Genomic DNA, 72,089 nt, shown 5'->3' with positions numbered 1-72,089 from the left:
TGGAAACATTTTGATGTCATTTGCAGTCAAACTCCATAATTATGAGTGTCCATGTTGTGTCCATCAACTGACCACTTACTAATTACTCTAATTTGTGATTTAATTATTGACTCTGTGTGGATTTCAATTTAATTGTGGCATAATCATCAGTCTCCATTTCAAGTTGATTTTCAAGCATGATGTTAAGGTGTTACATAGTTACATAGTTACATAGTTTATAAGGCCGAAAAAAGACAAGCGTCCATCCAGTTCAGCCTATTTCTTGTGCACTGCAGCTATTCCGCAGCGTTGATCCAGGGGAAGGCAACAAAAAACCATGCGGTATAGGCCAATTTACATCATTGAGGGAAAATTCACTTCCCGACACCAATCTGGCAGTAAGATTAAATCCCTGGATTAATTAACTATCATTAAGCATAAGATGTAATTTTATTGTTCTCAAGAAAGGCGTCCAGGCCTCTCTTGAACTCATTAAGTGAGTTGGACATCACCACTTCCTCTCCCAGAGAGTTCCAGAGTCTCACGGCTCTGACCATAAAGAATCCCCTTCTATGCTGGTGCAGGAACCTCCTTTCCTCCAGACGCATAGTGTGCCCCCTCGTCTTTGTCACCATCCTTGGTATAAACAGGTCATGGGAGAGATCTCTGTACTGCCCCCTGATGTATTTATACATGTTTATGAGGTGGATTCATTAAGTCGCAGTTCATAGTGAGCAACAGGGATGAGAGGTGATGGCACAGCGGATAAGGACTTGCTGGATGACACCTGAATCAGCAAGTACCATGACAGCAGGGTATACAGGATGACAGGCAGAGGAGCAGGAGCGGACCAGGAAACAACAGAAGATGCGGAGCCAGAAGTGTGGACTTACTCAAGTACATATCAGGAGAAAGAAGGTCAATTGCATAAACATATGCCATGAGCAAACAAATGGTTAAGCAGCAGTGATGAACAGGGAATTTGGATACATGCTTGCAGAGAAAGGTCCTCACTGTTGCAGCAGAGTTGCGTGAACACCAACAGTATTAGCAGAGAATAGTTCTTTATGCTTACTGCAGTCAAATGGTTAATGGCAGGTCTGAGCTTGGAAGTAAATGCAGATAGTTGATAAGCAAGCAAGAGTTCGCAGAAGAGATGATTATGCAGCTTAGTTAAGTGGATCGTGAGGCCAATTCCTGAAATACACATGGTAACTAAATGATATGCTTAGTGAACACTCAGACAGCAGATAAGTTGTCCAAATAAGACTTAAAAGGCTTTTAGTGAAGATGTCAAAGGAGGTCGCTGGGTTATCAAAGTAACCCCACGAGGGCTTGTACAATGGAAACCATCCCTAGTTAAAATAAATCATCCCTAGGGGAAGGAACTCGGAACCAGCGCCTGAGCCTGGACAAGTGCGTAACACAAGGCAAACATTAAATGTAAATGTTGAAATGATGCTCAGGGTCACATCTTCCCATTCTCAGATTCCCACTCTGCTGGTAAAGCCCCAAGGGTCTAATCCTTCCTCTTTTTAGGAAAAAAGGGAAATATAGGGTTACTTATTGCAAGATTTTTCAGATTTAATATGAGAAAAAAAATACTTTATTAATTTTTAATAAATAAAACCAGATATTCAAACACATTCTTTTCTTTTTTTTTTTTTTTTTGAATATTTTTATTATTTTTTTTCTGTAGATGATTATGAAGGCGGCCATCCTGCCTGATCTGCTTTTACCAGAATTTAGAGATTTGCTTTATAACAGCCACATGTACTAAAGCCAGCAATAATCTGGAGCTGATGTCTATGGAAGAGTGTTGTGGGCATGCTCTGCAACATCTGCAGAGGTCCTTATGCTAGGAGATGAAGGAAGTGAATTGTGAATGTTTTAATGTTACGCCAGACATCTGACTCCAGTCCTTGGGGTGCGCCTATTAAAGAATGGTCTTACTCCACAACCCCCTTCATTAAGATGGGGGTGTACAATGCCAGCAGTCTCAATGAATCAGGGCCTCGATGTCAGCCTAATATTAGGCAAATTGGCCAGAGAAAATTTATAAGACTTGTGCTTAAAATAAAAAAGTGATTTAAAGAGATTTTATAATGGGTTGTATTTTGATGACGCAGAAATTATGTTCTTTTGCCCTTTTATCACTTTGAACCGCAAAAATAGTACAATCAGCAGCATTTTAACACCAGAACAAGTGGTGGAACTTGATGCTCATATGACCCAATGCAAAAAGAGAGACATTGCCTTTCATATGACGCTCATGAGCATGTTATACACTCGGGCATCACTCAGATGTCAATGATTTTGATGAGTGTCATCAGTGTTTCGTCAGTGTTTTTCATGTATGAAAAAAATAAATAAATAACAAATCTTCTCCTATTTATTGCAATGTTGATCATGGGCAGCACATGGATGTACTCTGATGTCATCCATGTGCAGTCTTTGATTTTCACAGACCCACAGACTTGTATGGTTCATTTTGATCTGTGACTAAATCACTAAAATAGACATGTCTCCATGATTTTTTTGTTTCCGCAAAAATACATAGACATGCGAATTTCCCCATAGACTTTAATGGATGCATGTTTTCTCTGTGAAAAAACATCTGATTGAGGCCTGAGCCTATGTGCGCACAGAGCTTTTTGAGGAGTTTTTGGAGCAGAAACTGAGTGGAAACTCTCTAAAACTCCTCAAAAACTTTATGTTTCTGCTCCAAAACCTCAGCAAAAATATTCCATGTGCACATGACCTTAGCCCGCAAAGACATAGGAATGAGCTGGGGTTTAATGGTGCATTTGAGGGTCGGGTATTCGGAACTCTCCTGACACACCTGGAGGCATCTGAGGCTGAAGCACTGAGATGGGCAACTGAAAAGCACATATGTCCTTTTTTGTTGCTCTTTTCAAATGTTAGAATATATTCGATGCTAAGTGCTTCTAATTGCTCCCAGAGGCTTGTCGTTCAGTTTTCCCACATTTCTGAATGTGACAAGTGTTGCAATAATAGATCCTCGTCTCTAATATTTTGCATAGTTAGGCAGATTTGCCATGCAGAAGTGCAATGGATGCAACTAAAAACATATGGAGTTTATAATACCTCCCCAGAAGAAGAAAACATAAAGATTTCTATATACTAGTGTTTGTCTTTTTTCTTTTCTTTCTCAGTCTGTGCTTGATAACAGGCAGCACCGTGCAGCGGCCGCGTCGCCCCATCATCCACAGTGGGTGTGATTAATATAATATACAAACCTTACATAACAATCACTGCTTACACTTCTATTATAGCATTTGTACTGAAAGAAATAGTCCAGTATGCTGCACTATTTCTTCCAGTTGGAGGAAATGTGTCCTCAGGAAATAACATACTGATCAAATCAGAATTTTATGCTAATTGTATTTTTTTTATTTTATCTGGTATATATACATATATATATATATATATATATATATATATATATATATATAGTTATATATATATATAAACATCCCATATATATATAGTTTTTTCTATATGCCTAGAAAAATTTAAAGATTTTTCTGTATTTTCATGACTATGAAAATTGTACATTCACACTGAAGGCATCAAAACTATGAATTAACACATGTGGAATTATATACTTAACAAAAAAGTGTGAAACAACTGAAAATATGTCTTATATTCGAGCTACTTCAAAGTTGCCACCTTTTGCTTTGATGACTGCTTTGCACACTCTTGGCATTCTCTTGATGAGCTTCAAGAGGTAGTCACCGGAAATGGTTTTCACTTCACAGGTGTGCCCTGTCAGGTTTAATAAGTGGGATTTCTTGCCTTATAAATGGGGTTGAGACCATCAGTTGTGTTGTGCAGAAGTCTGGTGGATACACAGCTGATAGTCCTACTGAATAGACTGTTAGAATTTGTATTATGGCAAGAAAAAAGCAGCTAAGTAAAGAAAAACGTGTGGCCAGCATTACTTTAAGAAATGAAGGTCAGTCAGTCCGAAAAATTGGAAAAACTTTGAAAGTGTCCCCAAGTGCAGTTGCAAAAACCATCAAGTGCTACAAAGAAACTGGCTCACATAAGGACCGCCCCAGGAAAGGAAGACCAAAAGTCACCTCTGCTTCTGAGGATAAGTTTATCCGAGTCACCAGCCTCAGAAATTGCAGGTTAACAGCAGCTCAGATTAGAGACCAGGTCAATACCACACAGAGTTCTAGCAGCAGACACATCTCTACAACAACTGTTAAGAGGAGACTTTGTGCAGCAGGCCTTCATGGTAAAATAGCTGCTAGGAAACCACTGCTAAGGACAGGCAACAAGCAGAAGAGATTTGTTTGGGCTAAAGAACACAAGGAATGGACATTAGACCAGTGGAAATCTGTGCTATGGTCTGATGAGCCCAAATTTGAGATATTTGGTTCCAACCACCGTGTCTTTGTGAGACGCAGAAAAGGTGAACGGATGGACTCTACATGCCTGATTCCCACCATGAAGCATGGAGGAGGAGGTGTGATGGTGTGGGGGTGCTTTGCTGGTGACACTGTTGGGGATTTATTCAAAATTGAAGGCATACTGAACCAGCATGGCTACCACAGCCTCTTGCAGCGGCATGCTATTCCATCCGGTTTGCGTTTAGTTGGACCATCATTTATTTTTCAACAGGACAATGACCCCAAACACACCTCCAGGCTGTGTAAGGGCTATTTGACCAAGAAGCAGAGTGATGGGGTGCTACGCCAGATGACCTGGCCTCCACACTCACCAGACCTGAACCCAATCGAGATGGTTTGGGGTGAGCTGGACCGCAGAGTGAAGGCAAAAGGGCCAACAAGTGCTAAGCATCTCTGTGAACTCCTTCAAGATTGTTGGAAGACCATTTCCGGTGGCTACCTCTTGAAGCTCATCAAGAGAATGCCAAGAGTGTGCAAAGCAGTCATCAAAGCAAAAGGTGGCTACTTTGAAGAACCTAGAATATAAGACATATTTTCAGTTGTTTCACACTTTTTTGTTAAGTATATAATTCCACATGTGTTAATTCATAGTTTTGATGCCTTCAGTGTTAATGTACAATTTTCATAGTCATGAAAATACAGAAAAATCTTTAAATGAGAAGGTGTGTCCAAACTTTTGGTCTGTACTGTATATATATATCACATACATACATATATATATATATTACATATATACAATGGGTACGGAAACTATTCAGCCACCTTTAAATTTTTCACTCTTTGCTTCATTGCATCCATTTGGTAAATTCTAAACGGTTCATTCTTTTTCTCAATAAAGTACACTCTGCACCCCCCAACTCGCAGAAATGTAGAAATTTTTACAAATTTATTAAAAAAGGAAAACAGAAATATCACTTGGTCATAAGTATTCAGATCCATTGCTTAGTATTGAGTAGAACCCCCTTTTGAGCTAGTACAGCCACGAGTCTTCTTGGGAATGATGCCACAAGTTTTTCACACCTGGATTTGGGGATCCTCACCCATTCTTCCTTGCAGATCCTCTCCAGTTCCGTCAGGTTAGATGGTGAATGTTGGTGGACAGCCATTTTCAGGTCTCTCCAGAGATGCTCAATTGGGTTTAGGTCAGGGCTCTGGCTGGGCCAGTCAAGAATGGTCACAGAGTTGTTCTGAAGCCACTCCTTTGTTATTTTAGCTGTGTGCTTAAGGTCATTGTAAAGACCCGACTAGTGGAGGGCTGCAGTGATAGTTGACTTTGTGGAATTTCCTCCCATCTCCCAAATGCATCTCTGGAGCTCAGCCACAGTGATCTTGGGGTTCTTCTTTACCTCTCTCACCAAGGCTCTTCTCCCACGATTGCTCAGTTTGGCTGGATGGCCAGGTCTAGGAAGACTTCTGGTGGTCCCAAACTTCTTCCATTTAAGGATTATGGAGGCCACTCTGCTCTTAGGAATCTTGAGTAATGCAGAAATTCTTTTGTAACCTTGGCCAGATTTGTGCCTTGCCACAATTCTGTCTCTGAGCTCCTTGGACAGTTCCTTTGAGCTCATGATTCTCATTTGGTCTGACATGCACTGTGAGCTGTGAGGTCTTATATAGACAGGTGTGTGCCTTTCCAAATCAAGTCCTATCAGTTTAATTTAACACAGCTGGACTCCAATGAAGGAGTAGATCCATCTCAAAGAGGATCATAAGGAAATGGACAGCATGTGACTTAAATATGAGTGTCTGAGCAAAGGGTCTGAATACTTCTGACCATGTGATATTTCAGTTTTTCTTTTTTAATGAATTTGCAAAAAATTCTACATTTCTGTTTTTTTTCAGTCAAGATGGGGTGCAGAGTGTACTTTAATAAGAAAAAAAATGTACTTTTTACAATTTACCAAATGGCTGCAATGAAACAAAGAGTGTACCCACTGTATATATATATATATATATATATATATATATATATATATATATATATATATATATATATATATATATATATATATATATTGTTATACAATATTATTGTTTTTATATATCCCTATCTTGCAGCATTCACCCTGGCCACAAAGCCTAACATTGGACTCATGCTTTTTGTTCCGCAGATGAACAATTACAGTAATGGATTGACTCAGACCCTATTAAATTTTACTGACGTACTTGATGATCTCTGATGAAGGCAAGGGCTATTGTGAAGACAGAGGGGAGCTGTGATATCACCTATTGGGAATGGTGGATTCTGTGTTATCTACTTTATATAAAGGTATTATCTTCCATTGTAATCTTGTTTGTGATGGTAATGATACTACTGAAAAGTCATCTGTACAGAACAGGAAGTGTGAGGATAGAATTAGGCCTAATGGCCAGTGAAGAATGCACACATTTTTACGGGGGTTTTTTATATAAAGATATCGAAAATTGTAAAAGAATAAAAATAAAAAATGAACATTTAACAGCTGTCATGTTTTATGACACATTCCCTTTAACTGACAGACAGCTGATAACTGTTAGGTTGATGCTGGTCCTGCTGCGCTAGAACCACCACCAGTTGCCAGAATGTCCCCTGGACCTGCGCTGACTGCACAGCCATGAGGAGTTTAACGGATCAGTCAATCATGCATGCACCATGACACTGCATTCACCGGTGGACCCCTTAATAGTCAGTGGGGTCCATCAGGATCCGTTAGTGTCTGTCAAGTGACACATCCTTTCCCTTCATGAATTCTTCTTTTATTTTCCTATAACAGAACAGAAAAAAGGAATTCCCAACACAGATGTGAACACAGAAGTAGATGTGTTAATCATTCTTTTGCTTATCTGCTGTGTAAGTCATTCCCATGCCTGTAAAGGGTTTATTGGTAAATGAATCATGTCCAGACTGTCAGCTGCTGCAGATAAGGTTTATATTCCTGTTGTTTAGTTACTTCTCTTATCTATTGTGTAAGTGCAGAAAGGTGCTGCCCACTGTCAGTTTTCCTTGCCTTCCGCTCATGTATTGGCAGCACCTGTAGACACGTCTATAGCCAGTTCACGAACGGCAATACTATCAGGTCTGGACAATGTACAAACCTCCTTCTTGTGCGGAGCTGCGATGGGGCATATTCCTGTTGGACTCTCTGTACATACAAATGTCCGAAATACAGTAGTGTTCAAAATAATAGCAGTGTGTTCAAAAACATGAGTTAAGCAAAAAATCTTTATACTAGTTTTTATTTCCATGCATTGGGAACATTGCACACTGTTTTCTAATTCCAAACATAAAGATAAATGTATATAATTTTAACTACTTTACAGAAAATAGCTAAAAATAAACATTGGGCTGTTCTAAAAAATAGCAGTGTCTGCATTTGTCTTTACAAACTCACAATACGTACTATTTTTGAGGATTTAGCATTCCTGTGAATCACTAACCTAATATTTAGTTGTATAACCACAGTTTTTTAGAACTGCTTCACATCTATGTTGCATAGAGTCAGCCAAATTTTGGCACCTGTCAACTGTTATTCCAGCCCAGGATGCTTTGACTACATCCCACAATTTTCTGGCATTTTTTGGCTTTGCCTCAGAAACGGCATTTTTGATGTCACCCCACAAGTGTTCTATTGGATTAAGGTCTGGGGATTGGGCTGGCCACTCCATAACCTCAATTTTTCTTGGACTGGAACCAAGATTTTGCTCGTTTACTGGTGTGTTTAAGGTCATTGTCTTGTTGAAACACCCATTTCAAGGGCATATCCTCTTCAGCATAAGGCAACATGACCTCTTCAAGTATTTTAATATATGCAAACTGGTCCATGATCACTGGTATGTGGTAAATAGGTCTGGCACCATAGTAAAATAAACATGCACATTTCATGATGCTTGCACCACCATGCTTCACTGTCTTCAGAGTGCACTGTGGCTTGAATGCAGAGTTTGGGGGTAATCTGATGAACTGTCTGTGGCCCTTGGACCCAAAAAGAACAATTTTACTTTCATCAGTCCATAAAATGTTTCTCTATTTTTCTTTAGGCCAGTTGATGTGTTCTTTGACAAAATGTATCCTCTTCAGTACATGTCTTTTTGTTAACAGTGGGACTTTGCAGGGACTTCTTGCTAAGAGATTAGCTTCACACAGGCTTCTTCTAACTGTCCCAGTACTCATAGGTAACTTGAGACTGTCTTTGATCATCCTGGAGCTGATCATTGGCTGAGCCTTTGCCACTCTGGCTATCTTTGATCCATTCGAATGGTAGTCTTCTGTTTTCTTCCACGCCTCTCTGGTTTTGCTTTCCATTTTAAGGCATTGGAGATCATTTTAGCTGAACAGCCAATCATTGTCTGCACTTCTTTATAAGTTTTACCCTCTCCAATCAACTTTTTATTCAAAGTACGCTATACTTCTGAACAATGTCTCGAATGACCCATATTTCTCAGGCTTTCAAGGAGAAATACATGTATAGCATATGCTGGCTTCTCCCTTAAATAAGGGCCACCTGATTCACACCTGTTTCTTCACAGAATGATTGACCTCACTGTTATGATCTGCAACAACTACTAAGGAAAGAAAGAGAAAATCTGTCCCTACAGTAAGACTAAGCTGAATCCCTACGATGTAGTGGGCTGCCTGTTCCTAGCAAACAGACCCGCCTTAGTCCTCGGCTAGTCTGAACGAAGACCTATAGCATAAAGGAAGGAGTCCCTAAAAGAACTAAGGACTGGAACAAAAATGGGACACCTCCTGAACAGAGAAGGTTGTTGCAGAACACAAAAAGACAAACTGACAAAAAGGTACTAGAGGTCCCAGAAGGACCAAGCTAACTGACAGAGATAGGCACCGAAGAACCTGGCTAGAGAAACAGTCAAACACTGAAGTCCAGCACAGCCAGAAGGGCAGAGCTGGAATATAAAGGCGGATGGTCACGTGACCGCAAAACACAAGATGGAAAAAAAAAAAACAGGAGGGTTCTAACACTCACTAATTCAACGCCACGCTGCTATTATTTTGAACACCCCTTTCAATTAATTATTCAAATACACAGACTCAAAAACATGCAGATCATGAATGCTGAGTCTGTTGGTTTTCTTAGAATCTACTGCGCCAACTGGTAAATTGTTTGACATGTGATGATATAATTTATACCAAAAACAGTGATTCATCTGGTTAGTGATATTGGACTGCTATTATTACTACTGTTAGATCAAAGGGATTGTCCACTACTCAGACATCCCCTTCTCAATCACTATATTTTCACATGTAAAATAACAACCTGTAATCACCCCTAGTTCTGGTGCTGGGTCTCTTGTGATGTTGTCATGTCATGTGAGCCCTGCAGTCAATCAGTGGCCGCTAATGGTCCCCTTCAATCTCACTTCCTTTGAACAAAACTGACATCCGGAAGAAATGAGAATGGCTGCCGCTCTCGAATTCCTTCAGATGTCAGTTACATCTGAAGAAAGTGAGATTGCAGCGGCCAATTAGCGGTCATAGAATCATAGAATCATAGAATGGTAGAGTTGGAAGGGACCTCCTGGGTCATCTGGTCCAACCCCCTGCTCAAAGCAGGATTCACTAGATCATCTCAGACAGATGTCTGTCCAGCCTCTGTTTGAAGACGTCCATTGAAGGGGAACTCACCACCTCTCGTGGCAGCCTGTTCCACTCGTTAATCACCCTAACTGTCAAAAAGTTTTTTCTAATATCTAATCTGTGTCTCCTCCCATTTAGTTTCATCCCATTGCTTCTAGTCTTTCCTTGTGCAAATGAGAATAAAGCTGATCCTTCTACAATGTGACAGCCCTTGACATATTTGTAGACAGCTATTAAGTCTCCTCTCAGTCTTCTTTTTTGCAAGCTAAACATTCCCAAATCCTGCAACCGTTCCTCATAGGACATGGTTTGCAGACCAGTCACCATTCTGGTCGCTCTTCTCTGAACTTGCTCCAGTTTGTCTATGTCTTTTTTAAAATGTGGTGCCCAAAACTGTACACAGTATTCCAGATGAGGTCTGACCAAAGAGGAGTAAAGACCGATAATGACTTCACGTGATCTAGACTGTATGCTTCTGTTAATACATCCCAGAATTGTATTTGCCTTTTTTGCTGCTGCATCACACTGTTGACTCATGTTCAGTCTATGATCTATTAGTATACCTAAGTCTTTTTCACATGTACTGTTGCTTAGCTCTATTCCTCCCATTCTGTATATGCTTTTTTCATTTTTATTGCCCAGATGTAGTACTTTGCATTTTTCCCTGTTAAAAACCATTCTGTTGGTTGCTGCCCACTGCTCCAGTTTATTTAGGTCTTTTTGAATCCTCTCTCTCTCTTCTCTAGTATTAGCTATCCCTCCTAGCTTTGTGTCATCAGCAAATTTAATCAGTTTACCCTCAATTCCTTCATCTAAATCATTGATAAAGATGTTGAACAATACAGGTCCCAGGACGGAGCCCTGTGGTACCCCACTTGAGACATTCATCCAGCTGGATGTGAAGCCATTTACAACCACCCTTTGAGTCCGATCACTAAGCCAGTTATGAATCCACCTAACAGTTGCCTGGTCCATTGCATGCTTGGTCATTTTTTCAATAAGGATGGTGTGAGATACTTTGTCAAATGCTTTGCTGAAGTCAAGATATACTATATCTACAGCATTTCCCTGATCCACCCAGTCAGTGATTCTGTCATAGAAGGAAATTAAGTTAGTCTGACATGACTTGTTAGTTACAAACCCATGCTGACTCTGGTTAATCACTTCATTCTTATCCATGTACTTACATACATGTTGTTTAATAATTTGTTCAAAGATCTTTCCTGGTATAGAAGTCAGACTCACCGGCCTATAGTTCCCTGGGTCCACCTTCTTCCCCTTTTTGAAGATAGGAACAACATTTGCTCTTCTCCAGTCTTCTGGGACTTCTCCTGTTCTCCAAGAATTTTCAAAGATTATGGAGAGTGGTTCTAAAATTTCTTCTACGATCTCCTTCAGTACTCTGGGGTGTAATTCATCTGGACCTGGAGACTTGAACTCATTTATGTTAGCTAAATATTCCCTCACAATCTTTCTGTTTACAGATAACTTGGATTCCTCTATTCCTTTAAAAGGACAGTGAAGATCAGTTGATGTTACATTTTCTTTCTGAGAGAAAACAGATGCAAAATAGGAATTAAAAAGTTCGGCCTTTACAACATCCTCTCTTACCATTTCTCCATTTTCATCCTCTAAAAATCCTATAGCATCTTTGACTTTTCTTTTACTTTTGACATACCCCCAAAATCCTTTTTTATTGCTTTTGACATCTCTTGCAAGCCTTAATTCATTGTCAGCTTTAGCTAACCTGATACGTGCCCTACAGGATCTGCAGACTGCATTATAATCTTCTTTAGATATGCCTCCTTCTTTCCATTTAATAAACATTTCTTTCTTTCTTTTTAGCATGTGTTTAAGTTCTGTGTTCATCCATCCTGGTTTCCTTAAATGCTTCCCATTCTTCCTACTTTTCGGGATTGTTAACGATTGTGCTTTGAGAATCTCATTTTTAAAAATTTCCCATCCTTCCTGGACATTTTTATCCTTAAGGACATCCAGCCATTGGATCCCTCCTATTCTCTTTCTGAGTCTCTTAAAATCTGCCTTTCTAAAATCTAACCTTGAAGTTTGAGTCTTCACATGTCTTCCTCCTCTAGTTATCCAAAATTCTATAATAGCATGATCACTGCCTCCTAGGGTCCCAGCCACCTTTACCTCCTCTACCATTTCCTCCCTGTTTATAAGGATTAGATCCAAAGTAGCAGATCCCCTTGTTTTCTCCCCTACCTTTTGGAAGATAAAGTTGTCAGCAAGAGAGGATAAGAATTTGCTTGACCTGTTAGTTTTACTTGAGAGAGATTCCCAACAAATGTCTGGATAGTTGAAATCTCCCATGACCACTACATCATATTTTTTGGAGAACTTGGTCATTTGATACATAAAGAGTTCATCCATATCTTCAGCTTGCCCAGGTGGCCTGTAGTAAATGCCTACAATGGTGTCCTTTCCGTTGTTCTCTCCTTGTATTCTTACCCAAACAGTTTCCACAGAACTCCCAGTCTCTGAAGCTTCAATCTCTGTGCAGATATACGCTTTTCTAACATACAATGCAACACCTCCTCCTCGTTTATCAAGTCTGTTTCTTGCAAATAAGTTGTATCCTTTTAGCCTTTTATTCCAATCATGTGTATCGTCCCACCAAGTTTCAGTGATTCCAATGACATCATATTCCTTTTCCTGCATTAGTAGTTCCAATTCTCCTTGTTTGTTGCCCATGCTTTGTGCATTTGTATAAAAACATTTTAGTTTGTGATTGGTTTCTCTTCCTCCCATATTTTTATCATTTAGATTTTTTTGTCTTTGTTCTTCTTTTCCACTTCCAGTAGCAGAGATCTCAATAGTATTTGTCAGCTGTATGGCTTTTTCTGGCCTTTTGCTTCCCTTCCCACATTGTTCTAGTTTAAAGCTCTTCTGATGAGTGTAGCAAGGCGACTTCCAAATACATGTTTTCCAGTCTTCGTAAGGTGCACCCCATCTCTAGCAAGTAGTCCATCGTATAGGTAATTCATTCCATGATCCAGAAATCCAAATCCTTGTTGACGGCACCATCGACGTAGCCAGTTGTTCACCTGTAGAATCTTATTCCACCTCATTGTTCCATGGCCATCCACTGGGAGGATGGATGAGAAGACCACCTGCGCTCCCAATTCTTTCACTTTCTTGCCTAAGTCTTCAAAGTCACTGCAGATGGTTTCCAGGTCCTTTCCTGCGGTGTCATTTGTCCCCACATGTATTAGCAGGAATGGGTAGTGATCTGTAGGTCTGAAGAGTCTTGATATCCTGTCAGACACATCTTTAATTTTTGCTCCTGGAAGACAGCACATTTCTCTTGAGGTTATGTCTGGTCTGCAGATAGCGGTCTCTGTTCCTCTTAACAGGGAATCCCCCATGACCACCACTCTCCGTTTTTTCTTCACAACATTCTTCTTTCTCCATCCAGGAGGATTCTGAGGGCTTACAAGGTTATTCATTGCTGGCAAAGACCTATTTTGCTGTATTTCTTCATGGTTCTCCTGCGTGAGAGCCTGGTACTGGTTCCTGAGCAGTATGGGTGCTGACTGCCTCTCGATCCTCCTGCTTCTGTGGGTCACATGCTTCCATTCCTCTGTTTCGTCAGGAGCAGTTCGAATTTCTTCTCTTTCTGAATCATGAAGAGATAATTCTGCTCTGTCTAAGAACTCTTCACCTTCCTTAATGATTTTCAAGGTAGTTAACCTCTCTTCTAGATTTCGCAACTTTTCCTCCAACAGGGACACAAGCTTGCATTTCTGGCATGTGAAGTTTGGCTTTTCCACTGGCAAGTCTGTGAACATGTAGCAGGATATGCAGCTCACCAAATGGCTCCTGGACTCTTCCATGTTCTTATTGTTAATGTTCTGAAAACAGTGAAAAAAGCTTAAAAAAAAAAGCTTCAAAATGCGCGCGCCGTTAGGCGCGCGGTTTACCGATGTCTTCACTTACCCCAAAATGCAGTGGGAATATGCAAATTATCTCCTCAGGACTCCTCCCCTGGTTTACCGATGTCCTCTTTTCAGCTCCAACAGCCAAAATCCAGTGTTCTTTGAGCTCGCGGAGACTCTTCACTTACCCCAAAATGCAGTGGGAATATGCAAATTATCTCCTCAGGACTCCTCCCCTGGTTTACCGATGTCCTCTTTTCAGCTCCAACAGCCAAAATCCAGTGTTCTTTGAGCTCGCGGAGACTCTTCACTTACCCCAAAATGCAGTGGGAATATGCAAATTATCTCCTCAGGACTCCTCCCCTGGTTTACCGATGTCCTCTTTTCAGCTCCAACAGCCAAAATCCAGTGTTCTTTGAGCTCGCGGAGACTCTTCACTTACCCCAAAATGCAGTGGGAATATGCAAATTATCTCCTCAGGACTCCTCCCCTGGTTTACCGATGTCCTCTTTTCAGCTCCAACAGCCAAAATCCAGTGTTCTTTGAGCTCGCGGAGACTCTTCACTTACCCCAAAATGCAGTGGGAATATGCAAATTATCTCCTCAGGACTCCTCCCCTGGTTTACCGATGTCCTCTTTTCAGCTCCAACAGCCAAAATCCAGTGTTCTTTGAGCTCGCGGAGACTCTTCACTTACCCCAAAATGCAGTGGGAATATGCAAATTATCTCCTCAGGACTCCTCCCCTGGTTTACCGATGTCCTCTTTTCAGCTCCAACAGCCAAAATCCAGTGTTCTTTGAGCTCGCGGAGACTCTTCACTTACCCCAAAATGCAGTGGGAATATGCAAATTATCTCCTCAGGACTCCTCCCCTGGTTACTGATGATTGGTATGCTATGTGAGCTTTGCAGCCAATGTCACACAAGCGTTGACATTGCTGGAATAGCGCCAGTACCATAGGCGAGTATAGACTGATTTTATTTTATACAGGGAATACAGTAATTGAGAGTAGTGGACAACAACTTAAATCAGACTAAAAAAAAACACTAAACTATATGTACTATATTCATACACCAGGAACATTTCCTGGATCTAGCATGGCCCTAGACTTCATTAGCTGTAGTTCTTCTGGCATACATTTAGCCAGTATACATCAAGACAGGGGCAGACAGACCATTGGTACAACCGGTGCAACCAAGCAGGGGCCCAAAAAGGTAATGGGGGCACTACTAATTCTAAAGTAGCAAGCACCTCCTGGTATAGACACATTCTACACTGCAAAGGGCCCATATTCTGTCCATGTCTGCCACTGCAAGGAACCAGTTGCTTCACCACTATTGAAAAAAAAGTGCGGTCAGCGAGAATTTTCAATAAAACAGTATGGTTTGCATATGATGTCTGGTCATTCCCATCTTGTTTGTACTTGCATATAATTGTTTGTACAGATGAACGAGGCACCTTCAGGTATCTTGAAATTGTACCCAAGGATGAGACAGACTTGTGCAAGTCCACAATTCTCTTCCTGATATCTTGGCTGATTTCTTTAGACTTTCCCATTATGCTACACAAAGAAGAAATTCTGGTTTCAACTGCATGTCCCAAATCCTGGTATATGTCTCCCATCCTATGCCCATCCTGGTATATACAGCTTCCAAACACATGACATCATCATATGGGCAGTCCAGAATTGTTTAAAGGCAAAGTGATCTTAGGGTATGTAAACTTTTGACTTTGCAGTAAGCAATAAAAACGCCTTAAACATTCTTTCTCTCTCATTATTCTGGCATTTGGCAAATATTAAAAATTATGGTAATCCTAACTGACCTAAAACGGGAAAGGTTTATTCTGATTTCATGTCAGATATTGATAAAAACATGCATATGTGTCTTTTTATATAGTGTATGTAAACTTCTGGTTTCAACTGTATATACCAGGATGGGAGACATATATACTTGGATCAGGGACACATATACCAGGATGGGAGACCTATATATCAAAATGGGAGACATATATCTATATCAGGAAGAGGCCCAGGATGGGGGACATATATATACCAGAATGGGAGAAAAATATATCAGGATTGGGGACATATATACTAAGAAGGCACCCAGGATGGGAGGCATATATACCAGGATGGGGGTCATATATACCAGGAAGAGGCCCAGGGTGGGGGACATTTATACCAGGATGAGAGGCATATATACCAGGATGGGGGACATATATACCAGGATGGGGATATATATACGAAGAAGGGGGGCATGTATAAAATGATGGGGGACATATATACTAGGAAGGGGTGAGGATTGAGGACATATATACCAGGATGGGGGACATATATACCAGAAAAGGGCCCATGATGGGGGATATTAGTACAGGATAGGGGACATCACTACATAATGAAGGGGGGGGGGCAACACGTATATCTTTATAGGATTTAGAATGCTACAAGGGTCCATACATCTGACCAGCATGCTGTGGGTATCCAAATCCAAATTTTGCACCTGGGCCCATCGGACTCTAGTTACGTCACTGCGCTATCCTCTGATTAGTCAGCACTTTTTTCAACTCAGCTAACTATTGGACAGCCATGGTACTTTAGTGTCAGTAGCAAACCCCCTCCTTCCAGGTGACAGCACTGCCAGTGTATAGGCAGGGTTAACAATGACAAGGTGCTCACAGCTTGGTTGCTGCTCCAGTGTCTGAGCACGGATTTCGCACTGAGGACAGCGGGGATGGGCTTTTTGCCTTGGCAGCTTTGTTCTTTGGCAGCACAAACAGTAATTAGTCAGTAGGAGGGTTCCTACTACCCAACATTATTTTATAATGAATTTCTATATATAGTTGACTATAATAATATGTACAGTTTTATATACTATACTACCTCATACTGTATACTACAGTACTGATATATAAGTTGTTGGGTTGCATGCTTTAGTATAATGAACTGCTATTCAGGCCTGCTGGTGGTGGTGTGTTGAAAAACGGTTCCTGGGACACTTTAGAGAATTCCACAATTAATCTATTCTGTACTGCAAGTGAAACCCGATGTCACATACCAAGCCTAAGGCATCAAACAGTGTCTACACAAACCATTAGAAGGCATTTGCACGACATTGGGCTACGAGTCAGGCGTCAAACTACAAGTGTTCCATTTACCCAATGACACCACTCTCAAAGGCTATCATGGTGCAGAGCAAGACAGCAGTGGAGGCTGGAATGAAGGTCTATCCTCTTCAGTGACGAGGCCATCTTTTATCTTGGACACAATTAAGTCCAGAGAGTAATCTGGAGACCACATGGAAAATTCAATGAAGAGGTCTTCACGAGGAAACAACATCCTTGTGTGGGGTGGTACAATGTGCAGTACCCGGACCCCTCTAGTCTTCATTCCAGGTACACTAGGAACTCAGCATTACATTGATTTGATTGTGGAACAGTGGTATGGGCATTTCTACAAAGCTACCCAGGAGCTGTTTTTCAACACAACAATGCCGGGCCGCATGTTGTTCCTACGACTGTCAGCAGCCTGAGCACATCTGGGATGTCATTGATCAGTGATTGCAAAGTGAGGCTGCCAGCAGAGGATCTTGATGAACATCCCTCAGACAGCCATTAATAACCTCGTTGATAGCAGCCAAGGTACAGTGGGGAAAATAAGTATTTGATACGCTGTTGATTTTGCAAGTTTTCCCACCTACAAAGAATGGAGAGGTCTGTAATTTTTATTGTAGGTACATTTCACCTATGAGAGACAGAATCTAAAAATAAAAAACAGAAAATCACATTGTATGATTTTTAAATATTTCATGCAACACAATGCAATTTAATTAAGTATTTGATCACCTACCAACCAGCAAGAATTCTGGGTCTCACAGATATGTTATTTTTTCTTTAAGAAACCCTCCTACTCTGCACTCGTTACCTGTATTAATTGCACCTGTTGCACTCATTACCTGTATAAAAGACACCTGTCCACACACTCAAACAATCACACTCCAACCTCTCCACCATGGCCAAGACCAAAGAGCTGCCTAAGGACACCAGGGACAAAATTGTAGACCGGCACAAAGCTGGAATGTGCTACAGGACAATAGGCAAGCAGCTTGGTGAGAAGGCAACAACTGTTGGCACAATTAGAAAATGGAAGAAACACAAGATAACTGGCAATCTTCCTTGGTCTGGGGCTCCATGCAGGATCTTGCCTCGTGGAGCAAGGATGATTCTGAGAAAGGTCAGGAATAAGCCCAGAATTACACAGGAGGGCCTGGTCAATGACCTGAAGAGAGCTAGGACCACAGTCTCAAACATTACCGTTAGTAACACACTATGCTGTCTTGGATTAAAATACAGCACATGTCCAGGCCTGTTTGAAGTACATTAATGACCATCTGGATGATCCAGAGGAGGCATGGGAGAAGGTCATGTGGTCAGATGAGACAAAAATAGAACTTTTTCGTATCAATTCCACTCGCCATGTTTGGAGGAAAAAGAAGGATGAGTACAACCCCAAGAACACTGTCCCAACCGTGAAGCATGGTGGGGGAACCATCATATTTTGGGGGTGTTTTTCTGCAAAAGGGGCAGGACGACTGGACCGTATTAAGGGGAGGATGGATGGGGTCATGCATAGTGAGATTTTGGCGAACCAACTCCTTCTGTCTGTAAGAGCATTGAAGATGGGTCGTGGCTGGGTCTCTCAGCATGACAATGACCCAAAACACAAAGCCATGGCAACTAAGGAGTGGCTTTGTAAAAAGCATTTCAAGGTCCTGGAGTGGCCTAGCCAGTCTCCAGACCTGAACCCAATAGAAAATCTATGGAGAGACCTGAAACTCAATGTTGCCCAGCGACACCTGAAGGATCTGGAGAAGATCTGTATGGAGGAGTGGGCCAAAATCCCTGCTGCAGTGTGTGCAAACTTGGTCAAGAACTACAGGAAATATCTGACCTCTGTAATTGCAAACAAAGGTTTCTGTACCAAATCTTAAGTTCTGTTTTTCTATTGTATCAAATACTTATTTCATGCAATGAAATGCAAATTAATTATGTAAAAGTGAAATTTGCTTTGCATTTCGCATTCTCTCATACTCTAGGATAATTTCATGCCTGGAAATAAATATGTACAATATTAACGTGTGAACATAAAAAAAATCAAGCATCCATCACAGTCTCTGAGAGCTTAGGTAGTTAACCAATGAGTAGAAATAAATGCTGCTTGAATGCAGCCTATTGTTTCCTATAATCAGTTGTTTTTTTCAAGTTTGGGAAAAGGCTGAAATCTGTGTCCTTCAATCTAGTAACAAAAAATCCCAAAAAATTACCTGCCCTACAATCACTAGTTAATCTCAGATGTATTTTACTAATGTTCAGAGGTTAACAGCCATTACAACTTATAACTAAAAGAACATTTTAGCCATAAATGTCACATTTTTGATCAGAAACGAGCAGTTTGGTTAGATATTGTAGAGATGCATGCTGCCATCTAGTGGACATACAGTAAAATGTCAGAGAGAAAAAAAACTTTTTGAATTTAGACTTGACATTTAAATTAAAAAAGAAAATGTTTTGCCTAAAAAACTTAACAGTTACAAAAAACACATTTCATTGTCTTTCACTGCAAAACACATATGTGTCATGTATAGTGTAATATAAACAGACCAGAACTTCTTGGGTGGTAGAACCATTTTGCTCATAAATAAAAATACATTTAGATAAAGCCCAGCTTCCTGATCCATTATCCAATATCCCTATACAATTGCTATTATAGATCTGGGATCTGATCCAGTTGTAAGGTTTTACTTCATCAATCAAAGAAATTGATCCATGTAACATTATGTGATGCTTTAGTCAAATGACCGACGTTTTTCCTTTGAGAGTCAACAGGAAAAGATTATCTGTCCATGTTCTTATGATATCACTGCCATGTGCTGGTGCACGAGTTTGCTGATCAGTTTGGTGAATCATACAGCCTAAATGGACGCATACAATAACTACATACAAGATTTGTGTGCTGTGACTTGTTCATGTCTCCCCTTAGAAGCTGTGTTAGGCTATGGTCAGATGGTCATATATTCTCTCATCCAAGAGAATCTGACTTGTTATACAAATGACACTCAGATCAAATTCTGATTAGAGTGTCAGCATAGCGTCATTCGATTCTCGGAGCCCCCTGTGAGGAGAAGATGGAGAATAAAATTTCTCCTTCTGCTCCATTTTTTGTTTGAGTCCGCAAAAATCAAACTGCACTCAGATGTCACCCGAGTGCAGTCCGATTTTTTTCTCACACCCATAGAGTTGAATGGGTGAGTGCCATCCAATTTCAAAGTGAAATCACAGCAGAATCTTTCAGTGAAAAAAAAATTGTCCATTGAATAACATTGGTCAGAGTGTAATCTGATAAAAAAAATCAGATAGCACTCGATGTATGCACAGATAAGTAAGGTTAATAGGACCCTTTTTATTATTATTATTTGATATCTTTGACCCTTTGATATCTTTTGGCTTTTTTGGGGTCTTGTGGTCCGTTCCCACGTAGCACAGATGTGGTAGATTTTTCCTCTGCTAGAAAATTTGCTGAAAATTCCAGTATCATGAGATTTAAAGAGAAAATATATATAGAGTAAATGTACGTTTAGGCTATGTTTACATGCATGTATGTTTAGGCTATGTTTACATGCATGTATGTTTAGGCTATGTTTACATGCATGTATGTTTAGGCTATGTTTACATGCATGTATGTTTAGGCTATGTTTATATACCCATTTGGGATTGCATCCAACTGTATAAAAGAAATGGAAATGGTAAAGATTCATTCAAATGGCTGCAAAGCTGAAACGCTGAAAGTTTCTGTTAGTGCAAACTTAGATCAGACAAGATGAGAATGCACCAAATTTCTCACAGTGGCTCATACTGGATGATAATTTTGGCACATGTTGACAGCTTTGTCTAACTTTCCATCACCTCTTAGTTGATTTATTATGTGACACTTGTTGCATATTAAAGGGGTTGGCCACTGCTTTACATGTCCCTTTCATGTGAAGTACCATGTTTCCCCGAAAATAAGACCTACCTCGAAAATAGCCCTAGAGTGATTTTTCCGGCTTTTGGAGTATGCTTAAAATATAAGCCCTACTCCAAAAATAAGCCCCAGTTGTGGTTCAATCAAAAAGTGTTCAGGTAGCTAAAAAAGTAAAAAAAAATACAGTAGGACCATTTATCAAAGAAAGGAGACACCCCCAAAAGAATGACACTCACTAGACCCCAAACAATTAGTGTTGGCAAGGGCCGATAGTGGATGGGCTCTCACGCAGAGATCTTCATCCCTTGCTGTTCCAGCTGCATTGCATTGCAGCTCTTGTGACGCCCAGCTGCGCTTGGTATCACAAATCCTAGAAGGGTGTATTGATGGAATCCTCCACAAGAGGCCCCCATAACCATTCACACATCTCCGCCTTCCACCTCAGACCACCAGAGGGAGCCCATTAGGGATAGATAAATAGGGAAGGTGGAGCCAGGCAGCAGTTGGTCTGGAGACGACAGTTGGTCTAGACTGGAGTCGACAGAGAGCAAACCTGTTGAGAGAGTTCCTGCAGCAGAAGCCTGTGAGAGGTTAGTCTGCGGTGGAGCACAGTCGAGACTCAGTTGTAGCTCAGAGAGGTGAGCTTTAGGTGTGCCGGCGCCATAAGATCGGTGAAGCGCGGCAAGCTGCCGTTAGTGTGAGTAGCCTAGAGAGGGCCCGAGTAGGCTGAAGGCGAGTAGAGAGATTTAGTTCATAGGGGGCAGAGGTCCCGGACACGCCCCACGCCTCGACGTCAAATCAGGAAGCGCCAGGTCCTGTATGGAGTGTCGCTGAACGCTCTGACGTAGGACGCAAGCGACGCAAGGTCCTGAAGATAACCGTCACCTGCGGAGCTGCGGCCTACCGGAAGAAAAACCAGAAGGTAGGCCATGGTTAACTAGGGGGGCGCTAAGATGTCCGACGAGCAGCAGAACGCCGACCTGCCGGTCAACGTCCCTGAAGTTCAACCCGCGCCCGATGATGAGCAGGCCGAAGCCGCCGCTCCACCAGCAGCGCCAGTAACACCCGTCATTCCTTTGACTTTACCGTACATTCCTGGAACAAAGTGGCTCCCCCAGTACAACGGCAAACCAGATACCCTGTCTGGATTCAAACGGAAGATATGTGGTATCTTAGACATGTACTTTATGACCGGCAAACAAAGAACTGCCGTTGTATTAGGATAACTGACCGGTGCTGCGGAGCGGGAAGTGGAAACATGGTCAGCCGCAGACCAGGAGTCAGTGTCCGCAATATTCCAAAAACTACAGACTGTCTTTGAGGACCTTACTGAGGCGGACCTCCGGATGAGGTTCTACAGCTGCTCCCAACAACCAGAGGACAATTTTCGGGACTACACCTGGCGTCTCCAAGGGGCCCTGCGGGCTCTGAACCAGGTTAGTCCAACCAGCGTTGAGAATAAGAACAAAATGCTGAAGGAACAGTTTGTCCGGGGACCAAAGTCTCCAGAGGAGAGCAGGACTGTGCGTTGGTGGTCCCTGGATCATCCGGATGCCACCTTTGACAATCTTAAGGACATGGCTATAAAAGGACTGCAGCCCCTGGAAACAAATGCCCAACGTTACCTGGGTGGGGCTACTCCAGTGCCTGCTACACCCACCTTATCCCCAGTGGCTGCTGAAGTTAAAGTCCCAGCAATGTCCCCTAAAGAACTAGACAGTCTGCGCTCTGAGGTGCGTCAGTTGAGCAAAACTCTGACCACCGTGCTGAGTGCTCTGCAGCTGCGGACGGAGCCCGAGGAAGGAGGGAAGATCCTGCTAGCCGATAGCCCTGAGGATGTCCCCTGGATGCGCAGGAGGAGGAGGCCAACACTGCCCTCGCCGAGGACCAGTGACCAGCGCCGTCCACCGAGGGACCCGACCTGCTACCGCTGCCGCAAGACCGGACACCTCGCCCAGAAGTGTCCTTTAAACGAGAAAACCCTGGGTCCGAGGGCCGACACCCAGGAGTAGACTCACCAGGCCCATCAGACTGGTACAACAGGTTCGTCGGAGGAAGACCTTTCCTGTCCATTGTACTGGACGGGATCCCGACGCATGCCCTGCTGGACACAGGATCTCAGGTAACCATCATGCCTGACGTTCTCTACAAGAGGTTCTGGTCCATGGACGACCTACGTCCGCCAGCTCCAAATTTGACTGTATATGCCTCAAATGGACTCCCCCTTAACCTACTCGGGGTTAAGACTGTGACTGTAAAGGTGGGGAGAGTGGAGCTGAAGGACCAGGGACTAATTGTAGTAGAGACCAATCCTGATGACACTAATCCGCATATGGTACTTGGCACTAACATTGTTGGTAACTGTTTGGGAGAGGTTGTGTTCTTGCTCCAACAGATCGCCGACACTGCCAAACCAGGACAGAGAAGGGCACTGCAAAGGGAGATCCGAGTCCTGATGTATCAACAGCAAGTAAGGCTAACATACGGTGAAATCGGTAACGTGAGGGTAACAGACCCCATACCCATTGTCATCCCCCCAATGAGTGAAATGCTCATCTGGTGTAGAGCTGCCATAGGTCTTAGAGGACAGAGCTACCAGGCGGTAGTAGAACCCCTTTGCTCCGAGCATAGACCCACGCTCTTAACCGCCAGGGGAGTGGTAGATGTACGTAATGGGAGGGTGCCCGTCCGTCTTCTCAACTTAGGGGAAGATGAGGTCAGACTGCCACGTTATGCCACTGTTGCCAAATTACATGCTGTCAATAATAACTGCATCCATGAGGCGGAGTCTTTAACCTCACCAGATGAAGTAGAGGATAATGACCCTGCAACCCAGGTGGAGGATTGGTGTCAACAGCTCCATGTTGGGACAGACACCACTCCTGCCCACCAAAAACAGGGTGTACACCGGGTGGTTCAAGGGTACTCGCAGGTGTTCAGTAAACATCCACTAGATTTCGGGAGGGTTAAGGGGGTTCAACATCATATCCCCACAGGCAACCATTCCCCAATCAAAGAACGTTATAGGCCTATACCCCCAGCTCACTACCAGAAGGCAAAAGAAATGTTGCATGACATGAGGAAGGCGGGAGTGATAAGGGATAGTTGTAGTCCCTGGGCTGCTCCCCTAGTACTGGTTAGGAAAAAGGACGGGAGCATGAGAATGTGTGTAGATTACCGTCAAGTAAATCGCATTACACATAAAGATGCATACCCTTTACCACGCATAGAGGAGTCCCTAGCTGACTTGAAGTCTGCAAATTACTTTTCCACCCTTGACCTCACTAGTGGGTACTGGCAAGTAGCTGTGGCTGAGGAGGATCGAGAGAAGACGGCCTTCACCACCCCGATGGGACTCTGCGAGTTCAACAGCATGCCGTTTGGACTCTGCAATGCCCCCGGAATGTTCCAGAGATTGATGGAGTGCTGCCTGGGACACCGCAACTTCGAGACTGTGTTACTTTACCTGGATGACGTAATTGTGTACTCCAGAACATACGAGGACCACTTGAAACACCTGGCAGAGGTATTTGAGTCACTGTCCCGGTATGGGATGAAGTTGAAACCCTCAAAGTGCCATCTGCTCAAGAAGAAGGTACAGTACCTAGGACACATTGTCAGTCCGGAAGGCGTAGCACCAGACCCGGAGAAAGTCACAGCCATCCAGAAGTGGCCGGAGCCGAAGAACCTCAAGGAGGTGCGTCAGTTCTTGGGACTAGTAGGATACTACCGGAGGTTCGTAAAGGACTACACAAAGAAAGCAGCTCCTCTGCAAGACCTCCTGGTAGGGCAGTCCCCCAAAGGCAAAAGCCCTCCATTCCACTGGGGTAAGGAGCAAGCAGAGTCGTTTCAGGAGAAGAAGGAGATCCTGACAGGTGATGAGATCCTAGCCTACCCCAACTACAGCCAACCGTTCCTGCTGTATACGGATGCCAGCAATGAAGGCCTGGGCGCTGTCTTAAGTCAGAAGCAGAATGGGCAAGAGAAAGTCATCGCATACGCAAGCAGGAAGCTCCGTCCGACTGAGAGGAACCCAGAGAACTATAGCAGTTTCAAGTTGGAGTTCCTGGCCTTAGTCTGGGCCATCACTGAAAGATTCAAGCACTATCTGGCTTCCAGCAAGTTCACTGCCTTTACTGATAACAACCCCTTGACCCATCTTGAAACAGCTAAGTTGGGGGCTCTGGAACAACGATGGATGGCTCAGCTGTCAAACTACCAATTTACAATCAAATACCGGGCGGGCCGCAAGAACGCCAACGCCGATGCCCTTTCTAGGATGCTTCACCAGTCAGACACAGAAGAAGAAGTGGATGACCTGGAAGAGATAGAGCTACCTGCCTTTCACCGGAGTGGGATGATCCATGAGCAACGAGCCTCCAGGAAGCAGCGTGGAAAGACGTTAAACTCCCTGCCTCACCACAGCTGGAAAGAGACCCAGGACAGCGACCCGGTTGTCAGCCGCATCAAACAGCTGATAACCCAAGAAGGTGCCTCCCTGGAGAAAGATGCGTCTCTGCAAGCAAAGCAGCTGTGGAACGAGAGAAGCCGGCTGTTTATTTACCGTGAGAAGCTGTGCCGGAGGTACGTCAATCCAAAAACTCATGAGATGGTATGGCAGATAGTAGTCCCTAAGACAGACATCCAGATGGTATTGGAAGCTTACCACGATCAGGCGGGGCACTTTGGCTGGAAAAAGCTAGAGACCCTGCTGAAGTGTCGATTCTACTGGGTAGGAATGCGCAGCTCCATTGAAAGGTGGTGCCGGGACTGTGGACCCTGCGGCCTAAGAAGGAAAGACTTCAGCAGCCAGAAGGCACCCCTGCAGCCCATCAAGACGACTCGGCCCCTGGAGATCGTGGCCCTGGACCATGTCAAGCTCTCCCCCAGCAGGTCAGGGTACTCCTATGCTCTGACCATGGTAGATCACTACTCACGTTTTCTGGTGGTCGCCCCCGTCAAAGACCTGACGGCAGAGACAGCAGCAAAAATGTTCCAAGCGTATTTCTGCAGACCCCATGGCTATCCTGAGCAGGTGCTGATGGACCAGGGCCCGGCCTTTGAGGCTGAGTTGTTCAAGGAGTTCTGCCATCTCTACGGGTGTAAAAAGATAAGAACTACACCTTACCACCCACAAACAAACGGTCTCTGCGAAAAGATGAACAACATCATCATCGACCTGCTAAAGACCATACCACTTGAGGAGAGAAACCAGTGGCCAGACCTACTACCAGACCTAGCGGATCTGTACAATCATATACCAGTCAGTTCCACCAATTGCACTCCGGCATATCTCATGCGGGCAAGGCCAGGGAAGCTGCCCATGGATCTGGAGCTTGGTGTTGTTGAACCTGAAGCTGATATGACCACTGAGGACTGGGACAAGACCAGACAAGAGCAGTACAGAAGGGTACAAGCTTGTGTCAAGGACAGTCTTACTCGGGTGAGAGAAAAGCAGGAAGTTCAATACAACAAAAACGCACCAGCAGAACCTTTTACACCAGGTGAAACAGTACTAAAAAGGAAAAGACGTAACCACAAACTTGATGACCAGTGGGAAAAAGAACCCTACACTGTGTTACCGTCAAGATTTGATAACAAAAAGACATGCATAATCAGTCGTGATGGAGGAAAAACATCTGCTACAGTGTCCAGGGACCACTTAAAGTTGTGTCCAGATTTACTGAAACCCCAAGAAAAAGTGCCTCTCACAATCCAGGAAGAACCTGAGGAAGCGGTGATACACACTGACCTAGGAGACTTCCCAGCTGATTGGCCTCAGATAGGAGATGCAGTAATCATTCCAGTACTCCAATTCTATGAACAGCCAGAAAACCCTCTTCAGCAAGTTGTACCTGTAAGTGCTGCAGAAGAGCCAGCTCAAGAAGTATCCCCGGATGAAGGATCCCCGGCAGGAGCAGAGCAAGAAGGCCCAGCCAATGGTAGACTTGCCAGTCCAAGAGAGGGGTTAAGGCAGTTTTACAACATGCTTACACGTAGAACTGATAGAGTAACTGAGGATACAGACACTGACACTCCACCAACCACAGCACTACACAGATCAGTAAGCAGCACAAGAGGTAAACCTCCTGCTAGGTACACACAGTAGATGATCAAAATTGCTGAAAGTGCAGATAGTTACCCCTGGGGTATTAAATTGAATTATATTAACTTGAAATCTACTAAATTAATTGTCTATTTTCATGCATGCTAATCAATTTGTGCTTTTTCCTATTAATTCTTTATGCCTACATAATGAACTTAGTGGCTGAGGACTGTGTGCAGCCCAAAAACTTTTATTGTGTATAATTGCGCTCCCTGGAGTGCCCTTTAGGTGACCTCAGAAGGAAAACCTGTCTGGAGTGGCTCTCTTGGAGGTCCAACTCAGGATCTTCATGCCCTGCAGCCACCCCAGGGCCTACGTAGAGGGCTTAGGACAGGTCCCTCAAAACCACCAAAGTACTCTACCTTGTGAGATGGACATCCTTCTTGGGAACCTCACCACAAGAGACTTGGATTCTGAGGACACTCTGTAATTGTTTTGTTATGCAATGTTTAAGATTGGTGCCTCCCATAAAGGGAAGATTGTTTTAGTATTGCTTATATTTCCTATTGTTACGGTTTTTTATAAAATGTACTTCATCCCGGGAGTGCTGAGTTTAACTAGGGGGGAATGTGACGCCCAGCTGCGCTTGGTATCACAAATCCTAGAAGGGTGTATTGATGGATTCCTCCACAAGAGGCCCCCATAACCATTCACACATCTCCGCCTTCCACCTCAGACCACCAGATGGAGCCCAATAGGGATAGATAAATAGGGAAGGTGGAGCCAGGCAGGAGTTGGTCTGGAGACGACAGTTGGTCTAGACTGGAGACGACAGAGAGCAAACCTGTTGAGAGAGTTTCTGCAGCAGAAGCCTGTGAGAGGTTAGTCTGCGGTGGAGCACAGTCGAGACTCAGTTGTAGATCAGAGAGGTGAGCTTTAGGTGTGCCGGCGCCATAAGATCGGTGAAGCGCGGCAAGCTGCCGTTAGTGTGAGTAGCCTAGAGAGGGCCCGAGTAGGCTGAAGGCGAGTAGAGTTAGTTCATAGGAGGCAGAGGAGCTTAACTAGCTCAACCCCGAAGAAGCAGTTACCGGACACCGGGTCCGAAGCTTACCGGGATCTCCATGACCCAGTAGGATAAACCGGAATCCCTGGAGAACTACAAGTCCCAGGATCGCTAAAGTGCTGATACGTAACAGAACCAGGAGACACATAGGCCCCGTAAGTCGGGAGCGTGTAATCCAACAGAAGGCCCTACCACAAGGTCAGCCAGCGCAGGACAGAGACAAAGTTAGGCCTAGCTCCAGGCAGGTCAGAAACTTACTACGCAGAGTCAAGAAACAGGAGGCCCAAAACCCGCTCATTGGGGAGGATCCAGACATACATCCTTCACCCTACAGTGCTCTGGGGAGTGCCTGAATTTCCATCAGTAAAAGGTACTGAAGTGACTCGTGTCTGTCCCTGTTCTTGCTCTGACCCGGCGGGGTCTCTTCGTCCTGCTTTCCCCGTTCATACAATGCCCTGAGGCCTAGCTCCACCTGTGGGGAGCCATACCATCTAGCTGCCTTATCATCGGCCTCAGTGGACTGCGCAGCGCTGGTGATCCTCACCAGAAGCCACAGGTGGCGTCACGAACTCTTTTATAAACTTAACAAATCACCAACCCTTTTAAAGGAGCGGCCCAGGGTACGGGCCCGGGAGCCGACCACCGCGACATCCCTAAAGGCCAGGCTAAAGGCCCGGGTACCGAGTCATCCCCATCCCCCCCTGGGCTAGTCACTCTCATACACAGATCGGGTGCCAGTATCACTCCGCTCCCAAGCGAGAGCATTTTTTCTGCTTCCGGTCACCAGGGGGAGCAAATCGCAGTTCTTGTTACTGTGCGATGTGCACAATGACAGTGCGCTCTGTCGCCGACTCTGATCAGAAGTAACAAGCTGGCAACAGAGTGTGCGCGTTGTAAGATGAATACCCAGCGTGCGGAGACCAAGGCCGCCCCTGCAAGAGAGTGGTCCAGTTGCTGCTCCTCCTGGTGCCAGTTATGCACGATGGCAACCCTGAGTAATGAAGGGTGTAAAAGAAAAACAAGGAACCACTGGGAACTCCTGAAAAAGATGACACCTCATAGGTAGAGGTACAGTCACTTTATTGAGGCTACGCGTTTCTGCACCACACAGGTCATATCAGGCCATATTGTGAAGGTAAGATGGAAAAATGGCAATAAAGGAAAATTATAGCAGCTCCCTGTCATTCTTCTCTCCCTCATGTCCTCCCCATTCTCTCTGGTTCTGTGTCTCATAACTCTATAGCTCCACTTTCTCTGCTCTCCCATCAGACATTTATCTCAGCATTCAGCTTCCTCACTATATTCCTACCAGGGTTGCCAATTTGACTTTTTTTCTGGGCAGCTTATCAAAAAAACCACAGACATACAATATATTCATGGACACATTGGTAAACTATAATAAATGATTATGATTATAAGTGATCCACGTCTACAGCCCATAGATCTGATTATAAGTGATCCATGTCTACAGCCCATAGATCTGATTATAAGAGATCCGCGTCTACAGCCCATAGATCTGATTATAAGTGATCCACGTCTACAGCCCATAGATCTGATTATAAGAGATCCGCGTCTACAGCCCATAGATCTGATTATAAAGATCCACGTCTACAGCCCATAGATCTGATTATAAGTGATCCATGTCTACAGCCCATAGATCTGATTATAAGTGATCCATGTCTACAGCCCATAGATCTGATTATAAGAGATCCACGTCTACAGCCCATAGATCTGATTATAAGTGATCCATGTCTACAGCCCATAGATCTGATTATAAGAGATCCACGTCTACAGCCCATAGATCTGATTATAAGAGATCCGCGTCTACAGCCCATAGATCTGATTATAAGTGATCCACGTCTACAGCCCATAGATCTGATTATAAGAGATCCGCGTCTACAGCCCATAGATCTGATTATAAGTGATCCACGTCTACAGCCCATAGATCTGATTATAAGAGATCCACATCTACAGTCCATAGATCTGATTATAAGAGATCCGCGTCTACAGCCCATAGATCTGATTATAAGTGATCCACGTCTACAGCCCATAGATCTGATTATAAGAGATCCGCGTCTACAGCCCATAGATCTGATTATAAGAGATCCGCGTCTACAGCCCATAGATCTGATATGAAGACATCAGCTGCATTAACTGTAATCTGTAAAATGATAATTACAGTCAAAATGATCTATATAAGTTTCTTCAGCTTCTAAAAAATCAAGGACGCCTTAAAAAAAAATTATGGAAAGTGGAAAAAAGTGACCAATTTTTACAGACTGTCCTGGGCAACCCTGATTCCTACACTTATTAAATCCTCATCAGGTGTTTGCCAGCTTCTCCCTGATGTTTTGTTACTACACACAATCATTCACCTATACCAATTATGTCATCACTGTCTCCTCTCCATCCGCTTTTGAACCCTATATTTAAGATTGGTGTTTGCTTGACATAGGAGATGCAAAACACTTATCTCACTCCATTGTGCCATCAGGCTTTAGGATTATTGATATTCTATGTTTGCCTACATGAATTTAAACATTTAATTCTCTGCTTGTTTTAACTTTCTCTTGACTAGAGATGAGCGGGTATTTTAAAATTTGAATTAGCTGAATTTTCCCCAAAAATTCAATTTGTGGCAAGAGATTAGAGAGAGAGGATCCCACTGACCATAAGAGCTTATTCTCTATAGGAGAGACAGGCAGAGAGAGAGGGCCCCACTGACCATAAGAGCTTATACACTATAGGAGAGATAGCGAGAGAATGTAAGAGAGCGAGTGAAAGAGAGAGGACCCCACTCACTGACCATAAGAGCTTATACTCTATAGGAGAGAGAGGCAGAGAGAGGGAGAGAGGGCCCCACTGACCATAAGAGCTTATACTCTATAGGAGAGAGAGGCAGAGAGAGGGAGAGAGGGCCCCACTGACCATAAGAGCTTATACTGTATAGGAGAGAGAGGGGGGAGGGAGAGAGAGGACCCACTGACCATAAGAGCTTATACTGTATAGGAGAGAGAGGGGGAGGGAGAGAGAGAGAGGACCCACTGACCATGAGAGCTTATACAGTATAGGAGAGAGAGGGGGAGGGAGAGAGAGGGCCCTACTGACCATAAGAGCTTATACTGTATAGGAGAGAGAGGGGAGAGGGAGAGAGAGGACCCACTGACCATAAGAGCGTATACTGTATAGGAGAGAGAGGGGGAGGGAGAGAGAGAGGACCCACTGACCATGAGAGCTTATACAGTATAGGAGAGAGAGGGGGAGGGAGAGAGAGGGCCCTACTGACCATAAGAGCTTATACTGTATAGGAGAGAGAGGGGAGAGGGAGAGAGAGGACCCACTGACCATAAGAGCTTATACTGTATAGGAGAGAGAGGGGGGAGGGAGAGAGAGGACCCACTGACCATAAGAGCTTATACTGTATAGGAGAGAGAGGGGGAGAGAGAGAGAGAGGACCCACTGACCATAAGAGCTTATACTGTATAGGAGAGAGAGGGGGAGGGAGAGAGAGGGCCCTACTGATCATAAGAGCTGATACTGTATAGGAGAGAGAGACGGAGGGAGAGAGAGGGCCCTACTGATCATAAGAGCTTATACTGTATAGGAGAGAGAGGGGGGAGGGAGAGAGTGAGGACCCCACTGACCATAAGAGCTTATACGGTATAGGAGAGATAGCGAGAGAATGTAAGAGAGAAAAAGAGAGAGGACCCCACTCACTGACCATAAGAGGTTAGACTCTATAGGAGAGATGGAGGGAGAGAGAAAGAGGACCCCACTGACCATAAGAGCTTACACTCTATAGGAGAGCGAGGGAGAGACGGGGGGGGGGAGAGGACCCCATTGACTATAAGAGCTTATACTGTATAGGAGAGAAAGAGAGAAAGAGCTAGAGAAAGAGAGAGAACCCCACTGACCATAAGAACTTACACTCTATAAGAGAGATAGAGAGATGGAGGGAAGAGAGAGAGAGGAAGAGAAAGAGGGGGAAAGAGAGAGGGAGGACCCCACTGATCATAAGAGCTTATACTTTCCCAAATTTCCTCATGGACTGTAAGCTTGCAGTAGGACCCTCACTCTGTTGAATGTGTTACTCTATAATGTCTTTATTGTCTGTACAAGTTCCCTCAGATGTAAAGTGCTGCGGAATATATTGGCGCTCTAGAAATAAATATTATTATTATTTATAATACTCTACAGGAGAGAGAGACTTACCTAGTGACTCTGTAGCTGGAAAACAACTCAGCAGTTTGGGAAATGGTGCTGGGGATTTTTTATTTTGTGAACCACAAAATGAATCTCAAAATGTTTACCTCAAAATGCTTACCTCTATTCATGACTTTAGACCTATGATTTCATATCCCTCCCATTTTTATGTGTGTCTGTACCTCTCCATTTATATGGCCAGATGAAGTGACTGCACCTCTTATGCCATCTTATAGGTTAACCATCCAGGTCTGTATCCTACTAATATTATAAATGCGAAAGTTTGTGAGTATGTATGTTTGTTACTCTTTCACGAAAAAACTACTGGACGGATTTGCATGAAACTTTACAGTAATATAGATTATACATCGGAATAACATAGAGGCTACAATTTGTAATGATTTTATGTAATTTTGGTCGTAATATAACGATACATGTCAATTAAGTCGGAAAAAAAATCTGGCCTCTGAGAGCTCTCTTATATACACACATACACAGGTGATATTTAAATGGCTGATTTACAGCAGTCAGAGGAGATTGATAATACAATAATTTGCCCATAGTAGATCATTGTATAGTGAGGTCACAGTTGCCGCCTGTCCACAGTCAGAATACAGGGGTGATCATATACCGTGGCCAGGTACAAGTGTGGCACAGGGGGTTCACACACGACCCCCAGGGACTGACATTTCCTAGAAACTTTGGCAGCTGTCAGTCATGAGCTCACCCTGATACATTACACTCTGGAAACAGCTGAAGGGAGAAGGATAATTTATGACATTTTCTCAGACTTAAAAAAAAAAAAACACAGAAAACAGCCCATATGTCAGGAACAGGTTACTAGGGAACTACACGTCCCAGCACGGCCGGCCCGCGCCCACAACCCGGGGGGAGTGTGAGGCTTCCTCCTGCAGGTTGCCCGGGGGCACCGGGCCGTCATTGTCCTCACACAGGGGGTCCCCGCCGCCATTGTCCCTCCACATAACACCGTATAATAAAACATGCGCTCACCTACGCCAGCTGCTGCAGCCGGGAAAGTTCCGAGCGCCTCACCTGGGCGGAGGGGAAGTGACTCACACACGGGGAGGGGCAGTAACCTGAGCGCGGCTCCATGGAGGATGCCCACACTGCAGCCTGACAGCACCGGCAGCAGCGCTACACAAATGGCGTCCTCCCCTCCTGTGTGCAGCACAGCCCTGTGTGTGTGCAGCGCAGCATGTCACCCACAGCACCAGCAGGCTGCTCTCAGCTCCCACAGAGCACTGGGAATGGTTGCTATGGGTAACCGCGCCACAGCTGCTCCTCATAGACCAGTCATATACAACTGATATCGTCTGTACAGCGATCTTAGTATAACTAATTAGATTGTTTTAGTATTTTCTTTGAACTTTACTAAGTACCTATTTTGTAATTAGTACTTATAAAAATGCCGCGAAAGCGTAAGTCTAACATTTCGCAAAGCTCTAATAAAGCCCGAGCTATGAAAATAATTAGACGTGATGAGACGTCTCAACAAGCCGAGCAACGAAGGCTTGAGCAGGCGGTGCGTTGTGCGGCACATAGAGCTGCAGAGACTCCAGAAGAATCCCAAGCCCGACGTGAACGGAATGCGGAGTTTTTGGCATCTCAACGGGCTGCTGAAACTCAAGAACAGTCCCAAGCCCGACGTGAACAGCATGCGGAGTATCTGGCGTCTCAACGGGCTGCTGAAACTCCAGAACAGTCCCAAGCCCGACGTGAACAGCATGCGGAGTATCTGGCGTCTCAACGGGCTGCTGAAACTCCAGAACAGTCCCAAGCTCAACGTCAGCAGCAAGCGACTTACATGGCGTCCCAAAGAGCCACTGAAACTTATGAAATGGCCGAATCTCGCAGACGCACTGTTGCTGAAAGGGCAGCTCAGCGACGTCAAACATTTACAAGAAATACATGGATATTGTTTAATAAAGCTGCATTTGAGTATGACGAGACTCTTGATTATGAAACTCACAAGCTTATAAATATAGAAGCAATGACCATAGATTGCAAATATTGCAGAGCTCTTAAGTGGAAAGAGGAAGCAGCAGGTATGTGTTGTTTGGGCGGGAAAGTAGCTCTTCCTTATATAGACGAGTCAGTTCAACCTTTAAAAGAGCTTTTCTCTAATGAAACTGATGAATCTCGCCTTTTTCTAAATAATATAAGAAAATACAACATGTGCTTTCATATGACGTCTTTTGGAGCAGATCAATGCCAGGGTTTTACCCGACCTTTACAATACAAGGACAAGTATACCACCGTATCGGTTCTTTAATTCCTACGTCCATTTCGCAACCACAATTTTTACAAGTTTATTTCATAGGTGACGAAGAAGAACAAATCAACAGGCGTACTGAGTGCGTGCAAAGCGTAGATAGAAACATAGTTAAAAAATTACAACGAGTACTTCACGACCACAACATTTTGGTGCATGAATTTAAAACGGCTAGAGACAGAATGATCAATGACGATCATTTCAAAGTAGTGATTCACCCAGACCGTGTACCACGTGGTCAACATGAGAGACGATTCAATGCCCCTACTACAAATGAAATAGCTGCTGTAATAGTTAGTAGCGAACAAACTATGTCTCGGGACATCGTTGTGCAGCCGCGCGATGGCATGCTCACTAGGGTTCCCGATACACATAGATTCTATGACGCTCTCGAGTACCCAATAATTTTTTGGAAAGGACAAGAGGGGTACAGCATTGATATTCCTCAGATAAATCCAATTACCAAACAAGCAATGCCAAGCAAAAAGGTGTCCTGCAAAGATTTTTATGCCTTTCACTTGATGGTCCGTCGCAGCGATTTTAATTTGATGCTTAAGTGTAGGCTCCTACTTCATCAGTTTCTGGTCGACATGTATGTAAAGATGGAAAGTGAGCGCTTAAGGTTCATTTCTTTAAATCAAAAAAAACTGCGCGCAGAAAATTATATTCACTTGCAAGATGCAATAAGAAATTATGCGGATTTTGATCCAAATAACTTATGTCAGATGGTGATTCTCCCGTCATCATTTGTAAATAGCCCGAGATGCCTACACGAATACACACAAGATGCGTTCACATACGTACGTAATTATGGGAGGCCTGATTTATTTATTACAATGACTTGCAACCCCGCTTGGCCAGAAATCACCAAAGAGCTTATGGCTGGTCAAAATTCAACGGACAGACATGACTTAACAGCTCGAGTATTTAGAATAAAAGTACAGAAGTTGGTAGCTCTACTTACAAAAGGTAACATATTTGGTGATATGCAATGCTTCATGTACTCGATCGAGTGGCAAAAGCGAGGTTTGCCTCATGTGCACTTACTGCTGTGGTAAAGGAAAAATTGCATCCGAACCAAATTGACGAAATCATATGTGCTGAGATACCAAACCCAGAAACCCATCAAAAGCTCTATGATACAGTGACAAAGAATATGATTCACGGGCCATGTGGTACATTCAATTCTTCATCACCATGCATGAAGGAAGGAAAATGTACCAAAAAATATCCGAGGAAGCTTTTAAAAGATACTCAAACCAATGACAAAGGTTATCCTTTGTACAGGCGCAGAGCACCAGAGAATGGTGGAAGCACGACGATTATAAAAACCCGTAGAGGAACACAGGAAATATTGGTGGACAATAGCTGGGTGGTCCCATATTCTCCACTCTTATCAAAAAATTTTAATTCTCATTTAAATGTAGAGTTCTGTAATACGGTACAGGCGATAAAATATATTTGTAAATATATTAATAAGGGTAGCGACCAGGCTATTTTTAACATCCGCCAGCAAGGGAATGTTAACATTGACCCAAGAGATGAGGTGCAGACCTTTAGAACCGGCCGATGTGTTAGTAGTAACGAAGCAGCGTGGCGGAACTTAGGTCTGCCTCTGCACGAGAGACACCCAACCGTCACTCATCTCGCGATTCATTTACCCAATGGCGAGAGGGTTTACTTTACGGAAAATAATTTTAGAGAGAGATTAGAAGCACCACCTAAAACTACACTAACTGCATTTTTCCTGTTGTGCCAAAGTGATACATTTGCAAAAACATTACTTTACATTGACGAGCCTCGCTACTATACTTGGAATGTGGCACGGAAGCAATGGAAACGTCGTTTACAAGGAACACCTGTCGATGGCTGGCCAGGTGTGAAGGCAGGAGACGCTCTAGGTCGCATTTACACGGTGCACGTTAGCAATTTTGAATGTTATTGCTTGCGTATGCTGCTGAATGTAATAAGGAGTCCAACCAACTTCTCGGATTTAAAAACATTTGAAGGTCAAGAACTTGCAACTTTTCGGCAGGTGTGTGAGAAGATGGGGTTGTTGGAAGATGATAACCACTGGGATACCACCTTAGAAGAGGCCGTGCTATGTCGCTCCCCGGCGCAAATAAGAGAGCTGTTTGCCATATTGATATGCACTTGCGGTTTATCCAATCCTCTACAACTCTGGCACAAGTATAAAACTGCGTTATCAGAGGATATCATGCACAGATTTGAAAGAATGGATCACGTTAACGATGATCTCTGTTTCAATGAGGCATTGGGGCTTATCGAGGACAAAATATTAATAATTTCTGGAAAGAAATTGTCCGATTTTGGTCTACCCTCACCGCGGCATAGAGGAGAGCTGTCGAACGAGTTGATAAAAGAGCTAAGCTATGATACCAACCAGTTAGACGCTCAAGTTTGCGAAACTGAGCCACGTTTGCTACCTGATCAAAGAGAGATTTATCACAAAATAGTAGGACGAGTTGAGAATGGTGGAGGCGGACTTTTTTTCCTTGATGCCCCGGGTGGTACAGGAAAAACTTTCTTGCTTAATTTACTTTTAGCAAAAATTCGTAGCGGTCATAATGTTGCATTAGCTGTGGCTTCCTCTGGAATTGCTGCAACATTGCTAAGCGGTGGACGGACGGCACATTCAGTCTTTAAATTACCTCTTAATCTGGTGAACGAAGAAACCCCATCGTGTAATATCAGCAAGAGCAGCGCCCGTGGCCTCCTGTTGCAACAGTGCAAACTAATCATGTGGGACGAGTGCACAATGTCACACAAACGCGCCATCGAAGCTCTTGATCGTTGTCTACAAGACTTACACAGTAAACAAACAATAATGGGTGGTGTGGTTGTTTTATTGGCTGGGGACTTTAGGCAAACTTTGCCTGTCATCGAGCGAGGCACTGCAGCAGACGAAATTAACGCATGTCTGAAATCCTCATATTAATGGACCAAAGTTGAAAAGCTGCACCTCACCACCAACATGCGTGTCCAGTTATTCAGTGATCTAGAGTCGGGCGCGTATGCTGAGAAACTGCTCGAGATCGGTGAAGGTCGAATCGAAACTGACGAAGAAGGTATGGTTCTATTCACTAACCAATTTTGTCATGTTGTGGATTCGGAAGACGCACTTATTGCTCAAGTTTTTCCAAATTTGCAACAAAACATCCACGATGAAAATTGGCTATGTGAAAGAACTATACTAGCACCAAGAAATGAAACAGTTGCGAAAATCAATAAAATTATCTTGGACCAAGTAACCAGCGATGCAACAACCTACAACTCCATCGACACAGTCATGTCATCTGAAGACTGTACGAGCTACCCCGTGGAGTTTCTTTACTCTTTGGAGCTATGCAACGCAAGTAACTTCAGTCCGTTTATTAATCAGTGTTTAGTAATCCGTTTGTGATGAAATTTGATATGGATAATTTCAAGCCTGGGGAAGGACATAGGGCTACTTTTTATAAACACACCATACAGGCGAAGATTATATAAAACTGTAAACCTGATTGACTGACACACCTAGCGGTCAACGCACAGCCGAAACCACTGAATTTAGCATCTTGAAATTTGCAGATAGGTTCTATTATAGCTTAAATGAGCACTAAGAAAGGAATTTTGATAATTCCACCCTCAAGAGTTTCCCTCTTCATATTATAGGGGTTCAAAGATTGTATGGAATCCGTCAGTTTTGAAGTTAGACATCTGAAATTTTGGATGTACGAGTAACTAAATAAGATTATTTTTTTTACTATTAAGATTATTTTTTTTTTACTATTAAAATGATCTGTCACGAAACTTAATGTGGCAGACCAAATTCCACGCGAGCGAAGCCGCGGGTAAAAGCTAGTACTCTATAATGAAGCATTGCCCCTCTCAGCCCTCTGTGCATCTGGTTGTATGCTATATCTTAAAGTACCAATGTATCATTCTTTTGTGAGGAATCTATTCATTTTTTACCCCCTTAAACCATCTGCATCTATTTTTTGTCGAGTGATTCTGTTTGCTATAAGCTATTTCGTGGGTATGACTTAAAGATATTATTTACAGGGTGGTCCAAAAGTAGGTGGCCAGAAAATAATAACATTTATTTTGATTTATACATAAAATTATATTTACTAACACAAGCATAACATTGACAATTACATTTTATTCTGAACAATAATACAAAAGCCCTTAAATTTTATCAACGCAGGCGCTCAAACTGTTTTCCATTACAATTTGCACAGCTTTGAAGTCTGCCTCTTACGCTTCAACAAACTTTTTTGCACAAGTCTCTTTGGGTAATAATTTCTTGAAATGCATCTCTAATGTAATTTTTCAAATCACTGACACTTTTTGGTTTTCGACTATAAACGTTGTCCTTGAGTACTCCCCAAAATAAAAAATCCATTGGGGTCAAGTCTGGTGAACGTGCCGGCCAATCAAGTGGGCCTCTTCGGCCAATCCATTTATTAGGAAATGTTTCATCAAGATACTCGCCGACTACTCTTGAATAATGTGGAGGGGCCCCATCTTGTTGGAAATAAAGGTCATTTGAATTAGGCTGTTGCTGTAACTGGGGAACAACTTGATTCATTGGAATTTCGAGATGCTTATCTCCTGTGACTGTCACATAAAAAAATATTGGTCCTAAAACACCAAAACTTGAAATACCACCCCAAACATTGACCCCAGGCTCATTTAGTTGTTGCTCTAATGTTAAATGCATGTTCTCATTATACCAGTAAATACAATTATGTCTGTTAATATGGCCGGATAATTTGAAAGAAGCTTCATCACTCCACATAATGTTATCTAAAATTACTGGATTTTCTTCAATTTCGTTAAGCATAACCTTATTGCACTTTCTGTCCACCTACTTTTGGACCACCCTGTAAAATACATCTTGAACAATTAAACTGACCTACCTTGGCCTTGCTTTGTTGTAATACAGTGGCCATTTGTTTTGATCAGTACAACTGTGTCCATTTTTGGCAAGGTGTAGAGGGAATGACTTACTTCCATCTGTTTCTAGGGTGACCGCATTAAACAAATCTGGACGATGTGAGCGTGAACACCGGAAGTGATGTCATGGCTTGCGTTCCACAAGACCGGATATGCGGTTCACGCACCAGAAGTATGGTCCATAAGCCGTTTTTTTTTTGTCACATGCCGAGGGCGGAGCCAAGATGGCGCAGCGTTGTTAAATCACACATGTGGTGAGTCTGCAAAGCTGCGATCCTTGGCAGCAATATGCAGTCTGTTGATAGAAAGACCATTTATTTTCAAACAAAGTTCCCCTGATGAGTCTATATGCTGATGAAACGCGTCGGGAATACTGTTGAGGACAACCACCCCATCTCTTTCTATGTATGCCGCAAGCATAGAGTTCCCTATGATGGTCTCTGGCAGTGATATTGAAGATAAAGGGGTGAGACTGTTCCAATTTTCTGATAATAAGACTGCCATTTATATGTCTGAAGCCTATATCTGATATGCATTTTTTCTCTCTGCTAATTTGTTCTGCAGCGTATACTTACCAATGATGCTGTATTAGGATATGTGCATAAGCTAGCATGTTCTAAGGGTTCTGCAGCAGTTGCAGAGAAAGGTTGTGGCTGTATCTGCATTTAAATATGGAATAACCCAGTTTTAAACTATCTTTATAATTAATATCCAATGTGGGAATGCAGAGGTTTTTTTGGATTGTATTTCATTAGGGTATAGTAACCTTGAAGACACTTGTCTGGTGATTGAGGATGTGTATCCTGTAGGTGATCTAATTTGGTTAGATCTGATTAAGACTGGCTGCAATACTATACCTAAAACATACAAGCAATACTGTTAATTATTGAAAAGGAATGACCATCTGGGTATATATTGGTCAATGATATTATTACGGTTTCTTGCTTGCTACTGTCTCTGACAGGAGACTTGTTCTGTTGTTGGAGGCATTGGTCATCTCATCACTTGTGTTGGTGTTTGGTTCATCTCTGGCATTATTTTGCACTTTAAACTTTGTTTTTAATGAATAATTAATAAAGGTTACATTTTAACTAATCTGATATTGTACCTATAGCTATAACTACTCTAACTTGAGGTATCTATACCCTAGCTTTAGCTACGTGACTGCACCTCTACCAATGAGGACTCATCTTTTCCAGCAGCGTCCGACGGTTACTTGTTTTTCTTCTACACCCTACAACTTTTACATTTTTGGTAACATGTCATCTTAAAGTAGGAAGTATTGTGGAATCCGGTAACAGATCTGGTTAGTTAACAAAAAAAAACATCATATATGTGTTATTCCAAAGGAATCACAAATTGGACAAATGTATATATACAGTAAATATTTTATTGAGATACACAACTACACAATAAAAATAAAATGTAAAAGTTAGTAGCAAAAACAAAACACATTGTAACCAAAGGGAGTCCAGTGAGACACACAAAATAATGAAAAGAAACAAATACAAAAGGTAGCCACCAGATAGCAAAATGCTGCAAAAGACTGATAACAGGTATGCATAGTTACATATAGTCACGGCAGAAAGGGTAGGCACTAGTGTTGAGCGTAGTAGTTAGGCACATGTTTATATCTTTTTTGTTTTGGAACAACACAAAGAAGAGAAAAAAAGGCAAATTGGACATAATTTCACACAAAACTCTAAAAATGGGCCGAACAAAATTATTGACACCTTTCCAAAATTATGGGTAAACAACTTTGTTTCAAACATGTGATGCTTGTTCAAACTTACCTGTGGCAAGTAACAGGTATGGGGAATATGAAAATCACACCTGAAATCAGATAAAAAGGGGAGAAGTTGACTCAATCTTTGCATTTTGTGTCTGCGTGCCACACTAAGCATGGAGAACAGAAAAAGGAGAAGAGAACTGTCTGAGGACTTGAGAACCAAAATTGTTGAACAATATCAAAAATATCAAGATTACAAGTCTGTCTCCAGAGATCATGATGTTCCTTTGTCCACAGTGCGCAACATAATCAAGAAGTTTACAACCTATGGCATTGTAGTTAATCTCCCTGGAAGTGGACTGCAGAGAAAAATTGATGAAAGGTTGCAACGCAGGATAGTCCGGATGGTGGATAAGCAGCCCCAATCAAGTTCCAAAGAAATTTAAGCTGTCCTGCAGGCTCAGGGTGCATCGGTGTCAGCGTGAACTATCCGTCCACATTTAAATAAAATGAAACGCTATTACAGGAGACCCAGGAGGACCCCATTGCTGACACAGAAACATAAAAAAGCTAGACTGTAGTTTGCCGAAATGTATGTAAGCCAAAAGCCTTTTGGGAAAGCGTCTTATGAACAGAGGAGACCAAGATAGAGTTTTTTGGAAAACCACATCAGCCTACTGTTTGTTTAACTACAAAGAAAAAAAACACAATACCTACAGTTAAATATGATTGAGGTTCAAAGATGTTTGGGGGTTGTTTTGCTTCTCGCAATAGGTGTCTTGACTGTGTGCAAGGCATCACAAAATTTGAAGCAGTAAAGTATTTTGGGTAGCAATGTAATACCCAGTGTCAGAAAGCTGGGTTTGGTTCCTAGGTCATGGGTCTTCCAGCAGGATAATGACCCCAAACATACTTCAAGAAGCACCCAGAAATGGGTGGAAAGTTCTGAAGTGGCCAGCAATGAGTCCGAATATAAATCCCATTGAAAACCTGTAGAGAGATCTTAAAATTGCTGTTGGGAGAAGGCACCCTTCAAATATGAGAGACCTGGAGCAGTTTGCAAGATAAGAGTGGTCCAAAATTCCAGTTGAGAGGTGTAAGAAGCTTATTGATGGTTATAGGAAGTGATTGATTGCAGTTATTTATTCCAAAAAGTGTGCAACGAAATATAAATTTAAAGGTGCCAACAATTTTGTCCCGCCCATTTTTTAGGTTTTGTGTGAAATTACAGTGGAAAAAAAAAAGTATTTAGTCAGCCACTAATTGTGCAAGTTCTCCCACTTAAAAAGATGAGAGAGGCCTTTAATTGACATCATAGGTAGACCTCAACTATGAGAGACTAAATGAGAAAACAAATCCTGAAAATCACATAGTCTGATTTGGAAAGATTTTTTTTTTTCAAATTTTGGTGGAAAATAAGAATTTGGTCAATTACAAAAGTTCATCTCAATACTTTGTTATACATCCTTTGTTGGCAATGACAGAGGTCAAACGTTTTCTGTAAGTCTTCACAGGGTTGGCACACACTGTTGCTGGTATGGTGGCCCATTCCTCCATGCAGATCTCCTCTAGAGCAGTGATGTTTTGGGGCTGTCGCTGGGCAACTCGGACTTTCAACTCCCTCCAAAGGTTTTCTATAGGGTTTAGATCTGGAGACTGGCTAGGCCACTCCAGGACCTTGAAATGCTTCTTACAAAGCCAGTCCTTCGTTGCCCTGGTGTGTGCTTGGGATCATTGTCATGCTGAAAGACCCAGCCACATTTCATCTTCAATGCCCTTGCTGATGGAAGGAAGTTTGCACTCAAAATCTGACGATACATGGCCCCATTCATTCTTTCATGTACACGGATCAGTCTTCTTGGTCCCTAGGCAGAGAAACAGCCCGAAAGCATGATTTTGCCACCCCCATGCTTCAAAGTAGGTATGGTGTTCTTTGGATGCATTCTCTCTCCTCCCAACACGCCGAGTTGAGTTGCAACCAAACAGTTCTACTTTGGTTTCATCTGACCATATGACATTCTCCCAATACTCTTGTGGATCATCCAAAAGCTCCCTAGCAAACTTCAGACGAGCCCAGACATGTAATGGCTTAAGCAGGGGGACACGTCTGGCACTGCAGGATCTGAGTCCCTGGCGGTGTAGTGTGTTACTGATGGTAGCCTGTGTAACGTTGGTCCCAGTTCTCTGCAGGTTATTCACTAGGTCCCCCCTTGTGGTTCTGGGATTTTTGCTCACCATTCTTGAGATCATTTTGACCCCACGGGGTGAGATCTTGTGTGGAGCCCCAGATCGAGGGAGATTATCAGTGGTCTTATATGTCTTCCATTTTCTAATTATTACTCCCACAGTTGATTTCTTCACACCAAGCTGCTTGCCTATTGCAGATTCAGTCTTCCCAGCCTGGTACAGGGCTACAATTTTGTTTCTGGTGTCCTTCGACAGCTCTTTGGTCTTCACAATAGTGGAGTTTGGAGTGTGACTGTTTGAGGTTGCAGACAGGTGTCTTTTATACTGATAACCAGTTCAAATAGGTGCCAGTACTACAGGTAATGAGTGGAGGACAGAGGAGCCTCTTAAAGAGAAAGTTACAGGTCTGTGAGAGCAAGAAATCTTGCTTGTTTGCAATTGACCAAATTCTTATTTTCCACCAAAATGTGAAAAATATTTCTTTCCAAATCAGACAATGTGATTTTCAGGATTTGTTTTCTCATTTTGTCTCTCATAGTTGAGGTCTACCTATGATGTCAATTACAGGTCTCTTTCATCTTTTTAAGTGGGAGAACTTGCACAATTGGTGGCTGACTAAATACTTTTTTCCCCTCTGTATGTCCAATTTGCCTTTTTTTCTCTGTTTTTTTTTGTGTTGTTTCAATACACCAAAGGAAATAAACATGTGGATGACAAAACATGTGCCATTGCAATAATCTTCTGGGAGAAATGCTTCATTTTCTGAAACAATGGGTGTCAACACTTTCGGCCATGACTGTATGTATATCCAAAAAGTTAACCAACTTGGCTCTACAGTAGCTAGGGGTCACAATGTAACTACTTTCCTTATTTGTCATTTGTAGTATACATTCCTTAACTATACATAGTTATTGGCACCCATAAAGTTTAAGTACATAATGTGGAATATCTCCTGAAAAAAAAAAAATCAAGCGAAACAGTTTTTGTATAGAGCGTTTGTGTTAAATACAAAAGAGCAAATGATAAACAATAATTTAAAACAAAAAACAATGGGAGTGAAAAATAGAAAACCTAAAGCTTGCTGTGACACTGGTATTGGCACACTTTACATTAATTTAGTATGGAAACATATTTTGACTTGCCTGTGGTAAATCACAAAAGAGATTCACCTGTGATTGTCGGTGCCCATGTGACATGAATTAGCCAATGAATGATGACTTCAGTGTTTTAAAAAGCCTCATGGTAGGCCCTGTCCCTTTTTCACAACGGTGAAGACAAAGGAGCTGTCTGAGGAAATCAGAAATGCTATTATTAGCAAACACAAGACTTCCAAAGGGTGTAAGGCCATCTCCAAAGACCTTAGTATCCAAATTGCAACAGTGCACAATGTTATTGAGAAGTTAGCCAAGCATGGAACGGTCAAGAACCTCCCTGGATGTGGGGGAAAGAGGAAAATTGACAAGAGATGTCTTCGAAGGTTGGTGGGAATGGTGGAAAAACACCACATTAAACATCCAAAGACCTGAAGGCCAACCTGGAACAGTCTGGGATCATGGTTTCAATAAGTACCATACACCGCATACTAAACCAAGCAGAGATTTATGGGCAAAGGCCAAGGAAGAAACCATTGCTGAAGAAAATACATAAAAGGAACGACTGATCTTTGCCAAAAAGTACCTTGACATACCAAATTCCTTCTGGGAAAATGTTCTGTGGACAGATGAAACAAAAATAGAGCTTTCTGGCAATGCACAGCAACAGTTTGTTTACAGACAGCGCAATGAAGCTTATAAGGAAAAGAACACCTTACCAAAAGTTAAGCATGGTGGAGGATCCATAATGCTGTGTCTCGTACTGGAGGCCTTGGCCGTATCACAGGAATCATGAAATCAGAGAATTATCAAGAGATATTGGAGCGAAATGGCCTAGCCAGTGTAAGAATCCTTGGTTTAAGTCTATGATCATGATTACTCCAGCAAGACAATGACCCAAAGCACACATCCTAAAGTACACAGGAATGGTTGAAAAAGAAAAAAAATTGACTGTTTTAGAATGGCCAGCAATAAGTCTTAACCGCAATCCCATTGAAAATCTTTGGGGTGAGTTGAAATCTGCCATTGGGAAAAAGAACCCTGCAAACATTCAGAACTTGAATAAACTGCAAAGGAAGAGTGGGAGAAATTCTAGCTGAGAAGTGCAAGAAGCTTATAGATGGCTGCAAGAAACGTTTGGAGGCTGTCAGCAATGTCAAAGGGTGGGCAACCAAGTATTATTTATGGGTGCCTTTATTGATGCAAATGCTGTTTATTCTGTTTCTTCTTTGAAATTGAAACATGGAAGTTGAAAAACAATGTTTTATTGTTGTATTACTTTGGACCACTAATTAAAAACTCCTGAGGATATAACTTTGGTACATTTCCATTTATTTTTGAAGAAATTGTACGGTCTATGAAAAAAATGAAGGGGTGCCAATAATGGTGAGCAGCACTGTAGAACTTGACATTTTTCTCAATAAAATGTGTTTTTGATTACGTACATTATATTTTTTCACTAATGTATAGATTATTGTCAGGTTTTTCTATTCTGTCTTTGTGTCATATGGTATCCCCACACTGTTTTATGTATGTTTTTAAAGGTATTCTACTGCAAATTAATAAAGTATTATTTTTTTATTATAATGCTGACAGGGATCCGCTCTTTTTTCTGGGATGACAGTTTATTCAAAAAGTTGATTATAATGCAATTCTGCGAGATAGGTATGTAGAGATTTGGTGCAATGTAATGCATAGAAATAAAATCAATAGTGAAAAGATAAAGATGCATTATAATCAGACATACCCACAAAATAATAATAGAATGTGTCACCACATCAGCCTCCACCTCAGACCTCAATAGTAACACTTATATGGTATTGTAGGCTTTTTTCTGTGTGCTCTTATCTATATTGGAATTACTTTATGGATTATAGTCTTCTTCCTCTCTTAGTTAATAAAAAGTTGGCACTGATCTAGAGAGGATCCTTCCCACACGGGCTTACAATCTCCGACTGGAATTTCTGACATTCATCAGTGGTTATGAATAAAGTTTTGTAAGATTCCTACAAACTTTAGACATTTGGAAAGAAGTGATGTAGAAAACATTGGCATGCATGTGTTCCAGGTATTGTATTTAAGATTTCAGGCTTTTATGAGATTAATGCAGTTTTAACTTTCAATATTCCAAGAACACACGTGAGCAGCTCTTGTTTCTCACCCACCAGTAGTTGATACTTCATAGTGTATTGGCCCTGGGGAATAGAAGAAGAAGAAAGCATTGTGCTTTACATATGGAATAAACATGTGACTCTAAATTAGTAACATGATGACCATTGTCAGTATACAGGCCTAACTTGCCAAACATGAAAGGTCCAGTTTTGGCAATACCATTTCAATATGAAATCTACAGAAATCAATATGCAGTTTGCTCCATGAAATGCCATACAACATCCAAACTCTATTCAAATAAGTTAACTAAGGCTGAAGAAAGGAAGCGTACATATTGTTCCATAGTTTACATTTATAAGACATGCGTATGAAAAGATTAGATCCCGAAAGTAAAGGGCAGTGAGAAGCAGCAACAAAGAGTCACCACTAGATGTACAGCACAAACCAAAAGTTTGGACACCTTCTCATTTAAAGATTTTTCTGTATTTTCATGACTATGAAAATTGTACATTCACACTGAAGGCATCAAAACTATGAATTAACACATGTGGAATTATATACTTAACAAAAAAGTGTGAAACAGCTGAAAATATGTCTTATATTCTAGGTTCTTCAAAGTAGCCACCTTTTGCTTTGATGACTGCTTTGCACACTCTTGGCATTCTCTTGATGAGCTTCAAGAGGTAGTCACCGGAAATGGTTTTCACTTCACAGGTGTGCCCTGTCAGGTTTAATAAGTGGGATTTCTTGCCTTATAAATGGGGTTGGGACCATCAGTTGTGTTGTGCAGAAGTCTGGTGGATACATGGCTGATAGTCCTACTGAATAGACTGTTAGAATTTGTATTATGGCAAGAAAAAAAGCAGCTAAGTAAAGAAAAACGAGTGGCCATCATTACTTTAAGAAATGAAGGTCAGTCAGTGCAAAAAATTGGGAAAACTTTGAAAGTGTCCCCAAGTGCAGTTGCAAAAACCATCATGCGCTACAAAGAAACTGGCTCACATGAGGACGACCCCAGGAAAGGAAGACCAAGAGTCACCTCTGCTTCTGAGGATAAGTTTATCCGAGCCACCAGCCTCAGAAATCGCAGGTTAACAGCAGCTCAGATTAGAGACCAGGTCAATGCCACACAGAGTTCTAGCAGCAGACACATCTCTTCAACAGCTGTTAAGAGGAGACTTTGTGCAGCAGGCCTTCATGGTAAAAATAGCTGCTAGGAAACCACTGCTAAGGACAGACAACAAGCAGAAGAGACTTGTTTGGGCTAAAGAACACAAGGAATGGACATTAGACCAGTGGAAATCTGTGCTTTGGTCTGATGAGTCCAAATTTGAGATCTTTGGTTCCAACCACCATGTCTTTGTGCAACGCAGAAATGGTGAACGGATGGACTCTACATGCCTAGTTCCCACTGTGAAGTATGGAGGAGGAAGTGTGATGGTGTGGGGGTGCTTTGCTGGTGACGGTTTGCGTTTAGTTGGACCATCATTTATTTTTCAACAGGACAATGACCCCAAACACACCTCCAGGCTGTGTAACGGCTATTTGACCAAGAAGGAGAGTGATGGGGTGCTTCGCCAGATGACCTGGCCTCCACAGTCACCAGACCTGAACCCAATCGAGATGGTTTGGGGTGAGCTGGACCGCAGAGTGAAGGCAAAAGGGCCAACAAGTGCTAAGTATCTCTGGGAACTCCTTCAAGATTGTTGGAAGACCATTTCCGGTGACGACCTCTTGAAGCTCATCACGAGAATGCCAAGAATGTGCAAAGCAGTCATCAAAGCAAAAGGTGGCTACTTTGAAGAACCTAGAATATAAGACATATTTTCAGTTGTTTCACACTTTTTTGTTAAATATATAATTCCACATGTGTTAATTCATAGTTTTGATGCCTTCAGTGCGAATGTACAATTTTCATAGTCATGAAAATACAGAAAAATCTTTAAATGAGAAGGCGTGTCCAAACTTTTGGTCTGTACTGTATATATACAGCGGGCTTTGGGCCTCCTGCTTCTTGCCTCTGCGTAGTAAGTATCTGACCTGCCTGAAGCTAGGCCTAACTTTGTCTCTGTCCTGCGCTGGCTGACCTTGTGGTAGGGCCTTTCCTGGTAGGGCCTCCTGACTGCTGCCTGGCTCCACCTTCCTATTTATCTATCCCTAAAAGCTCCCTCTGGTGGTCTGAGGTGGAAGGTGGATATGTGTGAATGGTTATGAGGGCCTCTTGTGGAGGAATCCATCAATACACCCTTCTAGGATCTGTGATACCAAGCGCAGCTGGGCGTCACATTCCCCCCTAGTTAAGCTCAGCACTACCGGGCCGAAGTACATTTTTATAAAACAATAACAATAGGAAACATGAACAATCTTCTCTTTATGGGAGGCACATTTCTTAAACGTTGCATAACAAAAACATTTAAAACATTTTCAGCAGTTCAATAATGGTGCTCCTTCCGGGAAAGCACCTGTTCATGATAGGCTGGCCCAGCCGGGTCATCAGCCGTAGATGGCGGGGGTTTGCTCTCCTCCCCCACCTTGTGGACATTCAAGGCCATGGGTATGACAGGAGATACGAGTCCTGCTGATGGGGCGGCTGCTCCGGCCTGCTCGGGGCCGAGCTCGGGTTGAACATCAGGGCGGTGAACCGGTGCTCCGGCGCTGTGCTGTTCCTGGGACATTTTGGCGCCCCCCTAGTTAACCGTGGCCTACCTTCTAGTTTTTCTTTCGGCAGGCCGCAGCTCCGCAGGTTATGGTCGTCTTCAGTACCTTGCGTCGCTTGCGTCCTTACAGGACCTGGCGCTTCCTGGTTTGACGTCGAGGCGTGGGGTGTGTCAGAAGCTTCGCGCTCTTTTGCAGGTACGCCCCTCTTCTCGATCTGTGGCCCAACAATGGCGGCAACCTTCACCACAACTTTACGTACACAGGCCTTTAGCCTTGGGGATGTCGCGGCGGTCGGCTCCCGGGCCCGTACCCTGGGGTCACTCTTTAAAAGCGTTAATGTTACTAATTTTTAGAAAGTTTGTGACGCCACTCGTGGCTTCTGGTGAGGATCACCAGCGCTGCGCAGTCCACTGAGGCCGATGATAAGGCAGCTCGATGGTATAGCTCCCCACAGGTGGAGCTAGGCCTCAGGGCAGTGTATGACGTGGAATGTAGGGCAGGCGAGACCGAGCCGGGTCGGAGCAAGAACAGGGACAGACACGATTGTCACTTCAGTACCTTTTACTGATGGAAATTCAGGCACGTCCCGGAGCACTGTAGGGTGAAGGGTGCATGTCAGGATCCTCCCCAATGAGCGGGCTTTGGGCCTCCTGCTTCTTGCCTCTGCGTAGTAAGTTTCTGACCTGCCTGAAGCTAGGCCTAACTTTGTCTCTGTCCTGCGCTGGCTGACCTTGTGGTAGGGCCTTTCCTTGGAGTACACGCTCCTCAGCTTGCAGGGCCTATGTGTCTCCTGGCTCTGTTACGTATTAGCACTTTAGCGATCCTGGGACTTGTAGTTCCCCAGGGATTCCGATTATATCTTACTGGGTAAACTTCGGACCCGGTGTCCGGTAAATTCTTCGGGGTGAGCTAGTTAAGCGCCTCTGCCCCCTATGTACTAACTCTCCACTCGCCTTCGGCATACTCGGGCTCTCAATAGGCTACTCACACTAACGGCAGCTTGCCGCGGTCCACCGATCTTATGGCGCCGGCACACCTAAAGCTCACTTCTCTGAGCTACACTGAGTCCTGATCTGGATAAGCTCCACTGCAGGATAGCAATTGCAGGAGCTGGAACAGGCTTTTGTCCTCTGAGGTAACTCTTCTCAGACTGTACTGGACTCACTGCTAAACCAGAATAACTGACTGCTGCCTGGCTCCACCTCCCTATTTATCTATCCCTAAAAGCTCCCTCTGGTGGTCTGAGGTGGAAGGTGGATATGTGTGAATGGTTATGAGGGCCTCTTGTGGAGGAATCCATCAATACACCCTTCTAGGATCTGTGATACCAAGCGCAGCTGGGCGTCACATTCCCCCCTAGTTAAGCTCAGCACTCCCGGGCTGAAGTACATTTTTATAAAACAATAACAATAGGAAACATGAACAATCTTCCCTTTATGGGAGGCACATTTCTTAAACGTTGCATAACAAAAACATTTAAAACATTTTCAGCAGTTCAATAATGGTGCTCCTTCCGGGGAAGCATCTGTTCATGATAGGCTGGCCCAGCCGGGTCATCAGCCGTAGATGGCGGGGGTTTGCTCTCCTCCCCCACCTTGTGGACATTCAAGGCCATGGGTATGACAGGAGATACGGGTCCTGCTGACGGGGCGGCTGCTCCGGCCTGCTCGGGGCCGAGCTCAGGTTGAACATCAGGGCGGTGAACCGGTGCTCCGGTGCTGTGCTGTTCCTGGGACATTTTGGCGCCCCCCTAGTTAACCGTGGCCTACCTTCTAGTTTTTCTTCCGGCAGGCTGCAGCTCCGCAGGTTATGGTCGTCTTCAGTACCTTGCGTCGCTTGCGTCCTTACAGGACCTGGCGCTTCCTGGTTTGACGTCGAGGCGTGGGGCGTGTCAGAAGCTTCGCGCTCTTTTGCAGGTACGCCCCTAATTTTCCCGCGGTTACGCCCTTCTTCTCGCTCTGTGGCCCAACAATGGCGGCAACCTTCACCACAACTTTACGTACACAGTTCAGAATAAAGGCACACAGTACCCGGTGGCAAAGGGCATAACACTTCGTCGCTGCAGCGGGCACGTGATCCTGTTTGTGACGCCAGGAGAGATGACTAGCCCAGGGGATGGGGATGACTCGGTTACCCGGGCCTTTAGCCTTGGGGATGTCGCGGCGGTCGGCTCCCGGGCCCGTACCCTGGGGTCACTCTTTAAAAGCGTTAATGTTACTAATTTTTAGAAAGTTTGTGACGCCACCCGTGGCTTCTGGTGAGGATCACCAGCGCTGCGCAGTCCACTGAGGCCAATGATAAGGCAGCTCGATGGTATAGCTCCCCACAGGTGGAGCTAGGCCTCAGGGCAGTGTATGACGGGGAATGCAGGGCAGGCGAGACCGAGCCGGGTCGGAGCAAGAACAGGGACAGACACGATTGTCACTTCAGTACCTTTTACTGATGGAAATTCAGGCACGTCCCGGAGCACTGTAGGGTGAAGGGTGCATGTCAGGATCCTCCCCAATGAGCGGGCTTTGGGCCTCCTGCTTCTTGCCTCTGCGTAGTAAGTTTCTGACCTGCCTGAAGCTAGGCCTAACTTAGTCTCTGTCCTGCGCTGGCTGACCTTGTGGTAGGGCCTTTCCTTGGAGTACACGCTCCTCAGCTTGCGGGGCCTATGTGTCTCCTGGCTCTGTTACGTATCAGCACTTTAGCGATCCTGGGACTTGTAGTTCCCCAGGGATTCCGATTATATCTTACTGGGTAAACTTCGGACCCGGTGTCCGGTAAATTCTTCGGGGTGAGCTAGTTAAGCTCCTCTGCCCCCTATGTACTAACTCTCCACTCGCCTTCGGCATACTCGGGCCCTCAATAGGCTACTCACACTAACGGCAGCTTGCCGCGGTTCACCGATCTTATGGCGCCGGCACACCTAAAGCTCACTTCTCTGAGCTACACTGGGTCCTGATCTGGATAAGCTCCACTGTAGGATAGCAATTGCAGGAGCTGGAACAGGCTTTTGTCCTCTGAGGTAACTCTTCTCAGACTGTACTGGACTCACTGCTAAACTAGAATAACTGACTGCTGCCTGGCTCCACCTCCCTATTTATCTATCCCTAACGGGCTCCCTCTGGTGGTCTGAGGTGGAAGGTGGAGATGTGTGAATGGTTATGGGGGCCTCTTGTGGAGGAATCCATCAATATACCCTTCTAGGATCTGTGATACCAAGCGCAGTTGGGAGTCACATATAGCAAAAATCATGAGCTATGAACGCCGGCCATGAGCCAGCGTTCACAGGAGATTCACAATGACAGGCACGGAGATCATGACAACCTGCAATTACGTGACAGGGGCACAGATGGGTAGGAGTTGTGACACACTTCCGGTTGGAGCATGTTAAATCCCGCTGTCAGTGACTGACAGCAGGATTTAACTGGTTCACAGCCATGGGTGGAGCACCGCTCCACCCACAGCTGTCAAAGACACTTGATGACTGATTAAATCAGCCATCAAGTGCGGGAGAAGATGTGGGCTTCGACACTAAGGCAGGAACACGATCCTTGACATAAATATACTTCAAAGGTTGTGAAGGTGTTAAAGGGGATGCTTTACGAAGACAATCCTTATTCATTGTCCAAAAACTGTAACCCCGTGAATGGTCACCAGGTCCTAAATTAAACAAGACCTCTGTTTTGTTTGCCAGAGGGAGCTGTAGTAAAATGTGCCAGCTTCATTAGGAGTGTGCGCCACTTTATGAATTTGGAGCATCTTTTAGCTGCCATACGCCTGGATTGTACTCCAAGTCAACTACAATATACTTTTAGCATAATTTTCCATAAATTATGATAAATTTGTCGGCCGTGCTTGGCCAAGCTCCCTCCCAGCTAAACGTCTCCCACCACTTTTCAAAAACAATGTGAGCTCTGATACATGTCAAAAGTAGCAAACTTTTTGCATAACTGCGAGTTTTGTGGAAGTTTTCCAATATTTAAAAAAGTTTTACGTCTTATTAAATTAGGGTCTTTGTGTGTATAGCCAAACCCCAATATTCATACAGCTGCACCTGAATGAGGTAAATCTACAGAAAAGTCATATCATAGAAGCATACAAGAAAGTTTTATAACTAAATAAAACTAAAAAACACACTGGCGCTTCACACAGGATATAAAAGCTGCTGGTAGTAAGCAGGCTCTGTGTGTATCTGCCTGCACAATGTAATAATAATAATAATAATAATAATAATAATAAAACATTCACAAATACTACCACCCTAAGTACACTCAGAGCTGGTGGCTCTGACTAGATGGATGTAGATAAATACAAAAAAAGGAAAATGAAAGTGCAACCCAAATGGATATCCTACTTCTAACTGCCCCCTCAGTGAGGATACACACATTGATCCTAGCTACAATGAACAATAGCTCTATGAAAAAGAAACAGAGAGGGAAAAGTGGCAGCACTTACTCTGAGAAGTATGAGCCACTTCCGTAGAAATGTGTGTTGATTAGGCAGGCTTTGCAGAATCACAGCCATCAGCTGTTGGTTGTGGCGTGGAAGTCCTCAGCCAGCCAGACCGCGCCCAATAGTTCAGCGCGCTGTTACCATACGTCCAACTGGGTCTGTACTGATGAGCCGGCGGGGTAAAGCGGGAGCGTCCTCCCGAAAACGTGCCTCTTACCCACTCTGTAGCGCTGGTACAAAGGCCGAAAGCTTGGCCGCGTGAGCGCAGAGCTGGTGGCGGCGTGGCACTGTGACGTCACAGCCCAAAGTACGAGATGTACAGGGGGCCACAAAAAAGAACGATGGGTTTCGAAGGACACAGTCCTTCTTCCTCAGGGTGTGGCTCACCTAGACCTCCTGCCTTTAAATAGCACTACCAGCCTGCTGCCAACCAATTAGGACAAACAGGGGGGAAAAAAACATACACGCCTTTAAAAAATACCATATTTAGTGTAGGAGAATATCCAAACAGAAACACATACTTAAAAAGAAAAGAAAGGTCTGCCACTTTTCCCTCTTTGCTTCTTTTCTTAGAGCTATTGTTGATTGTAGCTAGGATCAATGTGTGTATCCTCACTGAGGGGGCAGTTAGAAGTAGGATATCCATTTGGGTTGCACTTTCATTTTCCTTTTTTTGTATTTATCTACATCCATCTAGTCAGAGCCACCAGCTCTGAGTGTACTTAGCGCGGTAGTATTTGTGGTTTTATTAAGTTTTATAACTATTTTTTTCATTTCTGCAGGTTTGCAGCAAATACGGAAATTGAGCCCATAAAAAAACATAAAGGTATAATCTACCCTTCATTATAAGAAATCTCTATACCCAAATGTACAGTAAAGAAGTAATATAACACCACAATACCGGTATAATCTGCAGCCTCTTAAAAGCTTTGCCTTGGTACAGTACAGTCAGGGTCTCTGTGAAGAAATTAACATTTAGAAAAAAAATGTTCAGACAAAAGTAAATATTCCAATATTCATAGCAGATATTTTTAATCTCCTTTACAATTTTATATTCCTATATTGTCTCACCTGTTCATATGATGGATGGAAAATAGCAAGCAAATTGGCTACAATGTAATATTTCGCCATGATGTCCTCTACAGCAGAGGCCACAACCTTCTTATCTCGAGAGGTATAGTCTGCACCGAGACAGTAATGAGTCGCAGTCTAGCTGAAGAAGTCCATGACTGTCCAATATTAAAGTTCTTATGTCAAGTTCCCCCTTATACAGTTCTCATACCCTGGGTGCCCCCTTATAAAAAGTTATCATGCCCTGGGTGCCCCCTTATAAAAAGTTATCATACCCTGAGTTCCCCCTTATAAAATTCTCATACCCTGAGTGCCCCCTTACAAAGTTTCTATACCCTGGGTGCCCCATTATAAAGTTTCCATACCCTGAGTGCCCCATTATAAAGTTTCCATACAATGAGAGCCCCATTATAAAGTTTCCATACCCTGAGTGCCCTATTATAAAGTTTCCATACCCTGAGTGCCCCCTTATAAAGTTCTTATGTCCCGAGTGCCCCCTTCTAAAGGTCTCATACCCTGGGCGCCCAATTATAAAGTTTCTATACCCTGGTGCCCCATTATAAAGTTTCCATACATTTAGTGCCCCATTATGAAGTTTCCATACCTGGAGTGCCCCATTCTAAAGTTCTCATACCCTGAGTGTCCCCTTACACAGTTCTCATACCATGGGTGCTCCATTATAAAGTCCTCATGCCCTTAGTGCCACCTCTTAAAGTTCTCATGCCCTGGGTCCCTCATTATAAAGTTCTCATGCCTTGTGTGCCTGCTTATTAAGTAATTATGGCAAAAGTGACCACTTAAAATGTAATAATACCCAAAGTGCCCTCTTTATAAGGTAATAATAATCTGAACACCACTTATAAAGTAATACTGCCCATTCAGTGCCCCCTTAGCAAGTTATAATGTCCCTCATCACATATTATTGTACATAGTATCCCTTATAAAGTAATAATGAGTAGCCTCCTCGACAAGTAATAATGGCACCCAGCTTTCTGTGTTCAGTGCATAGTATTTATCAATAAATTAACAACAGTGTGTTACCCTATGTCAATGGCGTGTGCCCCTACACCAGTGTTTCCAACCTTTTTTAGCCTTAGTGTCGAAGTTTTATATTAAAATTGAAGAAGAGAAGTTTACTTATTCAGTGTGATGCCTGGGTCCTCATGCAGTTCTTCCAATTCTGCTGCATGTCCCTTCTGTCTCTACCTGGCTATAGGGAGGCGCGGCCAGATCCTGCGGGAACTTACCCTGCTGTGTCCTGCAGGGTTTAACTTACCCAACCTATCACAATGCTGCAGGAGGTTTATTAAGCAGCTCCTCCCCTCACTCCTTGCCTGAACATTGGTTCCTAGTTAGTTTGTCTGCTAGTATCCTGTTTATGCGCTTGTTTGTATTGATTCTCGCTGCTCCAGCAAACGGGGTCCTGAGCTACGCTCAGTGAGTGACAGTACACCGCTCCTGAGTTCAGCGCAGGTCCCTGTTCACTGGAGCGAGTCATTCTCCCCGGCTCCTCAGCGTCAGCGGTCAGAGTATTACAGCGGGGGACACTCATAGGACAGGTGAGTATATGGATTTTATTATTTTATTCTTATTTTTACACAGGGACACTGCAGGAACAGACACTACTACCCTCATCATTGTCCCTACTGGTACTGATCGCAACGCAGGCAGGGAAGCATGATGAGGGCGGCTAACTGTACCGCTGTGTAACGGGTCTGGGAGGCGGAACCTCTGAGCAACTTATACAAGGGGGCGGTCCTTGTAAGGAAGCGGGTGGCGACCAGGGAAGACAGGCAGGTAGTCACAGCAGGTGACCGGGACAGTCTCTGGGTAAACGGACAGGAGGTCACGGCAAGTGACCGGGACAGTCTCTGGGTAAACGGGCAGGAGGTCACAGCAAGTGACCGGGGCAGTCTCTGGGTGAACGGGCAGGAGGTCACGGCAAGTGACCGGGACAGTCTCTGGGTAAAGGGTAGGTACGACCTGTGACGGCGGAGCCTCCAGGTAGGCTAGCAGGCAGATGGCAGATGTGTGCTCCCAGGTGAGCAGGCGAGAGTCTCTGGATAAGCAGGTGGTCACAGCATGTGACGGCGGAGCCTCCAGGTAGGCTAACAGGCAGGTAGCAGATGAGCGCTCCCAGGTGAGCGGGCAAGAGTCTCTGGACTGGCAGGTGGTCACAGCACGTGACGGCGGAGCCTCCAGGTAGGCTAACAGGCAGGTAGCAGATGAGCGCTCCCAGGTGAGCGGGCAAGAGTCTCTGGACTGGCAGGTGGTCACAGAACGTGACCGCGGAGCCTCCAGGTAGGCTAACAGGCAGGTAGCAGATGAGCGCTCCCAGGTGAGCGGGCAAGAGTCTCTGGACTGGCAGGTGGTCACAGCACGTGACGGCGGAGCCTCCAGGTAGGCTAGCAGACAGGTAGCAGGTGAGCGCTCCCAGGTGAGCGGGCAAGCTGGTCCATAGACAGACTGACAGATGTCGGAAGGCAGACCGTCGGACCTCAGGCTAGCAAGCAGGTAAGCGGATAACAGGCAGGAATCAGACAGCAAACTGGCAGGAAACTGGCAGGTAACTGGAAACGGGACCTGAGGGCTGAAGCAGAGTAGTGAACAGTGCAACAACATTGCTCGGGCACCTCCATTTTGGAGGAGGTGCCTTATATATGGTGAAGTCCTCCGGCCATTGGCCGGGGACTCCTTAGGACGGCGCGCGCGGCCCCTTTAAGAGGGGGGGAGCGCGCGCGCGCCCTAAGCACCGTGGCCGGGAAGGAGCGCGCGCTGCCAGCAGTGCGGGAGGAGGACGCCGGGCTCGGAGCGGAGAGGTGAGGGGAACAGCGTCCCTGCCTAGCAGAGGGCAGGGACGCCGACGCTACAGTACCCCCCCCCTTTAGGCCCCCCCTTTTTTAGGCCAGACAGAAATTTAGCAAGGATGAGAGGGGCATGGATGTTCTCCCGGGGCTCCCACGTTCTCTCTTCAGGACCAAACCCCTTCCAATCTACTAGAAAAAAGGTCTTTCCTCTTACCCTTTTTGTGGCCAGAATGTTCTCTACCTCAAACTCGTTTTCAGCGGAAACCGGAGCAGGAGGCGTACCTGTAGACTTGGAAAAAGAGTTAAGTACCACGGGTTTGAGGAGAGATACATGGAAGGAGTTAGGGATCCGCAAGTTGGCCGGGAGTTTCAATTTATAGGCCACCGGGTTGATCTGACTGATGACCTCCAGAGGACCGATGAAACGAGGCACTAACTTATAGGAAAGAATCTTGAGCCGGACATACTTGGACGAGAGCCAGACCTTATCCCCTGGACGGAATTGAGGAGGATCCAGACGTTTTTTGTCAGCATGTCTTTTCATACGCTCGGACGACTGAAGGAGTGCGGACCGGGTACTCTCCCACATGGAGGAAAATTTGTTAACAAGAGATTCCGCAGCTGGATTATCCACCGAGGTGGAGACGGGAAATGGGATCCGAGGATGCTGACCGAAGACTACAAAAAACGGGGATTTGGAGGAAGATTCGCTCTCGTGATTGTTGTAAGAGAATTCGGCCCATGGTAGGAGATCCACCCAGTCAGAATGGTGGGCATTAACGAAGTGCCGGAGGTAACTGGTCAGGATCTGATTGATCCGCTCCACTTGACCATTAGACTGTGGGTGGTAAGCGGAGGAGAAGTCCAGGGTGACGTCTAGCAATTTACAAGTGGCTCTCCAGAAACGTGAGGTGAACTGTACCCCACAATCCGACACGATGTGGAGGGGCAGGCCATGAAGACGGAAGATGTGGCGGATAAAGTCTTTAGCCAGCTCGGGTGCAGACGGGAGGCCTGGCAGGGGAATAAAGTGAGCCATCTTGGAAAAGCGGTCAGCGACCACCCAAATGACCGTACAACCGGCAGAGACGGGGAGATCAGTTATGAAGTCCATAACAATATGCTGCCAGGGGGCAGCAGGCACAGGAAGCGGAAGGAGGCGACCGGCTGGCAGGTGTCTCGGGACTTTGTTGCGGGCGCAGGACACACAGGCAGAAACAAAGTCTATTACGTCCTTGTGCAGGGTAGGCCACCAGTAGTGCCGGGTAATAAGCTGGAGGGTCTTTTTCTGACCGGCGTGGCCAGCTAGTTTAGACGAATGGCCCCAGTGTAGGATCTTCTCCCGATCAGGTACTGAAACGAACGTCTTACCGGGAGGGAGACGATTTAGATTCACGGGAGCCACCTGCATTACTCTGGCGGGATCGATGATATGTTTAGGTTCTTCCTCGAGATCGGACACCAGAAAGGATTGGGACAAGGCGTCTGCTTTGATGTTTTTGTCAGCCGGGCGAAAATGAAGAACAAAATCAAAGCGAGCAAAAAACAAGGACCACCGGGCTTGGCGCGGGTTAAGTCTCTGGGCATGCTGGAGGTAAGCCAAGTTCTTGTGGTCAGTGTAAATTATTACCGGGTGAAGAGCCCCCTCGAGTAGGTAACGCCACTCCTCCAAAGCCAGCTTGATGGCCAATAACTCTCGGTCTCCTATGGAATAGTTGCGCTCAGAAGAGGAGAAGAGTTTGGAGAAGAAGCCACAAGTTACCATTCTCCCGGAAGACGATTTTTGGGTAAGTACCGCTCCGGCTCCAGAGGAGGAGGCGTCAACTTCCAGGAAGAACTGCTTGTTGCCGTCCGGGCGATGCAGCACCGGGGCGGAAGAGAAGGCCTGTTTTAAGGAAAGAAAGGCCTCCTCTGCTTCGCGCGGCCACTCTCTGGGATTAGTGCCCTTACGGGTGAGCGCGGAAATTGGGGCAGTCCTGGAAGAGAAGTGCGGTATGAAGAGGCGGTAGTAGTTGGCGAAGCCCAGGAACCGCTGAATAGCCTTCAACCCCTCCGGTCGAGGCCATTTCTCGATGGCAGACAGTTTCTCTGGATCCATTCGGAGGCCGGTCTGAGAAATAATGTAGCCCAAAAACGGAAGCGAGGTCTGCTCAAAGAGGCACTTCTCATATTTAGCAAAGAGGTGATTCTGCCTGAGCCTGAGCAGGACCTGACGAACATCCCTCCGGTGAGTCTGGAGATCCGGAGAGAAGACCAAGATGTCGTCCAGGTACACCACTACGCAGGAGTAGAGAAGGTCCCGGAAGATGTCATTGACCAACTCTTGAAAGACGGCTGGAGCATTACAGAGACCAAAGGGCATTACCAGATATTCATAGTGGCCGTCCCGGGTGTTGAATGCAGTCTTCCATTCATCCCCCTGACGGATACGGACCAGGTTGTACGCCCCACGGAGGTCCAGTTTGGTGAAGATTCTAGCCCCCCTCAGACGATCAAATAACTCCGAAATGAGCGGAAGGGGGTACTTATTCTTCACCGTGATCTGGTTAAGGCCTCTATAGTCTAAACAGGGACGGAGAGAGCCGTCCTTCTTTTTAACGAAAAAGAAGCCTGCTCCCGCCGGGGAGGTAGATTTCCGGATGAATCCCCGGGCCAGATTCTCCTCAATATATTCGGACATCGACCGGGTCTCAGCAGCGGACAATGGGTAAATACGCCCACGGGGAGGCGTAGTACCGGGTAACAGGTCGATAGGACAGTCGTATGGTCTATGAGGGGGTAATGTCTCTGCCTCCTTTTTATTAAAGACATCAGCAAATGACCAATAAGGAATCGGAAGTCCAGGTAGATTAGTTGGGGTAGGAGAAGGACGGACGGGATGAACGGGAACCAAACAAGTCTTATGGCAGTCCTGTCCCCAACGAAGGACTTCTCCGGTCTTCCAGTCAAGCACGGGTGCATGTTTCTGGAGCCAAGGTAGGCCTAGTAAGAGGGCGTGAGAGAGTCCAGGCAGAACATGAAAAGAGATGCTCTCAGAATGCAGCATTCCCACCTGCAGAGTAATGGATTCGGTGATGAGTTGGATGGGACGTGGTAAGAGGCCCCCATCCACGGCAGCGACAGATAGGGGTACAGCCAGAGGTTTGGTGGGAATGCGGTGTTTTTCTACCAGGGACTGTGAAATAAGATTCCCGGCTGCTCCAGAGTCAAGTTGGGCTAGTTCGAAAAAACGGTTCTCCCTGCAGATAATTGAGACTGACAGCAGCAGAGATGGAGAGGATTTATTCTTGTCTAGGTCGACCTCTCTGAGCGAACCTAGACACAGGCGTTTCCCGACCTCTCCGGGCAGGTACGGATCCGGTGCTCCTTGCTGCCACAGTAGAAGCAGCTCCCCTCGGCACGGCGTAAGTCCTGACGGGTTTTGACCATCTTGGTCTGGTCGACCTGCATAGGCTCAGGAGAGTGTACCTGGGGAGAAACGGAGGGAGTGACGGGTTTCTGGAAGGTAGGAGCTAGACGTGGAAACCTCCTCTCACGGGTGACCTCTTTGGCACGCTCCTGGAACCGTAGGTCAATCCGGGTGGCAAGAGTTATTAAGTCATCGAGAGTGGTAGGAATGTCCCGACCGGCGAGTTCATCTTTAATACAGCCGGACAGACCCTCCCAGAAGACAGACACCAGAGCGTCGTTATCCCAGGCCAGCTCCGAGGCAAGGGTACGGAACCGTATGGCATATTGGCCCACGGTGAGACTTCCCTGGCGGAGGCGTAGCAGAGACGACGCGGATGAGGTCTTCCGTCCGGGTTCGTCGAAGACTTTCCGGAAAGCCGTGAGAAAGGCAGGCAAGTCGGACACCAGGGGTCTCCTCTCTCCCATAGAGGATTTAGCCAAGCCAGTGCCTCCCCCGTGAGATGGGACATGATGAAGGCTACTTTGGCCCGGTCGGAGTTAAACTGGTGGGACAGGAGTTCAAAGTGCAGGGTGCACTGGTTTATGAAGCCCCGAGCCAGAGCAGAGTCGCCTCCGAAGCGAGGAGGTGCAGAAAGCCGGGGTCCGGAGCAGGATACCATGGTATTGGTGGGCAGCGGAGCTGCCGGGTTGCGAGTCAAGACACTAGCGGTGGTTGCTGGTGGAGCAGTCAGAGTGTCCAGGCGAGAATTGACATTCCGCAGGTGACTCAGGATGGACTCCTGTTGGGACCTCTGACGGGACAGTTCATGACAAAGGTCCGAGAGCGAGGGAGCTTGGGTGCCACCGGGTTCCATGGCCCGAGCAAACTGTAACGGGTCTGGGAGGCGGAACCTCTGAGCAACTTATACAAGGGGGCGGTCCTTGTAAGGAAGCGGGTGGCGACCAGGGAAGACAGGCAGGTAGTCACAGCAGGTGACCGGGACAGTCTCTGGGTAAACGGGCAGGAGGTCACGGCAAGTGACCGGGACAGTCTCTGGGTAAACGGGCAGGAGGTCACAGCAAGTGACCGGGGCAGTCTCTGGGTGAACGGGCAGGAGGTCACGGCAAGTGACCGGGACAGTCTCTGGGTAAAGGGTAGGTACGACCTGTGACTGCTGAGCCTCCAGGTAGGCTAGCAGGCAGATGGCAGATGTGTGCTCCCAGGTGAGCAGGCGAGAGTCTCTGGATAAGCAGGTGGTCACAGCATGTGACGGCGGAGCCTCCAGGTAGGCTAACAGGCAGGTAGCAGATGAGCGCTCCCAGGTGAGCGGGCAAGAGTCTCTGGACTGGCAGGTGGTCACAGCACGTGACGGCGGAGCCTCCAGGTAGGCTAACAGGCAGGTAGCAGATGAGCGCTCCCAGGTGAGCTGGCAAGAGTCTCTGGACTGGCAGGTGGTCACAGCACGTGACGGCGGAGCCTCCAGGTAGGCTAACAGGCAGGTAGCAGATGAGCGCTCCCAGGTGAGCGGGCAAGAGTCTCTGGACTGGCAGGTGGTCACAGCACGTGACGGCGGAGCCTCCAGGTAGGCTAGCAGACAGGTAGCAGGTGAGCGCTCCCAGGTGAGCGGGCAAGCTGTTCCATAGACAGACTGACAGATGTTGGAAGGCAGACCGTCGGACCTCAGGCTAGCAAGCAGGTAAGCGGATAACAGGCAGGAATCAGACAGCAAACTGGCAGGAAGCTGGCAGGTAACTGGCAGGTAACTGGAAACGGGACCTGAAGGCTGAAGCAGAGTAGTGAACAGTGCAACAACATTGCTCGGGCACCTCCATTTTGGAGGAGGTGCCTTATATATGGTGAAGTCCTCCGGCCATTGGCCGGGGACTCCTTAGGACGGCGCGCGCGGCCCCTTTAAGAGGGGGGGAGCGCACGCGTGCGCGCCCTAAGCACCGTGGCCGGGAAGGAGCGCGCGCTGCCTGCAGAGCGGGAGGAGGACGCCGGGCTCGGAGCGGAGAGGTGAGGGGAACAGCGTCCCTGCCTAGCAGAGGGCAGGGACGCCGACGCTACACGCTGATTCCCAGGCACCGGTACGTGTGCTCCTGATGCGGCACTCGGTTACCACACGTGTGACACACACGGATATCTCCGATACCGGAAAATATACGGATGTGTGAAACCGACCTAAAAGGCAAAAACCTGGTGACCAGCTCCCTTTAAAGCTATTTACGTGACAATTAACCCTGTATCGAGCGGTAAATAGTGTTTTTGAACATGACGATTCCATCTTGAAATATGGAGGCAATTTACATTAGCGATGCTGCAGGAAGCTATCAGTGGCCTACTGTCTAACTCTCTGTGATCATGATGTGTTGTTTTTTTTTCTTCAGCCGGCATTTATTTAATCCAGCGATGCGCCTTTCCTGAGAAGTGCCAACATCACCCTGGTTGGGAAACGCTGCTCTAACAAGGCAGCACTGATTGGAAAATGACAAAAAGTTCTGTGAAGAACGTCCTTCTTGGAAGAACTGTGAAGATTTCTTTCCAAAGTTAATTCAATACTTTTATAAGTCGTGTCTAATCAGTGTAGGCTTCTGGTTTTGGGCCTGGGGCTTCCTTGCTGTTTTGGGTGTCCCGTGTTCCCCAGAATACTCATCTTCCTGCCCTTTCCACAGGCCTCTGTAGTTTTGCTTCTGCTTAGAGCAGGCCCACTGACCCAACAGCATCAGAGTGTATGGTGACACATCGCTAAATGGTAGACGCAAGAGAGGTAACAGATCAGCCTTCACTTGGTGGGAAGAGTCTCAGGTGCCAGTATTCTGTACCTATGGCCTCCTGAAATATATATCTGGTACTGATCATCAGCGTTACTTGCACTACTCAGTGGAGATGTAGCATATGATTACATGTGTATTGTGTAGGAACACAAGCAATTTCCATACAGTTACCTCTTACCTCCTTTGAGAACTCCACAGAAATCAAATTCATCGTCAGCTCCAGTACACAACTCAGCTTTGGTAACTGAGACCGTCACAGCTTCCTTCCAAACCTCCATCGTAAAGTATAAGCGGTCAATGTTCTTCCCTGCACCACAATTAAGGTATATTACTATTATATATTAAAGTGTACCTGGGAACTGATTCATGCTGCACAAAACGCGGGCGGCCTGAGTCAGAGCCTGGATGCACCATTATAGCCCAGTATATAAACCTGGGCGTTTCAGAGAAAAATGTGATTTAAAAATTTGTCCGGAGACCATAGCAAGAGACGAGACTAGTCCGGCTGGCTGGCTTTTCCCAGAGCCACCACAGAAGATTTACAGGTCTATCCCTATGTAGATACAGGGGAGAGATGTATCAATCACCAGGGCCGGCAAATGCTCGACTAGTCTCGTCTCTCGCTATGTTGCTGGCCAAATCTTTTAACTATTTGCCTGGTTTCTGTATCCTAGCCCCAGTATTGACAAGCCCATGAGGGAAGTAAGGATAGACTGGCAAGGAACCAGGCAAATATTGCTATAGGAGAACCAGGAGGTTGCCAAGGTGGGGCTAATGTTTTTTCCAAAATCCCCATTATTTGGAATGGATTCACCACTGTGGATTTTCCTGCAGATCTGTTGAATTTCTGATATGAGAAGGAAATGGAGAAATATGGTGATGTGATCTGAGAACAAAAAGGGACATATGAACACGCCGCAGACTATAATAAGTAGGCGTCTTATCAGTGAAGACATGGACAGAATGTGTACATTAAACAGACGTATGAATGGATCCTTACTGTTTGCCTAGTCTCACAAATGACTAGTAAGCCAAGCAATGTGGCTACACACAGAGATAGGGGAAGAATAACTAGAGGGTACAACTTGTAGAACTCATACTTGTGAAATAAGATAGAACATGTATCAAATGACGCCTAAATATAAATCCTACATAATTATAGGTTATAAAACAATCGGTCTGATCAGCAAACTTTTCTGTAGAAAGGTGAGCTGTAGCATCACGTGTAGCTGTTAGAGGCAGCCATGGTGCAGAATGTCATTACTAGCCATGGCACTGCTCCATATATCCCAGCATTGGGAACAGTTAAGATAAATGAATAATAATATTCTTATTCTTCTTATTAATAATAATAATAATAATAATAATAATATACAGTATATGGAAAGATTCTGATTCAACAGCAAATACTGGACATACTTGGAATTAGTGTCAGAGAAATATTCACATGTGCGTGCCGGCTCAGCTCACAACCTCCTAGATAAATCACTGGTGGGAAACTGTCATCTGCGGGAGAAAGAAACAGACATTGTATTATGTCACTGTTTAATTTTCTTTTTTGCACCAAGTACATAAAGACATATCTGGAGCTAAATAAAATACATTCAATAGATTTGTGTATCTGGGGTCTTTAGAGTTAAAAAAAAAAACAATAATAATAATAATGATAATAATAATAGTAATCCCCATGTGCCCCCTTCCTTCAGGATTGTAAATATTCTGATAATCCATTTATAATATTCTACAAGGGCTGATTCCTGCCCACAAAACAAGCGCCAATCAACTATAAAGACAATATAAATTTATTGGCGCTCTTCTATTGCCCCATGCATCTACAAAATTGTACAGCCTACATGTTGTCAGCAGCAGATCGCCCCGTGTAGACGACTGAATGGGCCACATAAACAATTCGGTCAGCCGGAGAACGATCATTTTGCTCATCTGTCAGCTGGTTTATCTGCCGGCAAGTTTACGTTTGCTGATTATCAGCTTATATAAATGGGCCTTTTGGATTTGTTCACATTAGTACAATTGGCAATATTGGGCACAGATGTACACAAGCCTTAGTTGCAACTACTTCTTCTAGACTTCAGAATGGCTAGTAAGACAAGCAATGCGACTATACAAAAAAGTAGGGGAAGCATCAAAGCATATCAGGAACACATGGGGCCCAATTCAAACCTTTTACTCCAGAATTCTAGAGTAAAAACCCTTGAAAATTCATAAAATTCTGGCACAACTTGAGGCTGAACTAAAATTTTGCGACCATTTCCATTCTTATGTCATTTTCGCCCATCTACAACAGAGTGGGTAGAGCTGGGGTATACAAAGGCTTGGCAAACCCCATTTGTCAAATTCATGAAATGCGCCTCTTAATAAATCAGCAGTGTCAGACTCCTGTACACCCGCTCATCAAGACCGACTTGAAAAACTCTGGACTTGATGAATCAGGGCCTTAGTCTGCCAGATGTGCCAACCTTGAAAAGACTTGTATTGATTGCCATCCATATAGTGTGACAAATTAGGGCATATGAATGTCATAGAGCAGGGATGTCAAACTCAGAACACACAGAGCGCCAAAATGAAAAACTTGAACAAAGTCGCGGGTCAACCAGTATACAGACTAATGGGCCCCACATAGCCCTCCATACAGAATAATGGGCCCCACATAGCCCTCCATACAGAATAATGGGCCCCACATAGCTCTCCATACCGAATAATGAGCCTCGCATAGCCCTCCATAGAGAATAATTGGCCCCACATAGTCCTCCATACAGAATAATGGGCCTCATATAGCCCTCCATACAGAATAATGGACCCCACATAGCCCTCCATACAGAATAATGGGCTCCACATAGCCCTCCATACAGAATAATAAGCCCCACATAGCATTCCATACAGAATAATGGGCTCCACATAGTCCCCCATACAGAATAATGGGCCCCACATAGCCCTTCATACAGAATAATGGGCCCCACATAGCCCTGCATAGAGAATAATGGGCCCCACATAGCCCTTCATACAGAATAATGGGCCCCACATAGCCCTCCATACAGAATAATGGGCCCCACATAGCCCTCCATACAGAATAATGGGCCCCACATAGCACTCCATACAGAATAATGGGCTCCACATAGTCCTCCATACAGAATAATGGCCCCACATAGTCCTCTATACAGAATAATGGACTCCATATAGTCCTCCATACAGAATAATGGGCTCCACATAGCCCTCCATACAGAATAATGGGCCCCACATATCCCTCCTTACAGAATAATGGGCCCCACATAGCCCTCCATACAGAATAATGGGCCCCACATAGCCCTCCATACAGAATAATGGGCTCCACATAGCACTCCATACAGAATAATGGGCCCCACATAGCCCTCCATACAGAATAATGGGCTCCACATAGCCCTCCATACAGAATAATGGGCCCCACATAGCCCTCCATACAGAATAATGGGCCCCACATAGCCCTGCATAGAGAATAATGAGCCCCACATAGCCCTTCATATAGAATAATGGGCCCCACATAGCCCTCCATACAGAATAATGGGCCCCATATAGCCCTCCATACAGAATAATGGGCCCCACATAGCCCTTCATACAGAATAATGGGCCCCACAAAGCCCTCCATACAGAATAATGGGCCCCACATAGCACTCCATACAGAATAATGGGCTCCACATAGTCCTCCATACAGAATAATGGCCCCACATAGTCCTCTATACAGAATAATGGACTCCATATAGACCTCCATACAGAATAATGGGCTCCACATAGCCCTCCATACAGAATAATGGGCCCACATAGCCCTCCATACAGAATAATGGGCCCCACATAGCCCTCCATACAGAATAATGGGCTCCACATAGCACTCCATACAGAATAATGGGCTCCACATAGCCCTCCATACAGAATAATGGGCTCCACATAGCCCTCCATACAGAATAATGGGCCCCACATAGCCCTCCATACAGAATAATGGGCCCCACATAGCCCTCCATAGAGAATAATGGGCCCCACACAGCCCTGCATAGAGAATAATGGACCCCACATAGACCTTCATACAGAATAATGGACCCCACATAGCCCTCCATACAGAATAATGGGCCCCACATAGCACTCCATACAGAATAATGGACCCCACATAGTCCTCCATACAGAATAATGACTCCACATAGGGTTGGTGGTTCTGGTGTCATGGGTCAAATAAAACCACCCTGCGGGCCAGATTTGGCTCACGGGCCAGAGTTTGACATGTGTGTCATAGAGGGAATTCATTGCTTGGGACTCTCATACTAAAAAGAGTGCATGCCACATGACCTTCATTTGAAGTGGGTTTGCCAACTATGTATACATTTCTGGGCAGTCTGTGTAAATCGGTGAGCTCTCGTATTTTTATTATATAGCAATATTCAGTCATTAGACACTGATAACTATGCAACTCACGTAAAAACTTACGTGCGTTGCATAGTTAAAACGTAATCCATCTTAAAAAGACATTTTTAAACCAAGGCTACCACCCCACCTCCATTGATGATCAGATCATTAGAGCCACAAGGATCACTAGAAGTCAATTACTTCAGTACAGAGAAAAAGAGTAAAATAATCGTGTACCTCAGGTGGTGACCTACAACCCACAGCTTGAGGTACTGAGAAAAACTGCTAAAAATCTTGACCACATCCTACACAAGGATGACCGGCTATAAACAATATTCAAAGACCCTCCCTTGCTATGCTGCAGGCAACCTCCAAATTTAAAAAAACATCATGATCCGAAGTTCAATACCCTCAGAATCACTAAGAGGAACTTTTCCTTGCAATGTGAAGAGCTTCAAAACCTGCATTCAAATAGAGACCAAAGACAGAATACAGATTCCCAACACATAGCAGGACTATAAGATTCCCGGGACATTCACATGTTCCTCTTCCAAAGTGGTGTACTTAATTCTGTGCACTATTTGTCCTATTGGGGGTCTCTATGTGGGAGAAACAGGACAGAAATTGAGAGCAAGGATGAGGTCTCATCGCCACAAGATTACAGATAAAAAAAAAACATGCACCGTTGGCCAAACATTTCAGTGGCCAGGACACAACATCAGCAATATGAAAGTTGTCATATTAAAAGGCAACTTTAAATCACAAAAACATCAAAGGGTTTGGGAATATAAACTGATTGGGGTCTTTGACACCCTTCACACAGGAATAAATCTGTCAGGAGGATTTAGGTCTCACTACAAAATCTGAGGAATCTGCTTCAGAGACAGTGAGGGCACCAGGCCTCTGATCTTACATGGATATTGGGACCATAAAACTTTCACACCACTAATCTAATCCAATTAAGGATTCACTCTCTAAACTCAGTTTGTTTGTTTATTTAAATGTCATTTTATTATGCCATGCCTCTAAAATTTTTGTGCATATATTTGTGTTTCTTCATATACAGTTATATGAAAAAGTTTGGGCACCCCTATTAATCTTAAGCTTAATGTTTTATAAAAATTGGTGTTTTTGCAACAGATATTTCAGTTTGATATATGTAATAACTGTTGGACACAGTAATGTTTCTGCCTTGAAATGAGGTTTATTGTACTAACAGAAAATGTGCAATCTTCATTCAAACAAAATTTGACAGGTGCATAAGTATGGGCACCCTTATCATTTTCTTGTTTTAAATACTCCTACCTACTTTTTACTGACTTACTAAAGTACTTTTTTTGGTTTTGTAACCTCATTGAGCTTTGAACTTCATAGCCAGGTGTATGCAATCATGAGAAAAGCTACTTAAAGTGGCCACTTGCAAGTTGTTCTCCTGTTTGAATCTCCTCTGAAGAGTGGCATCATGGGCTCCTCAAAACAACTGTCAAATGATCTGAAAACAAAGATTATTCAACATAGTTGTTCAGGGGAAGGAAACAAAAAGCTGTCTCAGAGATTTAACCTGTCAGTTTCCACTGTGAGGAACATAGTAAGGAAATGGAAGAACACAGGGACAGTTCTTGTTAAGGCCAGAAGTGGCAGGCCAAGAAAAACATCAGAAAGGCAGAGAAGAAGAATGGTGAGATCAGTCAAGGACAATCCTCAGACCACCTCCAGAGAGCTGCAGCATCAACTTGCTGCAAATGGTGTCACTGTGCATCGGTCAACTATACAACGCACTTTGCACAAGGAGAAGCTGTATGGGAGAGTGATGCGAAAGAAGCCGTTTCTGCAAGCACGCGACAAACAGAGTCGGCTGAGGTATGCAAAAGCACATTTGGAGAAGCCAATTTCTTTTTGGAAGAAGGTCCTGTGGACTGATGAAACCAAGATTGAGTTGTTTGGTCATACAAAAAGGCGTTATGCATGGTGACAAAAAAACACAGCATTCCAAGAAAAACACTTGCTACCCACAGTAAAATTTGGTGGAGGTTCCATCATGCTTTGGGGCTGTGTGGCCAATGCCGGCACCGGGAATCTTGTTAAAGTTGAGGGACGCATGGATTCCACTCAGTATAAGCAGATTCTTGACAATAATGTTCAAGAATCAGTGATAAAGTTGAAGTTACGCAGGGGATGGATCTTTCAGCAAGACAATGATCCAAAACACCGCTCCAAATCTACTCAGGCATTCATGCAGAGGACCAATTACAATGTTCTGAAATGGCCATCCCAGTCCCCAGACCTGAATATCATTGAACATCTGTGGGATAATTTGAAGAGGGCTGTCCATGCTCGGCGACCATCAAACTTAACTGAACTGGAATTGTTTTGTAAAGAGGAATGGTCAAAAATACCTTCATCCAGGATCCAGGAACTCATTGAAAGCTACAGGAAGCGACTAGAGGCTGTTATTTTTGCAAAAGGAGGATCTACTAAATATTAATGTCACTTTTCTGGTGAGGTGCCCATACTTATGCACCTGTCAAATTTAGTTTGAATGCAGATTGCACATTTTCTGTTAGTACAATAAACCTCATTTCAAGGCAGAAACATTACTGTGTCCAATAGTTATTACATATATCAAACTGAAATAGCTGTTGCAAAAACACCAATTTTTATAAAACAATAAGCTTAAGATTAATAGGGGTGCCCAAACTTTTTCATATGACTGTATTTTGTTATACCATGCCTGAGGAAGAGATCTAAGCTGTCTCGAAAGCTTGTTTTGTAACATCATTTATCTTAGTTTTGTTAGCCATTAAAAGGTATCATAACTACAAGATTGCTCTCAGTGGGAAAAACAATTTTTTTTCAAATGGCTAACACGGTACCAAACCCCTTTTTTCCTTTAACTTTCCAAAAGGTGAATGCTGGGAGAAGTCATTGTTGGGCGGTCCGCTCAAATTCTAGGGGTGGAGAGAAGCTCAGTACTATGCAATCATAAAGAGCATAGACTGGACATTGTTACTCACCACACATCTCGTAATACGCTTCCACCTTTGGGGTATCACACAGAACATATTTTGTGCTGCTCTCTACAGTCCCAAATCCAAGAAGGAGCAGCAGAAAGTTAAACATCTCCAGAGTCATAAGATCGTACAAAAGTGACATTCAATATATTATTTGATCTAAACACGAAAGTGTGACTAATGTTCAAGTTCCTCTTTTGTACATTTTCAGTTCCTTTTGTAGAGACTACGCCTCCTACAATACTTTTATTAAGTCTTTAATTTTTGGTTTTAAGGTGCATTTTACGATTTTGAAAGCAATCAAGGGACTATTTAACCCAGAGATTTCTACATGGTGCGTATTCAGCTCCATACCAGGATGCTCACCCCCTATGTGCAGTGTAAGGCCTCGGCCCCACTATCAGTATTCGGTCAGTATTTTTTCTCAGGAGTGGGAGACAAAACCAGGAGTGGGTGATAAATACAGAATTGGTGACTTGTTTCTATTATACCTTTTCTCTGATTATTCCTCACCTGGTTTTGGCTCCCACTCCTGAGAAAAAATACTGACCGAATACTGACCGAATACTGACCGAATACTGATAGTGGGGCCGTGGTCTAAGGTTTGCCCACAGTCCGTGCCAGGAAAGCTCTCAGCAGATACGCCAAACCTAGCCCCCAGTAGAAGCAAGAGTGTGCGACACCAGACTTTGTATATGAAAGACATTGTGCCCAAACAGTGAGCAACAAAATGTATCTGCAGGACATACGGGACTTATTGCATTGTGGTCATGGCCGACATACAGCAACAACGCTGGATTTCTTTGTGACCACATTCATTATCATTAGTTTAGACAAGCCACCTATATGACCTGTACCTCTGTCTCAGATTACTAATGCAATTTTTTTCTCTTGGATTTAATTTATATAAATTGTGCACAATTTCTTTTCATGCTGTATTTGGAGCCATTACC

The 72,089-nt window shown here is 44.4% G+C and overlaps 1 protein-coding gene across 1 annotated transcript; it reads right to left on the bottom strand.

The window, feature by feature from the left end:
• Positions 1 to 44,002: 44,002 nt before the first annotated feature.
• Positions 44,003 to 71,316, bottom strand: LY96 (lymphocyte antigen 96). The gene is made up of 5 exons (XM_073676749.1): positions 71,140 to 71,316; positions 65,159 to 65,245; positions 63,918 to 64,046; positions 54,598 to 54,653; positions 44,003 to 46,681 (listed from the first exon to the last, which is right to left on the bottom strand). The coding sequence occupies exons 1-5, from the start codon at positions 71,276 to 71,278 to the stop codon at positions 46,580 to 46,582; spliced, it is 513 nt and encodes a 170-aa protein (XP_073532850.1). The 5' UTR covers positions 71,279 to 71,316; the 3' UTR covers positions 44,003 to 46,579.
• Between the last annotated feature and the right edge of the window lie 773 nt (positions 71,317 to 72,089).

This window comes from Phyllobates terribilis, unplaced genomic scaffold, assembly GCF_046119375.1.
Source record: "Phyllobates terribilis strain yellow unplaced genomic scaffold, ASM4611937v1 Scaffold_4__5_contigs__length_816908805, whole genome shotgun sequence".
Taxonomy (NCBI): domain Eukaryota; kingdom Metazoa; phylum Chordata; class Amphibia; order Anura; family Dendrobatidae; genus Phyllobates; species Phyllobates terribilis.
Note: the sequence above shows the minus strand (reverse complement) of the source record. Positions and strands in the feature narration are given on the sequence as shown.

Excerpts from the sequence above, each read along its gene's own strand:
- LY96 (XM_073676749.1), bottom strand. The coding sequence starts at position 71,278 with ATGTCACTTTTGTACGATCTTATGACTCTGGAGATGTTTAACTTTCTG. Across the intron at positions 65,246-71,139 it reads AGCGTATTACGAGATGTGTG|ATGACAGTTTCCCACCAGTG; the intron begins GTGAGTAACAAT and ends TTTCTCCCGCAG. Across the intron at positions 46,682-54,597 it reads AGAGGCTGCAGATTATACCG|GGCCAATACACTATGAAGTA; the intron begins GTATTGTGGTGT and ends TCTATTCCCCAG.